Below are 60,948 nucleotides of genomic sequence, written 5' to 3'. Positions count from 1 at the left end.
TCAGTGACCAACTGTGGTATTTTACATGGTTAAAACATACAGACCATTTTTCCTTGATGGAGAGACAAAACAGTAATTTCTCTATATTTGATTTGTTCAATGGACAGAGACAAACTACTTTGACAACCTTTCATATTGGTGTTCACATTATCCCCTAAAACATGACCTTTCTTAAATCTCAGATAAATGGCTATTTTTCTGTTAAACAGAATGATTGCTCATCATCACAGAGTAAATTGACTAATATGTTGGCTAATATTTCATAAGCAAACTATTTCAGAATGTACATCAGGTGATCCATGGTGTCCATTTCAGTTCTGGCCCATTGGTATTTACAACCAGCAGGAAATGACAGTTACAGTCCAGCGTTCTGCTACCCCACTGCATTGCATAAATAAACTTCTTTCTTTAGGATAATTGACAATGATCTCTTGATACAGCAAGGATTAAAAAAATGCCACTCTCAGAGTTGCAATCGCACTTCTTTTTCAAAACACAAAAATAAATAATGCTGAAATAAAAGCAAATAAAAGTTGCCGATTAATTGGTGTGAAGAGAGGAGGCATTGATGTGGAGTAAAGACATTCCATGTCTTGAAAGGAATTTAGGCTGAAGAAAAAGTGGCTGTGCCTCCTTGAGGAGCCATTGTTTCATTGCAGATACATGGCCTCTCTATGGCCCTGTCTCTTAATGGCCCTGTTTCTTTATGGAGACTCAGTAGCCCGCTGGATAACCCCCCTTTCTGGGATCGGACTCAGCACAGAGCCGCTCCCCCTGTCGCACCACCGCCTGAACTACTGATCCAGGAGTCATCAGCAGCTCTGTTACATGGTTCTTCTGTGCCAGACCATCTAATACGCTCTATTACACACACGCACAGATTACATTTCAGTTACCCAAAAGCTTTTTCAAATTAATTTGTATTTTTTCATCAAACAATATTCTATGCAATATTGTTGAAAATTACCCACCTTTTCAAAGCCATGCTCCACTACTGTCATATTTGGGTTAAGTTGATTGTGAATTCGAGGTTGTGTCACAGCTTTTTGAGGTCGTAGTCAAAGAACAAGGAATTCAGAATCACCTATGTAAATGAGAAAAGGAAGCTACTTAGACTCTGATTCATCACAATATCACAATGTAAGGATAGATGGCTGTCATGTGTAGGCTTTATCTGTTTTAGATTATCAATTTATTTGTATGGCTCAAGACTTACTAGGGCAGTCGCTGTGGTGATCTTTGTTCCACCAGAGGCTCCCACCACCATTTTAACTCTATTGTCTTTGTCCAAGATAATAGTTGGGCACATAGAAGATAGAGGCCTTTTACCTAAAACAGAGAAACAGCTAAATATTCATACAAAGTTATTCTCAGAAAACAAACCAGCCAAGGCTCAAATTGGGGCCATGTGTAAATTGAGAACTTTCAGTAGCTTACCGGCAATAGGGATATAGATTTTAGTTCCTATACTATCTCACCAGGCTGGATGAAGTTGTTAGGAGATGGAGGGATTCCAAAGCCATTGGTGATGTGTGGAGAGCTGAAGTCATCCATCTCATCATTGAAAATGATGCCAGTTGATCGGGACATGACTTTGGAGCCAAAACTGAAGATGGGAAATGATAGGAGTTACATATCCTATGAATGTTATTTAACGGTTAAATGAAAACAGAGAATCCTCAGTAAGACCATCGGCAAGCAAAGGGTGTTTAGAGTGTATGCTATATTAATGATCTGTCTCTGGATATCTATAATCTACCCTGTAGCATTATGTATTCATTAGTCCTATTGTCTCAGGAGGCCTTGCCTTGTAGGACTCTTACTATAGATTGATTGTGCTGGTGGCAGCCACAGCACTTCCATCCTCTGCTATGACGGACAGGTGTGCTGTTCCGTGATTGTCAGGGACAAAATAATCTGGCTCATAGTAGCTGTCGGGATGAGTGGTGTCATCTGTGATCTTACTCCTGATCCCATCAGCAAAGTAGTCTGAGGTCATGTTGTGGATGAGCTGGAGAGAATATTAAATCATCGGTAAAAAAAAAGGAATTCAGTTGGTGAACAGCCTATTCTTTAAACAACTACAAACCATCTTTATTTCAAAAGTCAAATATGTATTTGTGAGTGAAACTGTGTACATGAAAAATGGGAATCAGGGTTCTCACATCAGTGATATTGAGATAGCGTGGGTCCCCTAGTCTGCTCCTCTTGGCATAAGCAAATCGGAATGCTTCCACGATGCGGTGATATGTCAAAGTCTTTTTCTCGGCCGTAGAGACACTCGTGCCAGTAAAATTATACCCTGAAGAAAAAAAAAGAAAAAATATTGATGTAATATTTCAGCCTAAAAAATAAATAGTTGTTAATTTATCAGAGATACAGTAAATTTAATGTACAGTACCAGCCAAAAGTTTGGACACACCTACTCATTCCAATGTTTTTCTTTATTTTCACTATTTTCTACATTGTAGAATAATAGTGAAGACATCAAAACTATGAAATCATTCATATGGCATAATGTAGTAGCCAAAAAAGTGTTAAGCAAATCAAAATATATTTTATATTTGAAATCCTTCAAAGTAGCCACCCTTTGCCTTGATGACAGCTTTGCACACTCTTGGCATTCTCTCAACCAGCTTCACGAGGTAGTCACCTGGAATGCATTTCAATTAACAGGTGTGCCTTGTTAAAAGTGAATTTGTGGAATTTCATCATTCTTAACGCATTTGAACCAAGTGTTGTGAGTGAGTGTTGTGACAAGGTAGTGTTGGTATTCAGAAGATAGCTGTATTTGGTAAAAGACCAAGTCCATTTTATGACAAGAACAGCTCAAATAAGCAAAGGGAAATGATAGTCCATCATTACTTTAAGACATGAAGGTCAGTCAATCTGGAAAATGTCAAGAACTTAGTTTTTGCTCTTCTCACTAACAGCAAATTATTGCATCTTTTTATTATATTTAGCTACCTGTTTTTTTGTCATGAATAAGTCATAATTTATTCCCCATTTGGACAAGTCTACTAGGCTACTGTTGCCTTCTTGCAATGCAATACTTCAACCACTGCAAACCGTGCTTCATATGGTCTAAAGTTTGCGGGAGGATAAGCACATTCTCAGTCAATTTCACATTCTCAGTCAATAATGTCCACTTTTGAGGTAAAACTGGCGCACGCATGTTTTGGGACATATTTTGTGCATATGCAACGTTTATAAATGAGGCCCCTGGTGAATTAACTGTGGCTGAATTAGTGTAGAGGGTTGGTGGTGGTTACGGAGGGGGCGGAAACAGTGGCTGAATTAGTGTAGAGGGTTGGTGGTGGTTACGGAGGGGGCGGAAACAGTGTCCAAGCGGAGTACTGGGGAAGGAAACCTGAAATCCTCTGGTCTGCATGGCTGAGTTCAGACTCAGAGTTAGTTAGGCTGCTGCTCACCGTCCACTATGTTGAGTATGAGTGCCAGGACTGGGCCGCTGGAGGGGGCGTCTGGGACGTGCATGGTGTACTCTCCCACGGTCAGCTTCAGTGGGTTCTCATTCAACACAGGCCGGTACTCCAGCAGGTCCTCCAGGGTTATAATCCCTCCTGAGAAGAGGAGATAACTGCTCAGGAAGCACATCGACACACTGCCTATAAGATCTGTCTCACTTGATCATCCTCATAGTGTACAACAAGAATGATGAGATGTAATAGGATTTTATAATGCACAAATGTAAAGACCTGCTGCCTGGATGTCATCCACAATTGTCTGTGCCATTGTCCCATTGTAAAAAACATTCGGTCCCTCCTCTGCTATCCTCTCATAGGTGTCTGCTAATTTGGGAAATTTAACGATGTCATTTTCCTTCAGGATGTTTTTCTGGGAGTCACAGAACACTTCACTGGAGTATAAAATCAAGAACAGAGAACTTATTAGCAGGAGTTATTCAAGCAAACCCATAGAATAAAAGGACCAGAATTCCCATGGCTTTGTCATCATAGGTTTTACAGTGGCCAATCAAATAAATCATCAGTGGTCATAATAAATCACAGAGGAAGCCATGAATGACATCAAAGTAATCACATTTTATTGGTTGAAATATGTGGTACTCTATGATAAAATCAACTAATCCTATTACAGCACTTCATAGAGCATTACATTCACGCTGATATAAAAAGGTACATTTGTAGAAGTGGTTGTAGTAGTAATATAGAATTTACAGATAAAATCAACAGCATTTCAGTGTTTGTCCTGTCCTCACCACATATTGGCATCTCCTTGAATAGCGTCCTTGTTCTTGGAGATGGCTTTGGCCAGGGCTTTGCCTATAGGGAAACCGATGCGTGCCAAAGCAATGCTTGGCTCAAACAGATCCTTCCATGGCAGCCTGCCATGTCTCCTGTGTGCCATTTCGTAACCACGGATCTCCCCAGGAATGGCAATAGACAATCCACCTGTTATGCAGAGAAGATTTTACCACCATTTGCACAAAGTTGAAACCCTGCTCACAAAGGATTTGAAATACATATCAGTATATTTCCTCATTTTGACAGGTGAAACTGTTGCCCCCTTGTTGTACCCATGCATATGATGCAGACAGTTAGACCTAATGTTCCTTAGAATGATGGAAAACCAGGGAAGAGGATGCCAGAAGGTTCATACTATTCCTGCAGTGTTATCTTCTCTCTATCCCCATCTCACTGTGATACACTACAGCTACCATATAACTATTCAGCTGTTATCTTAGGATGGATTGAACCACAGAACCTGCCTAACCTATCCTGTACCTGACGTACATTCCAGAACAGTAGAACTGGTACCTTTCCGAGAAAGCTGGGTGTTATTGCCAAACATGTCTTCTGTCGCGTTCATGGGTGCTGTCTCCCTCGCGTCAATGGTTTCAACCTTCCCTGTCGAGCAGTGATAGAAAATGCAGACATAGATGTGTTTATTAGCATTTTGTCATTTGTGGAGGCTTGAGGACACACTGACTCACCCGTGGAAGCGTTATAGATTGTGAAGAAGATACCCCCTCCAATGCCCATGCTGTGAGCGTTCAGGAGGCCAACACACAGAAGGGCGGCGATAGATGCATCCACCGCTGTGCCATTCCTCTTTAGAATGTCCCTAGGTACACACACACACACACACACACACACACACACACACACGTAATTCTCCTTGTAGAGCTTAATCATGTCCTGTCATTTGATTGCGTACCATGAATCATTGTATCAAAGGGAATTAGTCGTCTAGTGTAACGTGACTTACCTCCCCACCTCAGAGCACGTTCCAGCATCTGCAGCCACGGCAGCTTTGGAGTAGAAATGGTCTGAGGGGGAGATGGGGCTCTTGTTTCTCATCCCCATGAACACCCCCACGAACACTCCCACTGCAGCCACCAGCAAAACTACCAGCCCAGCCACCAGGGATTTTCTGACCATTTTCCTGCCCAGGGGAACCAACACACCAACACATCTTACAGTAAGACAGGAGCCTTACAGGTATATTTATTCCTGATTGATTGGATTTATTAGATCATTAAAAGTAGTAAGCTGCGGGTGGGTGATCTAGCAGTTTAGCCTCTAGATGCACATGTCTCCGGTGCACATGTACTGCTGCAGCATGGGTTCAAATCCAGCCCAGTGCTATTTCAGCACTCTATATTTCACCATAATCTCTCTATCAAATAAACAAACAAAGACTTAAAAAGAAAAATAGATACAAAACAATATATATACAGTACCATTCAAAAGTTTGGGCACAGCTACTCATTCAAGGGTTTTTCTTTATTTTTGTACTATTTTCTATATTGTAGAATAATAGTGAAGACATCAAAACTATGAAATAACAGATATGGAATCATGTAGTAACCAAAAAAGTGTTAAACAAATCAAAATATAAATAGATTCTTCAAAGTAGCCACCCTTTACCTTGATGACAGCTTTGCACACTCTTGGCATTCTCTCAACCAGCTTCATGAGGAAGTCACCTGGAATGCATTACAATTAACAGGTGTGCCTAAAAGTTAATTTGTGGAATTTCTTTCCTTCTTCTTGTGTTTCAGCTAATTAGTTGTGTTGTGACAAGGTATAAGGAGACTATGTGAATCAGGCCGTCATGGTCGAATTGCTGCAAAGAAACCACTAAAGGACACCAATAAGAAGAAGAGACTTGCTTGGGCCAAGAAACATGAGCAATAGACAGTAGACCAATGGAAATCTGTCCTTTGGTCTGATGAGTCCAAATTTGAGATTTTGGGTTCCAACCGCTGTGTCTTTGTGAGACATAGAGTAGGTGAACGGATGATCTCCACATGTGTGGTTCCCATGGTGAAGCACGGAGGAGGAGGTGTGATGGTGTGGGGGGTGCTTTGCTGGTAACACTGTCAGTGATTTATTTAGAAATCAAGGAACACTTACCAGCATGGCTACCACAGCTTTCTGCAGCAATACGCCATGCCAACTGGTTTGTGCTTAGTTGGAGTATCATTTGTTTTTCAACAGGACAATGACCCACAACACACCTCCAGGCTGTGTAAGGGCTATTTGACCAAGAAGGAGAGTGATGGTGCTACATCAGATGACCTGGTCTCCACAATCACATGACCTCAACCCAATTGAGATAGTTTGGGATGAGTTGGACTGCAGAGTGAAGGATAAGCAGCCAACAAGTGCTCAACATATGTGGGATCTCCTTCAAGACTGTTGGAAAAGCATTCCAGGTGAAGCTGGTTGAGAGAATGCCAATAATTTGCAAAGCTGTCATCAAGGCAAAGGTTGGCTACTTTGAAGAATCTCAAATACAAAATATATTTTGATTGGTTTAACAGTTTTTTTGGTTACTGCATGAGTCCATTTGTGTTTTTTCATAGTTTTGATCTCTTCACATGAGTAGGTGTGTCAAAACTTGTGACGGGCACTGTGTATATAAAAAAATTAAGTCTTTGTATGCACCGGAGGCAGCGGCCTAGACCGCTAGACCACCCTATGCCACATATATACAGTGGGGAGAACAAGTATTTGATAACCTGCAAAATCGGCAGTGTTTCCTACTTACAACGCATGCAGAGGTCTGTAAGTTTTATCATAGGTACACTTCCACTGTGAGAGACGGAATCTAAAACAAAAATCCAGAAAATCACATTGTATGATTTTTAAGTAATTATTTTGCATTTTATTGCATGACATAAGTATTTGATACATCAGAAAAGCAAAACTTAATATTTGGTACAGAAACCTTTGTTTGCAATTACAGAGATCATATGTTTCCTGTATTTCTTGACCGGGTTTAAACACACTGCAGCAGGGATTTTGGCCCACTCCTACAGACCTTCTCCAGATCCTTCAGGTTTCGGGGCTTTTGCTGGGCAATACGGACTTTCAGCTCCCACCAAAGATTTTCTATTGGGTTCAGGTCTGGAGACTGGCTAGGCCACTCCAGGACCTTGAGATGCTTCTTACGGAGCCACTCCTTAGTTGTCCTGGCTGTGTGTTTCGGGTCGTTGTCATGCTGGAAGACCCAGCCACGACCCATCTTCAATGCTCTTACTGAGGGAAGGAGGTTGTTGGCCAAGATCTCGCGATACATGGCCCCATCCATCTTCCCCTCAATATGGTGCAATCGTCCTGTCCCCTTTGCAGAAAAGCATCCCCAAAGATTGATGTTTCCACCTCCATGCTTCACGGTTGGGATGGTGTTCTTGGGGTTGTACTCATCCTTCTTCTTCCTCCAAACACGGCGAGTGGAGTTTAGACCAAAAAGCTCTATTTTTGTCTCATCAGACCACATGACCTTCTCCCATTCCTCCTCTGGATCATCCAGATGGTCATTGGCAAACTTCAGATGGGCCTGGACATGCGCTGACTTGAGTAGGGGACCTTGCGTGCCCTGCAGGATTTTAATCCATGACGGCGTAGTGTGTTACTAATGGTTTTCTTTGGGACTGTGGTCGCAGCTCTTTTCAGGTCATTGAACAGGTCCTGCCGTATAGTTCTGGGCTGGTCCCTCACCTTCCTCATGATCATTGATGCCCCACGAGGTGAGATCTTACATGGAGCCCCAGAGCGAGGGTGATTGACCGTCATCTTGAACTTCTTCCATTTTCTAATAATTGCGCCAACAGTTGTTGCCTTCTCACCAAGCTGCTTGCCTATTGTCCTGTAGCCCATCCCAGCCTTGTGCAGGTCTACAATTTTATCCCTGATGTCTTACACAGCTCTCTGGACTTGGCCATTGTGGAGAGGTTGGAGTCTGTTTGATTGAGTGTGTGGACAGGAGTCTTTTATACAGGTAACGAGTTCAAACAGGTGCAGTTAATACAGGTAATGAGTGGAGAACAGGAGGGCTTCTTAAAGAAAAACTAACAGGTCTGTGAGAGCCGGAATTCTTACTGGTTGGTAGGTGATCAAATACTTGTGTCAAGCAATAAAATGCAAAGTAATTACTTAAAAATCATACAATGTGATTTTCTGGATTTTTGTTTTAGATTCCGTCTCTCACAGTTGAAGTGTACCTATGATAAAAATGACAGACCTCTACATGCTTTGTAAGAAAGAAAACCTGCAAAATCGGCAGTGTATCAAATACATGTTCTCCCCACTGTGTATAGATGTACACTACCGTTCAGAGGTTTGGGGTCAATTTAAAATGTCCTTGCTTTTGAAAGAAAATATTTTTTTGTTGTCCATTAAAATAACATTAAATTGATCAGAAATACAGTGTAGACATTGTTAATGTTGTAAATTACGATTGTAGCTGGAAACGGCAGATTTTTTATGCAATATCTACATAGGCGTACAGAGGCCCATTATTAGCAACCATCACTCCTGTGTTCCAATGGCAAGTTGTGTTAGCTAATCCAAGTGTATCATTTTAAAAGGCTAATTGGTCATTAGAAAACCCTTTTTCAATTATGTTAGCACAGCTGAAAACGTTTTTTTTCATTAAAGAAGCAATAAAACTGGCCTTCATTAGACTAGTTGAGTATATGGAGCATCAGCATTTGTGGGTCGAGTACAGGATCAAAATGACCAGAAACAAAGAACTTTCTTCTGAATCTCATCAGTCTATTCTTGTTCTGAGAAATGAAGGCTATTCCATGTGAGAAATTGCCAAGAAACTGAAGATCTCATACAAAGCTGTGTACTACTCCCTTCACAGAAAAGCACAAACTGGCACTAACCAGAATAGAAAGTGGAGTGGGAGGCCCCGGTGCACAACTGAGCAAGAGGAGAAGTACATTAGAGTGTCTAGTTTGAGAAACAGATTCCTCACAAGTCCTCAACTGGCAGCTTCATTAAATAGTACCCGCAAAACACCAGTCTCAAAGTCAACAGTAAAGAGGCGCCTCTGGGATGCTGGCCTTCTAGGCAGAGTTCCTCTGTCCAGTGTCTGTGTTCTTTTGCCCATCTTAATCTTTTATTTTTATTGGCCAGTCTGAGATAAGGCTTTTTCTTTGCAACTCTGCCTAGAAGGCCAGAGTTGCAAATACAAATCTTTCGTCTGAGACCAGCAACTCGGACAGCTGATGAAACGGGGTTTGCACAACCAAAGAACCCGTCTCAGGGAAGCTCATCTGCATGCTCATCATCCTTACCAGTGTCTTGACCTGGCTGCAGTTCGGTGTAGTAACCGACTGTGGGCAAATGCTCACCTTCGATGACCTCTTCAAGGATGAATCCCAGTTACAACTGTACCAGGCATGGTATCGTGTGGGCAAGGGTTTTGCTGATGTCAACATTGTGACATGAGTGTTCCATGGTGCCGGTGGAGTTATGATATGGGCAGGCATAATGCACGGCACCATGTCGCGAGAATCTGTACATAATTCCTGGAAGCTGAAAATGTCCCAGTATTTCCATGGCAGCATGTTCCAGTTCCAGTTCCAGTTCCACCTCACACAGCCATTGAAGAGTTACACTTCTCCTAATGCACATTTTTTCTGTATGATCCTGCTGTCTGTTTAGACATATTCTGCCATGCACCTCACAGGCCTGTCAAAAGTACAGTTGCACCAAGGGGTAACAGAAGTATCCACAGTAGCAGCCAGCTTGTGATGTGGTCTGTTTTGATTATTCTGCCTGTGCCCTTAGTGCCATTGAGATGCCTGAGTAGTCACAAAGCACAGAGATATAAACTGGCAGCAGAAGTGAAAGAAGTATCTCAACAACCCCCCCACCACCACCACCTCTAAATTCAACCTCAGTAGCTATTCCAGAATGCAGTCAGTCCTACTGGTGTGTCTGCCTGATGAACCACTGTCAAAGGAACCCGTAGAGCACCCCAGCTATTGTGTCTAATATCATCACTGTCATCCCAATGCAGAGGTCCCCCATGGAGCACACTGTGTTTTTTTAATCATATATATTTGAGTCAAATCTAAACTGTTGAACAAGAGTAGGCTTCATCCTACCTTTCGTGTGGATTTCAGAGGCTGTCCCTTGAGTTTAGTGCATGTCACTCACTGTTTTTTGGTACTGAAGAGGTGATTTTTATTTGACAAGCTTCATTAAAGTCAACCATTATAAAACAACTTAGATTTACTGAGTGTACAAAACATTAGGAACACCTGGTCTTTCCATGACAGACTGACCAGGTGAATCCAGATGAAAGCTATGATCCCTTATTGATGTCACCTGTTAAATCCACTTCAATCAGTGTAGATGAAGGAGAAGAGACAGGATAAAGAAGGATTTTTAAGCTTTGAGACAATTGAGACATGGATTGTGTATGTGTACCAGTCAAAGGGTGAATGGGCAAGACAAAAGATTGAAGTGCCTTTGATCGGGGTATTGTAGTAGCTGCCTGGCGCACAGGTTTAATTGTGTTAAGAAAAATGTAATCAAATTATATTTGTCACATGGGCCGAATACAACAGTTGTAGACCTTACGGAGAAATGCTTACTTACAAGCCCTTAACCAACATTGCAGTTTTAATTGAAATAAGAGTTAAGAAAATATTTACTAAATAAACTAAAGTAAAAAATAAAGTAACAATAAAAGAACAATAATGAGTCTATATACAGGGTTCAAAAGAGACAAAAAGAGACTTTAACGAGTTTACTCAGTAACATTTAGTCCTGTGTCCAGCAGCACGACTGATTTATTTTTTAAAAATTCCAAAGAATATGATTATCTACTTACTTTAGACCTCAACCACATGTTCTGTTCATGGTAATTGACCGGTAATCAACATAATCAGCATGTGTAATCATTTTTATAACCACATTAAATTGCCAGAACCAGATGTGGCACACAACAACAGCACATTGCCTCAATCAAATAGGACTTGCTGGGAATGGGTGTAGCCATCATACTAGACAGAACAGAGGGTTAAACCCCAGATAATGATTTAACAAGCAGTTAACAAATAGTACTTAAAAGGTTTTTGAGACAAAAATATTTTTCACATTGAATTTTAAATGTGTAAAGCTACTTTTAATAATTTATTGAATGTATAATAGAATTTCTGAAGGAGTCCACAATGATTAGAATTTAATCACACAGTGGCCCATTAATAAACAACGAATTGCACCTTATTTCATCATTGCCAACCATGTCATAACACTTGACACAATTCCAATTCCTAAAATTTAATCTCAATATCAAACAATTTGATAGCATAAATCACACAGCTTATAGTTGATAAACTTACTTTCATAGTGCGCTCAAAAGAAGACCCGTTTCAAGAACCTAGGCGTATTTAATGCACAGCATATTGATTCTGTTTCACTTTCATGTTTTTTATTTCACTTTTATTTCACCCGGTAGGCTTGTTGAGGACCAGTTTTAATTTACAACTGTGACCTCGCCAAGAATAAAGCAAAGCAGTTCAACACATACAACAACACAGAGTTACACATGGAATAAACAAACATACAATCAATAATACAGTAGAAAAAGTCTATATACAGTGTGTGCAAATGAGGTAAGATAAGGGAGGTAAGGCAATAAATAGGCCATGGTGGCAAGTAATTACAATATACCAATTAAACACTGGAGTGATTGATGTGCGCAGAAGATGAATGTACAAGTAGAGATACTGGGGTGCAAAGGAGCAAGATAAATATATATATATACAGTATGGGGATGAGGTAGTTGGATAGGCTATTTACAGATGGGCGTGCAGTGATCTGTGAGCTGGTGCAGGTGTATTGATCTGTAAGCTGCTCTGACAGCTGGTGCTTAAAGCTAGTGAGGGAGATATGAGTCTCCAGCTTCAGTGATTTTTGCAGTTTGTTCCAGTCATTGGCAGCAGAGAACTGGAAGGAAAGGTGGCCAAAGGGGGAATTGGCTTTGGGAGTGACGAGTGAGAGCACGTGCTGCTGGAGCGCGTGCTGCTATGGTGATCAGTGAGCTGACATAAGGCGGGGCTTTACCTAGCAGAAACTTGTATATGACCTGGAGCCAGTGGGTTTGGCGACGAGTATGAAGCGAGGACCAGCCAACGAGAGCGTACAGGTCGCAATGGTGGGTAGTATATGGGGCTTTGGTGACAAAACGGATGGCACTGTGATAGACTGCATCCACTTTGTTGAGTAGAGCATCGGTAGGATGGTCAGTTTTACGAGGGTATGTTTGGCAGCATGAGTGAAGGAGGCTTTGTTGCGAAATAGGAAGCCGATTCTAGATTTAATTTTGAATTGGAGATGCTTAATGTGAGTCTGGAAGGAGAGTTTACAGTCTAACCAGACACCTAGGTATTTGTAGTTGTCCACATATTCTAAGTCAGAACTGTCCAGAGTAGTGATGCTGGACGGGCAGGCAGGTGCAGGCAGCGATCGGTTGAAGAGCATGCATTTAGTTTTACTTGCATTTAAGAGCGGTTGGAGGCCACGGAAGGAGAGTTGTATGGCATTGAAGCTCATTTGGAGGTTTGTTAGCACCGTTTCCAAAGAAGGGCCAGAAGTATACAGAATGGTGTCGTCTGCGTAGAGGGGGATCAGAGAATCACCAGCAGCGAGACATCTTTGATATATACAGAGAAGATAGTCGGCCCGAGAATTGAATACTGTGGCACCACCATAGAGACTGCCAGAGGTCCAGACAACAGGCCCTCCGATTTGACACACTGAACTCTATTTCAGAAAAGTAGTTGGTGAACCAGGTGAGGCAGTCATTAGAGAAACCAAGGCTGTTTAGTCTGCTGATAAGAATGTGGTGATTGACAGAGTCAAAAGCCTTGGCCAGGTTGATGAATATGGCTGCACAGTAATGTCTCTTATCGATGGCGGTTATGATATCGTTTAGGACCTTGAGCGTGGCTGAGGTGTACCCATGACCAGCTCTGAAACCAGAATGCACAGCGGAGAAGGTACGGTGTTAATCTGCTAAATTGTAATTACCTCGCTACTATGGCCTATTTATTGCCTAGCTCTTCACGTTATTTGCACACACTGTATATAGACTTTCTTTTTTTTTTGTGTTATTGACTGAACGCTTGTTTATTCCATGTGTAACTTTGTGTTGTTGTTTGTGTCGCACTGCTTTGCTTTATCTTGGCCAGGTCGCAGTTGTAAATGAGAATTTGTTCTCAACTAGCCTTCCTGGTTAAATAAAGGTTAAATAAAATAAATCAGAAACGGTGGTATTCGAAATGGTCAGTAATCTGTTTGTTAACTTGGCTTTCGAAGACCTTAGAAAGGCAGGGTAGGATAGATATAGGTCTGTAGCAGTTTGAGTCTAGAGCGTCTCCCCCTTTGAAGAGGGGGATGATCGCGGCAGCTTTCCAATCTTTGGGAATCTGAGAAGATACGAAAGAGAGGTTGAACAGGCTGGTAATAGGGGTTGCAACAATTTTGGCAGATCATTTTAGAAAGAGAGGGTCCAGATTGTCTGGCCCGGCTGATTTGTAAGGGTCCAGATTTTGCAGCTCTTTCAGAACATCAGCTATCTAGATATGCTTGCACCCATTACGGATGCAGGCAATGAGGCAGTGATCGCTGAGATCTTGGTTGAAAACAGCAGAGGTGTATTCGGAGGACAAGTTGGTCAGGATGATATCTATGAGGGTGCCCGTGTTTACGGATTTTGGGATGTACCTGGTAGGTTCATTGATAATTAGTTTGAGATTGAGGGCATCAAGCTTAGAACGCAGGATGGCCGAGATGTTAAGCATGTCCCAGTTTAGGTCACCTAGCAGCACGAGCTCTGAAGATAGATGGGGGCAATCAATTCACATATGGTGTCCAGGGCACAGCTGGGGGCAGAGGGTGGTCTATAGCAAGCGGCAACAGTGAGACTTGTTTCTGGAAAGGTGGATTTTTTAAAGTAGAAGCTCAAATTGTTTGGGCACAGACCTGGATAGTAAGACAGAGCTCTATGAGCTCAGCGGTGGTGACCCGTCATTCAGGGCAGAGCCCCACCTGTCTTGGGCCCCACCTGTTTTGCATGCCATTATTGCATAAATACATCACATATCAGTTTGCAAACAATGTAAAAAAAACACAACAACATTGAGTTAATAAAACCACATACAAACATGGTCTCTTTTTTGTTTTCTTGAGTAAGGCAGCTCTAAAACGCAGGTGTTTCAGCCTAGCTCAGTGCTTTCTGTGGTGGTGGGGCAGCCAGTTGAAAACACAGAGCGTAAGGGTCGGTAATGTACTCTAGGTGCCCAATGATTGGCTCAGTGTTCTGTTACTCATGGGGACTCTATGTCACTACACGATCTACGGAGAGAGCTCAAAATTCAAAACTGCTTGGGTGCTCACATAGAGTGACATTATACATGCCCATCGAAGGAGCCTCAAGGTCATTGGCCACAGATAAAATTATGTCAAATCACATACTGTAGCTTTGATTAGACTGATTACGTCAACATCATACTATCAAAATCTTAGCTAGCAAGCTAGACAAACAATCATCATCATGAATCAAGTCAACAATCTACTGGCAAATCATTTTCAAACCTTGTCATATGAAGAGAAATTATAGATAAAACATATCAGTGCTCATTGCGCATTGGACATAAACATTACACAACAAGTTGGAAATCACAAATTCAACAATGAGTAGTTTGGAAAGAATCAGTGGCTATCTGCAAGCGTTGCAAAGCAATCACTAGCCTGCTATTCAGTAGAGAGTGTGTGTGGTCCAAGTCTGGAGTGAAGGGTCTCTTTTCCAAGCTTAAAAGGATAAACATTCACATGCAACACCATGATCCAGAAAAGGTTGGCTACATTGGCCATGCTGTCAATCCAGCATGACTTTTGCCACGTTCAAAACAACTGGAAATTCGGAACTGGGAAATCTTAGACTTCAGTGAGTTCAAGACAACTGGGAACTCTGGAAAAAAACTAGCTCCGACTGGGAAAACATGTTTTGAACCGTCATCCAAATTGGAATTCCAAGTCGGGAACTCAGACCTCTTTCTAGAGCTCCAACCTGAAGATCATTATTCAGCGTGTTTTTTTCAGAGTTCCCAGTTGTCTTGAAAGCACTATAAATCCAGAGAATGTCAAACTTTGATGACAAAGTTTGATTACATAATTTGCCCACAAGAAGAACCGCCACGCAAATTCCTGTTTAAGTGAACACAACACAACAAGGTGAGTCCAAAAGTGCATTGTATTGTATGCTGCTGCATAAATGATGTAATATACCAGGGATATATGTATACTGTAGCTAAGAAAGTAACACTAAGTGTATGCTGTGTATTAAGTTGTTAGTAGGCCATGTGCCTCACCCTAATAATTTGGTCCCTTTCCCCCTCATAACTTAGCCTACTGTTCTGACTTGGTGGTGGACATGTAGCCTATAGCCTGTTTTAGAGAAATGTAATCATCAAATATTGTAAGAGCTTTCATTGTCTTCTTATATATGTTTAGTGTTGTGTTGTGTAGTGGCTTTGCTGGCATGAATCCCACAATTTTTGTGTTTGTCCAACCAAGATTTACATGCTAAAATAGCCAACGCAAACAACCATCCATGTGATTGCTGTAAAATGTTGTATAGAAATACAGTTCAGTGTCACAGTAAATTAAGGTTGTAAAGTTATCGACACACTTACAATAGGTGTGCAATAATACATGCTGTGTACTCTGCTGCCCTGCCCTGCCCTGCAGTAAACCTTTCTAAATTGAAATTGAGAAGGGCTTGTCGTAACTTCGTGCAGCGTGCAATGCCACAAGAGGGCTCTGATTGGTTATGCGCGCCACGAGTCTGGTGTCTACTGTGCAACACAACACAAACCTAAACAGCAGCGTAAAGGGACAGGCAGGGAATGACAAGAAGAGCATCCACCGCCTGACCAAGCTGGCACACGTAGACCATCAGAGATCCAAACATAAACAGAGCATTCGTCTGTCCTCGTAAATGTGTCATGCGCGCAACAGACAGTCATTAAATATCCGGTAAATCAGAAATATTGTTCTGTTGCTCTCTGTATTGGAGGTTGTCGTCTGACAACGACAATACAGACTACAGATAATATATGGGCTATTGAACTAAGTCATATTTATATTTCTAGATATGAATGTCGTGCAATTATGCAATTGTAAAATAGGCTACTGTTGATATAAATACTGAAATATGGGTTCTAGATTAAGCAGACAGAGTAGTCTGGACAATGAGAATTTTACGAAAATGCGTCGCAAGCATCTTGACAGCACTGGAGAAAGCGACAGAGGTGGAAGTCGAGGCAGCGGCGACTTTCTTTTTACAATGATTCTGAAATCAGACAAACTGCCGGGGATGCTGCGAAGGTCCAACCACAGTCCCTACGTGAGGCGAGTGGCATGGATCCGAGACATACAAAAGCTGCTCCGTGATCGCAGGATAGATCAGGCAACCGACGTGCTCAAACTATTGAGGAAGGTAAGGACACACTACAGTATCTACATACATTTAATTGGAATTATTGCACACGAATTAAGCATGATTGCGCACAGTAAGCTGACGTCGCCTGCATAAATCTGCTGTCATGACAAATAGCTGTCATCACTCGTGTGCGCTGCTGATCATCATCATGTGTTTGGTCAATCCCATCCTAACAATTTTGATTTTAATATTTCAAACATATACATTGCCCCATATGTAGCGAGCATAATTTAGACTGTCGTGGATGAGTCAAAATATTACACATTTTGTAGGCGCGCTACATTATTTCACCTCCATTTTAAGTACCTGCCAACACAGTGCCACAGGTGTTCCTCCTATTGACCCGTTATGGAAGGAGGTGTTTGTAAACTATTAGGCCCGCCCACCATTCTCACTGTCTGCTCTGGCATCTGGTCATTTCCTTGGCACCGCTATAAACCATAGTATGCAGGTGCTGCTGCTATTTCAAATAACTATCACAGTTACTATTCACAATATGATATACATAGCATATTGCACAGATTTGTCTGAGTGCATGCCCTTTTTCAGATTTTCTAATAATAGCAGAAACAGGATGCCATACCAGTTTAGAGTGACTCTGCCATATATAGAGTGAATCTGGCATATATTCTCATGAATAGGCAATGCTAAGTGCAACAGCAGTGGTGTCAGATGGGACTGTGTCACTGTCTGTAGAAGTGTTTTTTTTATTGACAAAATGTTCCTATTTCTCTACATTATCTTGTGCCATTCCACACATGTAATGATAATGTAATATGCTTAGTATTGACATTTGTAGGAAAACCAGATTTTTACCAATTAAATTAAATCCTATTTTGTTTGTGTTTCGTCCTTAAATGTCTGATAATAAGGTTAGTTCATTTGCCACTGCATCTTGCTGCCAGACCATTCTCTGTAATGGACCTCGGCAGTTATAGCAGGAGAATGAACAGTCTATGGTTCCAGAAATACAGAAAATCACATCATTTACATATGGATCAATTCAAGTTCTGCCTCAGCTATACAGGAGCTATTTATATGTAAATGCACATAGCTCAAATATAGTAGGTAGCATTGACATAGTATTTGTATACATTTAATTGGACCATCAAATTGGTAATGATTGCTACAGGACATGCTTAGTCATGGTTAGTAGCACACTAAGACAGAGGAATGCATGATGGCTTGGTAATTCCCAAGCAGAAACCATTGTGTCAAGTTTGGATTTGCCCTATTTATTCGCAATCTGCGCATCATGTTTCTAAGGTATGATCAACATTTCAAAACATGTTATCAGCTGAAAATAGTCATTTCTATAACAATACCGAGGGCATGACAATAAGACTGTTGATGCTCTGTAACAGTATCTGTGATAGACCTGTTTTTTTAGCTCAAGTGTAAGCCCCTCTCTCTATCAGACGTTGTCCAATCTGTAGTTAATTACGCTGAGGACTTGACAGAGGAGAGCGTAGAAGATCCTTAATCAAGGCACAGAGATAACCCAGGGGGCCAAAACGGCATGACAGCCACATCACAGGGGACCCTGTTTTGATTGAATACGCCTCACATTATCAGCATTCAGGCTGTTGCAAATGGAGACGGGTCTCAAAAATTACATTCTGGTTTGTAACTTAATTAAAAGAGGTGATCCATCATCCACTGTAGAGTTAACAGGCGTGCTATGGTTAGGTTAGAGGTACTGTAACAACTGAATGAACATGTACGTGTATAGGCAACTGAGTTCATCATGTTGCATGTGCAGTAAAGTGGTAAAGTCTATTCTTCACAACATCCCATTTAAAAAGACTCCTTGTTACTTCAGACCTGGTGTGGTTACGTCTGTATTGATCATGTTTTAATGCCTCTGAGATGATCAGATGTGGGCCACAAGGACAAAGAAAACAGAAGGGAATTATTTTTAGACCTGTCTTCTCGAATAAAGAGAAGGAGAATCTCGCTCGTTTTGTGTCCCGATTGTGTTTACTGTTGCTCTTGTTAAAAGGGAAGTCAGTAATGTGTTGCTGCCGGCTTCCCACTCAAACTGTCCTTTGCAATCCAGGCCTTTTGTTGTGTGTGTGTGTGTGTCCATCCTCCCTGTCTCTCATATCTCGCTGTATGTGCACGTCCATCTCTACCCCTCACATACGTAGGCTAATTAGGCCTTTGTAGAACTGAGGCGCATGACAGCTATCTTATTCAGCCTGTGAAAATTGTCATTTTCTGTTCCATTTCTTCTCTCCTTACTTAAATCTTAATTCACGCCTTAAAAGGTGTATGAAAATCTTTTAATCCAGTTAGCTCTGATTTGTAGCTTGTTACGGGCAGCATTCTCACTCAAATGCCTTTAACTTTACCTGTCATGTAGCAACTCTTTCGTGTAAGTCTGCCCTAAAAGAAATTGCCTGCACCATTCATGGATAAGTTGTTTTTAGACTAATGTTTAGAATGTATTGCACAATGGCAGGCCTAAACAAAAGGCTTCATTAAACATCAAAAGAAGAAGCAAATGCTCATCCATCATTGAATGTTTATTGAACTCTCATATACTGCAGGATTTATCATAAGGACACCAGTTAGTGCTAAAGTTAGAGATACAGGGTGTGCAATACTGTGGTACGCTAAAGCTCTTTGCAACTCCAAATCACTGAGGTGTGGGTGGATATCCCAAAAGAAATGCTTCTGCCTGGAGCAAGGCACATTAAGCACATTACAGTATTCAGGTAGAGCTCTCTTCAGATGAAAGCCTTCGCCCCCTTAAATTCATATTTTTTTAACAAAAACATAAAAACGTGCTTATCTGTGTCCAATCTACAGTAGCATCAACATTATTATCTCGGGGAAGTCTCAATGTAACAGCTTTCTTCTTCCTCTTCTGAGGAGGAGTAGTTGGAAGGATCGGAGGACCAAAATGCAGCGTGGTATGTATTATGTACCATAATGTAATTTAATGAGAATGAATACAGAATACAAAAAGAACAAGAGAAACAAAATGAAAACTGAAACAGTCCCAAATGGTGCAAACACTGAAACGGAAAATAATCACCCACAAAACACAGGTGGGAAAAAGCTACCTAAGTATGATTCTCAATCAGAGACAACGAACGACACCTGCCTCTGATTGAGAACCATACCAGGCCAAACACAAAACCCAACATAGGAAAATTAACATAGACAACCCACCCAACTCACACCCTGACCATACTAAAACAAAGACATAACAAAAGAACTAAGGTCAGAACGTGACAGTACCCCCCCCCCCCCCCAAAGGTGCGGACTCCGGCCGCAAAACCTGAACCTATAGGCGAGGGTCTGGGTGGATGTCTGTCCGCAGTGGCGGCTCTGGTGCGGGACGTGGACCCCACTCCATCATAGTCATTACCCGCTTCTTAACCCGCCTCCTCTGGTGGTCCTCGCCGCCGACCTCGGACTGGGGACCCTAGCAATGGGTCCCGAATGGACGGGCGACTCCGGCAGCACCGGACCGGCGGGAGACTCTGGCAGCTCCAATGTGAAGGGCGACTCTGACAGCGACTCCGGCAGCTCCTGACTGACGGGCGGCTTTTGCAGCTCCTGACTGACGGGCGGCTCCGGCAGCTCCTGACAGACGGGCGACTCCAGCAGCTCAGGACAGACGGGCAACTCTGGCAGCTCAGGACAGACGGGCGACTCTGGCAGCTCAGGACAGACGGGCGACTCTCGCAGCTCCTGACTGACGGGCGGCTCTGGCAGCTCCTGACAGACGGGCGGCTCTGGCAGCTCCTGACAGACGGGCGACTCTGGCAGCTCAGGACAGACGGGCGACTCTGGCAGCTCAGGACAGACGGGCGACTCTGGCAGCTCAGGACAGACGGGCGACTCTGGCAGCTCAGGACAGACGGGCGACTCTGGCAGCGCTGGACAGGAGGGAGACTCTGGCAGTGCTGGACAGGCGGGAGCACCTGGAGGAAGGAGACGGAGAGACAGCCTGGTGCGTGGGGCTGCCACCGGAGGCCTGGTGCGTGGAGGAGGCACCGGATAGACCGGACCGTGGAGGCGCACTGGAGGTCTCGAGCACCGAGCCTGCACAACCCTACCTGGCTGGATACTCCCTGTCGCCAGGCCAGTGCGGCGAAGTGGAACAGACCGCACTGGGCTGTGCTGGCGAACCGGGGACACTGTGCATAGGGCTGGTGCCATGTACCCCAGCCCAAGGAGACGCACGGGAGACCAGATGCGCTGAGCCGACTTCATGGCACCTGGCTCGATGCCCACTCTATCCCGGCCGATACGAGGCGCTGCGATGTAATGCACCGGGCTATGCCTGCGCACCGGGACACCGTGCACCTCACGGCATAACACGGTGCCTGCCCGGTCCACCTCTCTCCACGGTAAGCACGGGGTGTTGGCTCAGGTCTCCTATCTGACTTAGCCACACTCCCCGTGTGCCCCCTTCTCCGTCTCCGTCCAGAATCTCCTCCCATGTCCATGAGTCCAGAGATTTCTGCTGCTGCCCGCTACCATGCTGCTTGGTCCTTGGTTGGTGAGTGATTCTGTAACGGCTTTCTTCTTCCTCTTCTGAGGAGGAGTAGTGGGAAGGATCAGAGGACCAAAATGCAGTGTGGTATGTATCCAAAATGTAATTTAATGAGAATGAATACAGAATACAAAAAGAACAAGAGAAACAAAATGAAAACCGAAACAGTCCCGAATGGTGCAAACACTGAAACGGAAAATAATCACCCACAAAACACAGGTGGGAAAAAGCTACCTAAGTATGATTCTCAATCAGAGACAATGAACAACACCTTCCTCTGATTGAGAACCATACCAGGCCAAACACAAAACCCAACATAGAAAAACGAACATAGACAACCCACCCAACTCACGCCCTGACCATACTAAAACAAAGACATAACAAAATAACTTAGGTCAGAACGTGACACTCAATACCCACTTTATACCGTATATTGTTTAATGTCATTAAAGCAGATGCGTCGATTTGATCATATTTCATTTCACAATATAGCCTATGACCAGTCGGGTGTGTCTGTGATAATGCTGCTGTCTTTACACAATTAATTGTTTTCATGAAATACAAAAAGCGATAAGTGTGGTTTTAAGGCTCTTTGAGTTATACTGTCTCTTCTTGTCTGATTTGGCAGGATCTGGGCTTGGAAGGCACATCCCTCAATGACATCTTATATAAGAATGCTGCTTTTCTCAACCTGGTGGACCCCATCTCCCATGAGTTGTTGCTCAGCCTGGCTCGTGAGATGCAGTGTCCCAAGAAGGTAAGCTCTCCACAACACTCATTTCATGGCGTATTGTCTGCTTGGCTTGGAATCAAGCTCCCAGAAATCAAGACGTCAAGAGAACGAGTCATGAATAGAATGAAATGCTGTTACAACACAGTCATTATGGGGGAAGGTCTTCCACATTGTCTTGCAACTGCTTCTCCTCGTGGTTTGGCTTCACATTGATTGGTCCTATAATAATGTCTGTGTGCTATTACCATACAGACCAACTGGATGTTGTTTACATAAAAATATTGCTAAAACAATGATAGAATAATCTCTCAGTTATGCAACATTTAGACATGATGGCAAATGATGTTGAAATGGGATGGAGATGCCGAAAGTAACCGGCTTTACATAACAGACAATGAATAGAAATAGCATCTTTATTTCCTCACCGGCCCTCCTGTTTTCCACACTGTTGCACACAGCCTTTGATTACTTTTACTTTGCTCCATCAAGGCACCTAAATTGTGTTTTGCTCAGGAATAGCTCAAGGCAACAGTCTTTATGTAGCATTCAATAACAGAACCCTGTTCCAGTTGTTTTGAACGGTCTAGAATGACAGAGATTAACAACTGTTTAAGAATAAAGGAACACTGAGCTGAAAATGTCCTTTCATGATCTAAAGCTGTATTTCAATCAATAATGCTCTGGTAGAATGTTTCTCAAAAATGTTGCCGTTACATAATGTACTGTTTTTTGCTTATACTTGCTGTGATTTGTTTATATTTTATGTGTTGTGTTTATACTTCATGTGATCTCAAAGAGTGACAACCATATTTTGAACTAAACTAAAAACAGGCTATTCTTTTGTTGTTGTTCTTGACTTTTCATTCTGTGTTTTGGGTGATTTATCGACCCCCAGAAGGACGCTGACACCATCAAGTCGACAGATAAGATCTGCAGACAGCTGATCTACCACCTGACCCCTCACTCCAAGTGGCTCAGACAGAGCATGTCCCGACGGAAGTCCCAGGCCTGGTGAGCCCCTCCATCTTGCCATAAGGCTTTCACATATTGAGCCACTGCTCCTTGAACCCTGACTCCCGAAACGGCCCAAATTTTAACACCGCCATTTTAAATGGTGCCAGTGCCACACCCAGACCTCTGACCACCACCCTAGACATCATCTAAGTGGGTTTTGAGTGGGTTTAGCTGACATTCACTAGGGCTGGGACACAGCGGCCTCTGGACTGGCAGGGCAGGACCATAGATGCAACTAGAAGTGTCAGTCATTCCTCTGTGTGGTGCTGCTGTCACCACAGCAATGAATTGTGCAATGGTTTCAGTCCTCTTTGACTCAGAACAGGCTGTCTCCATACAGACTAGAAAAGTGTCCAGTTTGGTTGGGAGGAAATAGAGGGGTTGTATAAAAACAAAATCCATTGGCACCTTAGATGAAAACAGGTTATTTATATCAACCAGTTTTCTTGTCATCATACTCCATTAATGTGAAAATCATTCATATGGAAATAGGTGGCAGATGAATTGACAAGTTCTTCTGTATCTAGGTATTTAGTAATTCTATACACGGAAAAAGCAGGATATGACTACACTTGTTCCAGCAATTGCTAATTTAACATTTTTACAGATGGATTGACAGTGGAAACAATCAATTTCCTAAATGAATAGAAAATTAGCAGAAGAGAACACGATCTGATGAGTTGTTCTCATTGTGCTTCAGTCTGAAGTAACAGCATGAAAAGACAGAGAATAACGAGTAAGTATCAAAATGATAGTAACATGAGGATCAAGTGAAACAAGACACTGATTCCAATATCTACTTGTCTTGCTGCTCAACTAATGTTCAGTTAAACTCAAGCAAGGCTTTGATGCACCTGCAGACATTGATGTCCCCCTGATTTAGGAGAGACATTAGATTGACTCACTGACAGAATCTTAGAGTGTGAGAGGACGTGTTCCCATGTTGAACTTGTAGATGAGGTGGTTATTTTCACTGATTCATTCAGCTGTCTCCATAAAACCTGCAGAGAGCGATTGTCTCACACAGTCTGAGGCAAACAGCAGGACAAACATTAGTCATCACCTCCCATTGCTTGTTATGTTCCGCTCTAGGGAAACTACACTCACCCGTATTCACTCAAATGGCACTTTCTAAGGTGTTCCCCTATTCAAAGTTAGTTGAGTTGTAGAAAATCACAAAAGAAAGGGTTTCTGCTAAAATATTCTTGAACCTAGATGTTATCTGTCAAGCTCATTTTACTTGAGTAGAACTTTTTACATTTCTCACTACTATTCTGCAATTCTTCCTTGCTGATTCAACTAGGCAAGTCAGTTAAGAACACATTCTTATTTTCAATGACGGCCTGTTCAGGGGCAGAACGACAGATTTTTACTCTGTCAGCTTGGGGAATTGAACTTGCAACCTTTTGGTTACTAGTCCAACGCTCTAACCACTAGGCTACCCTGCTGCCCTGTGATAGGAGTTACTGCACAAGCAGTCACAAATCGAATGCTATGCAATTCACACAGATAGGCAGCTATACCACCCTGCTAAACAAATGCATAATAGCTACCAACTATAAAGTCTCATCACAATACATCTAACTGCTATAAATACATCCACAGATCTTTCATGGCATATTCTGTTTAAAATGAGGTTTTTCTCTCCTGGCTAATTTGCAAATTCCTCTTCATAGGTTTAGACATACTCTTTATTTATCATATATGCATAGTCACTTTATCTATACATGCATGTACTGTACATACTACCTCAATTGGCACAACCAACCAGTGCTCCCGCACATTGGCTAACCAGGCTATCTGCATTGTGTCCCACCACCCTCCAACCCCTCTTTTATGCTACTGCTACTCTGTTCATCATATATGCATAGTCACTTTAACCATATCTACATGTACATACTACCTCAATCAGCCTGACTAACCGGTTTCTGTATGTAGCCTAGCTACTTTTATTGCCTCGCTACTGTTATAGCCTCGCTACTGTTTTTCACTGTCTTTTTACTGTTGTTTTTATTTCTTTACTTACCTATTGTTCACCTAATACCCTTTTGCACTATTGGTTAGAGCCTGTAAGTAAGCATTTCACTACAGGTCTACACCTGTTTTATTCAGCGCATGAGACAAATAAACTTTGATTTGATTTATTTGTATACTACTGTATATGAGATTAATGAGGATACAGGTTTAGTATATCTGAGGCACATCATAACATGGCGGGTCAATCCACAGGGCCCCTGTACCCACAGGAGACAGCTGAGGATTATGACAGTTGGCAACCTTGCATGGCCACTTCCTCTCTGTCTGTCTGTCACATGTTGAAATGTCAGACCTGCAGCCAGCCTGCAGTAGTGCAGCAGACACCTGGGGTGAAGAGGGGGCAATAAGGAGCGGTAACCTGACTGATCAGTCTGACTCGACATGACATTCTGCTCCTGTCCCACAGTTTTTCTGTGGCTGTGAAGGGAACTTTTACATTTTAGTCATTTAGCAGATGTTCTTATCCAGAGTGACTTACAGTGCATTCAAGATAGCTGGGTGGGACAACCACATTTCTCAGTCGTAATAAGTACCTTTTTCCTCAATAAAGTAGCTATCAGCAAAGTCAGTGCTAGTAGGGCGAAAATACAGGTGCAAGTGTTAGTTAACGAAAGGCAAGTTGTTTTGGGGGGAGGACAGCGTGTGTGTGGGGGGGGGGGGGGTGCTGTGGGATTATTTAAGATACTCTTTGAAGATGTAGGGTTTCAGATGTTTTTGGAAATGGGTAGGGACTCTACTGTCCTAGAATTAAGGGGGAGCTCATACAGCAGAGTCCAGGCTGAGCAGGAGTTGCCCTCTCGTAGGGTGGGAGAGCCCAGAGACCAGAGGTGGCAGAACAGAGTACTCGGGTTGGGGTGTAGGGTTTGAGCAGTGCCTAAAGGTAGGGAGGGGCAGTTCCTTTTGCTTCTCATAGGCAAGTACCATGGTCTTGTAGTGGATGTGAACTTTGACTGGAAGCCAGTGGAGTGTGCAGAGGAGCAGGGTTACATGGGAGAACTTGGAAAGGTTGAACACCAGGCGGGGAGCCCAGCCAACAGTGTCTTGCAGTAGTCCAGACAGGAGATGAACAGATGAATAATAGAGAGTGGTGCTTTAAACATTAATGACTTTGCAAAAACAAAATTATGTGAGCTGTGCAGTAGCCCAAGGGAGATATGTGGAGAAAATGGTCTCCTTGAAGAAATTATTCTCAACTATAGTGTATAGCAGGATTACTTTTTCATCGCAATCTGTCTCTGTAGGGGCTCTTCATTTTGACAGTCAATATATTTAGCAGATTAACATGTCCAGGTAATTAAAAACAGTACTTTTGTATTTTTTCAACAATGAGCCTTCTAATTTACAGTGACTCTCAGACCCTCATAAGAAATTCCTCTGGATTTAATGGCCACAATATTGATTCCTTTAAAAAGGCCATAAATGAGAGAGAGACTCTTTATTCAGGGACTGAGACATTTATTTTCTTGTTCCCAAAGCACAGAAATGATGTGTCTGAGGAGCAGGGAATGCGCAGATTATGTTTATGTTGCTCATCATCACACATGCTTCCACAGTACATCATGTATACACTATACTGTGCAGTATAAAGCCTGGTGTGAATAAATGTCAATACGTTATAGCATCTCTCTATATGAAAAATGCCCTTTTTCAACATTTTGTTAAGGATCGGACCCTTTTGTTAATTTTCGCCTAAAATCTAACTGTCTGGACCTGAATCAAGGATATGCATATTCTTGATACCATTTGAAAGGAAATGCTTTGAAGTTTTTGGAAATGTGAAATTAATGTGGGAGAATATAACACATTCGATCTGGTAAGAGATATTCCATCATCTTTGAAATGCAAGTGAAAGGCCATAATGTATTATTCCAGCACGGGTGAAATTAAAATTTTGGCCACTAGATGGCAGCAGTGTATGTGCAAAGTTTTACGCTTCGAATATACACCGACAGCGTCGTTGCATTTTGGTACACCAGAATTACATTCATTTCCAATGAATCGCTGTGTTTGCCTTGCAGCATTGCGTTGCAGAGGTGTGGTGCGTACGTTCGATGTGGTCCATACGTTGGATTTATCGAACGTATGCGTCAACCTGTGTGTAGATGGCTTGACAGAATTGGTAGCAGAAAGTGAAAAAAAAATTGTTGCATACTTATCCAGATGATGATGCATACTATTTTGTGAAATTACGCTGTCGGTGTGTTCAAAGCGTGAGACTGATTCAATGAACCATTGCGTTTCTGTTCAAAATGTTGTATCAAGACTGCCCAAATGTGCCTAATTGGTTTATTAATACATTTTTGCATTCTCCTCAAACAATAGCAGGGTATTCTTTCACTGTAATAGCTACTGTAAATTGGACAGTGCAGTTAGATTAAGAAGAATTTAAGATTTCTGCCCATATCAAATGTGTCTATATCCTGGGAAATGTTCTTGTTACTTACAACCTCATGCTAATCACATTAACCTATGTTAGCTCAACCGTTCCGTGGGGGGACACCGATCCTGTAGAGCAGTGGTTCTCAATCCTGGTCCTGAGGCCCAAAGGGGTGCACATTATTGTTTTTGCCCGAGCACTACACAGCTGATTCAAATGATCAACTCATCAAAAGACTTTGATGATTTGAATCAGGTGTCTAGTGCTAGGGCAAAAACGAAAATGTGCCCCCCTTTGGATCCCCAGGACCATGATTGAGAACCACTGCTGTAGAGGTTTTAAGTTACAGCCTTAATCTAAAATGGATTAAATAAAAATAAAAATAATAATAACATTAAAAAAGAATCCTTATCAATCCACTCACAATACCCCATAATGACAAACCAAAAACAGCTTTTTTGAAATGTTTGCAAATGTATTAAAAATAAAAAACAGAAATCCTTTATTTACATAAGTATTCAGGCCCTTTGCTATGAGACTCGAAATTGAGATGTTTCTACAACTTGATTGGAGTCCACCTGTGGTAAATTCAATTGATTGGACATGATTTGGAAAGGTACACCCTGTCTATATAAGGTCCCACAGTTGACAGTGCATGTCAGAGCAAAACAACAAGCTATGAGGTCAAAGGAATTGTCCGTAGAGCTCAGAGACAGGAATGTATCGAGACACAGATCTGGGCAAGGGTACCAAAACATTTTTGCAGAATTGACGGTCCCCAAGAACACAGTGGCCTCCATCATTCTTAAATGGAAGAAGTTTGGAACCACCAAGACTCTCCCTAGAGCTGGCCGCCTGGCCAAACTGAGCAATCGGGGGAGAAGGGCCTTGGTCAAAGAGGTGACCAAGAACCCAATGGTTACTCTGACAGAGCTCCATGGTGGTGGCAGCATCATTCTTTGGGGATGTTTTGCAGCAGCAGGGACTGAGGGACTAGTCAGGATTGAGGGAAAGATGAACAGAGCAAAGTACAGAAAGATACTTGATAAAACTGCTCCAGAGTGCTCAGAACCTCAGACTGGGGGGTGAAGGTTCACCTTCCAACAGGACAACGACCCTAAGCCCACAGCCAAGACAACGCAGGAGTGGCTTCGGGACAATGACCTTGAGTGGCCCAGGCAGAGCCCGGACTTGAACCCGATCTAAAATTTCTGGAGAGACCTGAAAATTGCTGTGCAGTGATGCTCCCCATCCAACCTAACAGAGCTTGAGAGGATCTGCAGAGAAGAATAGGAGAAACTCCCCAAATACAGGTGTGCCAAGCTTGTAGCGTCATACCCAAGAAGTCTCGAGCCTGTAATCACTGCCAAAGGTGCTTCAGCAAAGTACTGAGTAAAGGGTCTGAATACTTATGTAAATATGATATTTCCATATTTTTTAAATGTTTTATACATTTGCAAAATGTTCAAAAAAACTTTTTGTTGATTTATGATTATGGGGTATTGTGTGTAGATTGATGAGGGGAGAAAACAATGTAATACATTTAGAATAAGGCTGTAACGCAACAAAATGTGGAAAAAGTCAAGGGGTCTGAATAATTTCTGAATGCAGTGTACAATTGTATTGTGATTGTATGAAGCAGAACAGTCCATTAGATCAATGGGCTCTCTTCCTTATTGCTCAGAATGAGCCATTGCCATGCTATTCCAATTCCTGAAAGTCAGCACTAAAGCAACATCAAGGTGCAATGCCTTTAATACAAATCTAAGCGTCTGTGGACACCAAGATCACACAAATGTCATCTTTCAAAAGGCATGAAGATTTTTCTCTGATAGGCTCATGATGTGATGTCATGCACTGAAACAGATATCCAGCCTTAAGGTTTTGCTTCTCAGTCACATGTTGAATGTATTCAATTTCCACATCACATCAAATGGAACCCACACCTGCCTTTCACAGAGAAGTTGTTCTGTCCACTGAAGCAACACAACTTACATGCTGACCAGACCAGACACGTTGCTTGCGCGAACGTTGCAAAATTAATGTACACATACATGTTATTCAATCATTGCACACACACTGCTCGCGAGCGTCTGCGTGGCCAGGCACTGAAATAGAATCTGAAATAGAATCTATTTGTGATGCTCAACACGCTGCAAGTCCGTCCTCTCCCATCTTCTCATTGGTTTTTAGTTTGGGGTCACTTAGAAATGTCCTTGTTTTTGAAAGAAAAGCAAATTTTTTGTCCATTAAAATAACATCAAATTGATCAGAAATACAGTGTAGACTTTGTTACTGTTGTAAATGACTATTGTAGCCTGAAACAGCAGATTGTTTTATGGAATATCTACATAGGCGTACAGAGGCCCATTATTAGCAACCATCACTCTTGTGTTCCAATGGCACATTGTGTTAGCTAATCAATTATGTTAGCACAGCTGAAAACTGTTGTGCTAATAAAGAAGCACTAAAACTGGCCTTCTTTAGACAAGGTGAGTATCTGGAGCGTCAGCATTTGTGGATTCGATTACAGGCTCAAAATGGCCAGAAACAAAGAACTTTCTTCTGAAACTCATCAGTCTATTTTTGTTCTGAGAAATGAAGACTGGGGTCACTTAGAAGTTGATTGCCAACCACCATGTAAAGTCCAAAGAAGAAAAGCCATATGAAGTCCAAAGAAGCCTGAAGGAAGGCGAGATGAGGAGAAACAAATTCGGTTTACCGTTTCATCTGTGGATTAATTGTCAGAGTAGAGGACCTTGTGCATTTCAGGTAAAATAACAACCCAATGTTGTCATCTGTGCTCCCTCTCTGGCCTCTAGGTCACCAGGTTGCTCGTTCTGGCGCACACCTGTCACCATCATTATGCGCATCACGCATTATGACAGTCGCCTGATCTCCATCACCTCCTTGATTACCTGCCCTATATATGTCACTCCCGTTGGTTCCTTCCCCAGGCGTCATTGTTTCTGTGTCATGTCTGTGCGTTGTTTGTGTTTTCTTGTTTTGTATTATGTTACATTTATTTATTAAAACACTCACTCCCTGAACTTGCTTCCAGCGTGCTCGTTAAAAATGTGTATATACCAGGACAAATTAGCTAGCTAGCTAAATTGCCATAAAAGTTTAATGCTTTTTGACATGTCCCCAAATTAATATAATTGGTTCAGAGTTTGTTTTTATATTTTAACCTGCTTGTCCTGATTGCTTCTGGTGTGGGTGGACAAAATCAACTTGCGCGCGATAGTGGACGCACGCGCTTGTCCGGTTTGGTCAGCATGTTACGCTATCAAATGCATTTTCTACACTGGTAAAAACATTCCATGTTTTCTCTTTGATGGCTTACAAAAGTGTTAAATATTTTTATCAATCAAATATTTCTGCCACCCTCTCCTGTTGCCACAATCTCAAATCTATAACTAATTTTTCTGCCGTTTGTCTGTCTAGATATTTTCTTGTTTCAGTCATTAAAACAGGTTGGTTTGGCTTTCAAATGAAGTGTCATATAATCAGATGGTGAGTGTTTTTGGCTCTTGGTAATAAGGAAGTCAATGCTTTTCATTCTCTGAATGAGGAGCTTGGATGTTTCGGATGTTTTGGCCCATCACTGTGTACACTGCTAAATCCTCATGCTGCAGAATCTAGCAGCCTTCCTCTCCAAGCGTGCCCAACCCCCCTCCTTTACACATCATGGGAAACACAATATGACACAAGGGCCATGTTCCCTGCTTACACACTTAGATGATACAGTTAAGACCAAAATGTCAGTACTCAGCCCCTCTATTTCCCTCATTCATTAAAAAAAGGTGCTATCTAAAACCTAAAAGGGTTCTTAGGCTGTCTCTGTAGGAGAACCCTTTGAACAACCCTTTTTGGTTCCAGGTAGAGCTCTTTGGGTTCCATGTAGAACCATTTCCACAGAGGCTTACACCTGGACCCAAAAATGGTTATCCTATGGAGACAGCCAAATAACCCTTTTGGAACCCTTTTTTCTAAGAGTGTGAGCTCTGAGATATCTTAACTGAGCGTTTGTAATTTCATATCCAAGAATGTCTCAAATAATGGTCAATATCCAACACTTTTTTTCTTTACAGTCTCAAGACAACCCTGCAGAGAAAAGTATCCACTGACACAGTTGACTTGTCTGGCATACCCCTCTCCAGTCGAGATGTTCGCCACGTGGCCTTCTACCTTCAGAACAGTGGAGATGCAGTGGTGGCTGTGGATATCAGCTTCACTGAGCTCCAAGATGAGAACCTCCGTGTCCTGCTACCGGTCCTGGGGTCTCTGCCCAAACTCAACACCCTGGCCCTCAACGGCAACCGGCTGACCCTGGCCATAGTCAAAGACTTGACTGAGATCCTGAAAGACCCAAAGAAGTTCTCCAGCCTGGCTTGGATTGATCTGGGCAACAACTTTGACATTTTCACCATGCCCCAGCCCCTGTTAGTGGCCCTGCGACGCCGCTGCAGCCTGAAGAGCAGCTTGCCCACCATCTATGAGTACACAGAGGGCCAACCCTACTGCTACCACATGGAGACCTCCATTGAGGAACCCAGCCACTACGAGGAGGAGGAGGAGGCAGGGGAAGAGGAGGGGGAGGAAGATGAAGACGAGCTGGAGCCATGGGCTATAGGGGGGAAAAAGATTTCAAAGGACTTCACACTACACTACTGTGAGAGGTGATGAGTTGAAGTCCCCTGGCTCGGTTCAGCTGTGTTTGAAAGGCCTTCCCACAGCTTCAAGTTCCTACCTTTCCCATGTTGCCCTTTACACCATGAGCCCAGTCACCCATTGTGGCACGAGGGATGTTTAATGCCACACATTCCAGGGACCATCATTCCAACACAGCCACCAAATAATCTCTCACCGTCTATGAGTTAACCCACACAAGACCACTGCAGTAACTGATTATGTTGGTGACTTACTGTGTTGGTGGATGGTGCTCCTGGGAACGAGGTGCGGTTTCATTGGAGGTGGGCTAGAAGAATTTAGGAAAAGGTGCTCTCTCTCTCGCCCTCTTAAAGTAGCAGCTGTGGAGCAAATCACAAGGACTTCAGATCAGACGGCTTGACGGAGGAGCGGCATAACGCTGGTGGTCTAATGAGCTGCTATTGGTTTGGAAGCAGTAGGTCCCAACCAGGTTCTCTACCAGGACTGTCACTGAGACTATCCCTGGCAGGCAGGGCCTAGCTCCACATTGTGTGTTCTCTGTTAATCTCTCAACAAAGGCTATGAAACAAGTTCAACAGACTATACAGCCGACGAACCGTCACGTGATTCTGGCAAAACTGCTAAGTCAAGACTTTTTGCTCCCCCCCCCTTTCGAAATGTCCACTTGTGAATACCTACGTAGATGTAAATGATGACACAAAACAGGGCTCTGTTGTGTTTCCACAGGCTATTTTAGTGCACTGCTAGTGAATAAAGCCATCTTAGAAGACAACAGGTAGGACTCAACAATAGACTGATTGTTTGCTGTTGCCAAAACTCTGAGATTCAACACTGTATTTTGCTGTTTTAGTCATTATCATTTTAGAACACATATGGGATGAATGACAGTGCAGCCAAGCCCCAAGGGTGGACTCATTCATCTCTTTTTAGTGAGGAATGTACCAAATTGAATCACATACTGACACCCTTTGTACTAATATGTCGTTATTAACATTTATATGTGCGTTTGTTTATATGTGTGTTTGTTTATTGTGGGAGAAACATGACTGTTACATATCAGTTGTAGGCTATTACCAGGACTGATAATCAGCGGGGTGGGCTGAGTGTAGTGCTGGATAGTGGTGGTCTATGAAATAGCACATAATAGTTCAGTTGGGTTTACCAACTGCAGCTGAGCTCCATGCTGTATTGCACTTCAAGAAATGTGAGAAATGGATTTGACTTCAGATCCATTTCATTCTCTCATTGATGCATAAAGCTTTTTACCAATTCATCCTATTATCAATATTGATTTTTCACAATGATATTTCTGAAGCTTAACCACACTGACACCATAATATACATAAAGGTCATTCAGCAAGCTGCTATTAATAGAGTCAATGCATTAACAATAATTGAATAACTGGATGTAATATACTGGTATCATCTGATTGAATATGTGTGAGGGTGTTTAATGTGTGTTTGCTGTTGTATAATGTCTGATTACTGTTGTAACTGTTTGTATTATTTATCGTAGTTATTTCATTGTGAAAATGAGCACTCTAACCTCTGCTGGAACAATGAGGGGACACACAAGGGCAAGGTATTAATAAACGAATGACATACCGCAAGCAACAAATGTTCCCCATTTCACTGACATTAAATGTACACTGAAATGTAGCACAGGAAATCACTTTTCATGTACAATATGTGTATGTTTAAAAAATATCAAAGGTGTTGTAATGGTTTTATGGGACTATGATAGGAAAATATTTTGCTCACACTGTATACGTTAGCATTGTGTGTCATTGTTATACTATTTGTCAACTCTGGGTCATTGTATCTGTATGTGGTGCCATACTTAGAATGACATTTTACTGCCAATAAAAACAGTGACTCTAAGCAACTGTTTGCAGGATGAAGTGTAACAGAAAGAGAAGAGTAAGATTGGCATAAGGGTCACAAGAGGCCGAGTTAAGTTTAATTTCTATGTTAAAGTCATGATTGACTTAATAATGACACTGCTAGCAACAAATGTGATGAGTTAATTGTTTGTCTCTTTGGGTTGTTTTGACTCGTCTGCTGCTGTCATTGGCACAAACAGCAGGAGGAAGTGTAGAAGTGTCTATAAACAACAAAGCAGCTATGCAGACTTGAGAGGTGATTGATGTGGGTGGCTAGGCTAGAGTTTTCGGGGTTGGGGGGGTACTGTGTGTCTGTGTGCCAGTGGAGTGGTTTGTCTGCGTTGTTGCATCCCATTAGTAAAAACCTTAAGCTCCCATCATGCACCAGGGCAACACAGGGGCAGGGATAGGGTGGCAGTTACAAGGTCTTGTCCCTGGTCCTCTCCTCCCCGGCCTTTTGTTCCTGCCGCCACAGATGGTAATGTGGCATTTCCACCAGGTGGCTCCCATAAGGTCACAGCACAGTGTGACTGTCACACCTCCCAGGTCGCAAATGCCATGTTCTATCTAGGTCAGACATACACACTGTAACAGTCAAGGATTGCCCACTCCACATCTTGTAGATTGGGTCTTGCTTACATAGCAAGTCAAACATCATACATGTGAAAGTCTTAGTTCGCTTGTTTGCGAATATTTTAAGACATGAGCAGATTTGCTGTATCTACTATGTTCACAGAGCTCATGACTAAAGGCTTCCTCTGTATTATTTTAAAAGGGAATCACAAAATGTATTTAAAGGTCGTAAAATACATCGCAAAATGTGTGCTCAATTTTATACACCTGTCAGCAACAGGTGTGACTGAAATAGCCAAATCCACTAATTTGAAGGGGTGTCCACATACTATATAGTGTATATTCACAATGATGATTTACAATTGCCATCGAAGTCCCTTCAATCTTACAGCGATGCCATTTATCTATTGTTTACTTCAATTACTACTCTAATGACTTCCGGACCAGCAATGATAATCATACCAAAAGATCTATTAGAATGAATTCTGATTAATTTACAGTATTAAAGTAAACATATTTTGTATCAACAGCACTTGCTCTAATCAGACACTCAAAACAGAAACAAAAGAGGCTTCTCATCTTTAGAAAAATTGATACAGGAAAGAGCATTGTATCTGCAATGAGTCATTTACTGATCCCATTATCTTGCTCCATCCCCTGTATACTCCAGCACCCTGGAAAAAAGGAAAAGCGCAAGAAACCAAACAGATAGACAGCTCCTAATACAATCTGGTACAGAGCAGCGGAAATACCCAGCAGATCTCAATAGGGATGAGCTATGCTTATGAAACATGCCCAGCTGACTGACTAGCCCTGTTTATACCTGGTTCTACATGCGTCTTTTGTCCTGATCATTCGGATTGTGCTCACATTTTTAGACAGGTGTAGACAATTAAAAGATGCATTGTGAACTGATTTTGATCAGATATTATAACTTTAAACGGGCAAGATCAGGACAAGATCAGTACAAAGGATGCATGTTAGCGGCAGGTATAAACGGGGCTACTGATTCCTCACAGAGTGTTTCATTTGTAAAAAATTAAGGCCCAATAACAACACAACAGCTCTCCGTTTCTAACAACTGGAGCAGACCAGCTCTTCCCTCTGCACCCTCAGGCATACAGAGTACCAGGTCGATGCTTTCAGGACTGTTCTGTTCAGGGCTTCAACAGTAGGATGCTCTTATAATATTTGACACTTGATATTAACATTCTGTGTAACCTCAACATCTGTCCATCATTTACAAGTTCATAGACTGCAGCTAATATAATACCCCTCCCATGACAAATCAGATATTACATACAGTATGCCTATCCAACAGTGGTCTGTATTTAAGGGTCAGTGACTGTTTTCATAAGGTGTGAGGAAAATTTTCTGTTAAGCCCTACTAATACTTGTGTACTAAAATATCCTTATTTAAGCCTAGGCATTGTGCTTGAGATAGTTTCTTTAACTAACTCATATAAGCTAAGTAACAAAGGTAAAGATAATTAAGATATCTTATCTGCAGAATATGCTTATATGATTGAACTGTTGAAACTCTTGTTATTCGAATGTCTCCTTTTGGGCTCTGGTGTTGGCAGCTGTACTTCCTCCCTCAAATGGGCCTCAGTCACATTGGATCCAGAGAGGGGAGTAGTCATGCTTATCTATCACATGTCGCTGTTGCTATGCAGAATATCAGCAGGGAGTATGGCAAAGAAAGTCAGAAGGAAAAATAGTTTACATATGTGACCTGTGTGTCTTCATTGCAAACCATGTGAAGGGATGGCGTGAGTAATGGAGAACCAATCACTTGTCTCCACAGTGTTTGTGGGTCAGTCACCTCCTAGGGGGAGATTGTTCTCTCCCCTAGTTCAAGGTGGAAACTAAGTGACAACAAATGTCCTAAGTTCTTAGTACTGAACAAAACAAGTTATTTGTATTTGGGGCTCAAGGTCTGGCACGGGATGTGTGGGGTTAGTGTTTGGAACCATTGTAAATCATATCTGAAGTTGCACCTATCCTGACCTACCCTGAGATGGTGTGTGTGTGTGTACAGTATATAATCCAGAAGCTAACTCCATTAAGGGGGCTCTCACTCCACCACCTATGGGGATGGGGCGACCAGCCTCCCTGTTACAAGTATTTTAATAAAAGTAATACCTTGATTGATTATTAATTAAGCCGCTCCTCATTATTGATTAAGAGTAGAATTTCCAACACATTCTTGGCGAGCTTGCCAGGAGGTGTATCGCCACCCTCTGACCGTTCCTGAGGACCTGGGTAAAACTGTGCACAGGGGGCTCCAAATTGGGACCCCAGGGAAGCCGCACTCCTGAGGAGGAGCAGACTGAGACCCGCCTAAGGATCCAAAAGGAAGAAGGGGCGGGTGGATACCACCTCCGAACATAGCATAAGGAGAGAGGTGAGATTGGTTCATTTAATCAATAGGGTCAACAAAATAATGTAAAAAAAAATGTAATGTAGAAGCTCCTGTTGAGGGTACGCTCGGAGCGAGATCTTCCTTAAGAGGGCCACAGCTGAAGTAACTAGCAGGACTGAGTAGAATTGATAAGTGTGTTTAAGTGAGGTATCCTTGGACATAGTTGTTATAAGTAGCCAGTTGTGGGATACTAAGATTCCAGATCCGTGGTACTGATTGGATCACAGTAGGATCTGATGAGGTGGTGTGGAGTGAAGGACCAGAGCACGAGTGCACTCAGCTTGGCAAAGCTCATTTACTAAAGGGTATTTGAACGAGGGACCAGAGTGCAGGTGATTCCTTGCGAGGGTATTTGACTTGGTGAAGTTAAATTTGTAATGTGTATGTAATTGATCAAATGTTTTGTTGTAAATGAGGTAAACAGGCATGCCCTGGGTTACTATTGTTAGATGGTATTGTGAGTGTTTTGTTATTGGAATTTTGGACCATGTTACATAGTTAGATATGAGACACAGGTACTCTTTAGGCAGTTTTGCATATTTAGGTAAACATAAAAGGAGTTGTACCACAGTGGTTGCAATAGGTAACATTCCCGTGCGGAGACAACATCCCGTTTCGGGACCATTGATTAGGCAATACTCTGAGGGTAATATTGGCAACCCTTTACAAGTAAACCAAGATTTTGAAATCTAAAAACAGCACTACCGGGTTTTCCTCGTCTGTCTCATTCTCCTGTGTGTTTGTGTTCCTATGTGTGTGTGCATGTGATATGTGAGTTGTGTGAGTGTAGAAATAAGTGTTCATCTGAAGTTTCTATAATAACATGTAGAAATTAGCATAATATGAGATTGGAATTTGTGATTTAAATATGGATAATAAGTTTCGATATATGGTGTTATCTTGGGGTTCCGTCCATCACTGCCCATCATAGAATATCACGGGGTAGGGGCAAGTCTATAATTCTGGAAGTGTACATTTTTGGGATTCTGCTGGGAGTGTTTGCAGAGCTGCCATGTAGCAAGGGGAAGTCGTTGGAAATGCAGTGATTCATTAATGTGAGTACCTAAGATTCTAGCGTTATATATGGATTCTGTGAAAATGTGGAAACGTGACAAATTGTATGTGAGTATAATCGATTACTAGAGATTTGATTAAGTAATAATGGAACTAAATGATAAATAATATACTAACTTGTGCACCCAGACCTATGTCGGGTGGGAAAATAGTAAATACATGTTTTTCTCTGAGTTGGTCCCCTTTTTTGGATCATTTGATAAAAGGTTGAAGCATTATATGACTGTCTAAATGCTTATGGGATTTTTTCCATCCAGGTAAAACATTGAGAGAAACTGCCCTTAAGGCCTGAAAAATGTATTTCTTTGCAGTTAAAGATGAGTTGCTATATTTATTGAATATATCCTTTTCCCGTATAGCTTCCGTCCCTCTCCTGTCCCAACCAGGGACCCTCTGCACACATCAACCACAGTCACTCACGATGCATCGTTACCCATAGCGCCACAAAAGCTGCAGCCCTTGCAGAGCAAGGGGAACAACTACTTCAGGTCTCAGAGTGAGTGTGGTCACCGACTGAAACACTATTAGCGCGCACCACTGCTAACTAGCTAGCCATTTCACATCGGCATCACATACAATTACAGTGAATTAAGATGGAATCTTGATGTAATTTATACGTCATACAATGCCAAATTAGTGTTTGCATCAAACTAATTATATTTGCGGAGTTAATGTGATGTATTAAAGTAATTTAAATATGTTGCATGAGAAAAGATCATCTGCTTTCATTACAAGGCGCAAGTTCTGGTTTTGAGTTAATGGATGCCGATTGAATTTTTTGGACTGCTATGATTGTGAATAAATCCACTTTGCGCATGTGGAAATCTCTGTGGAGAAACACTTGATCTGACTTTAAGGCTATTTTCTGGTCAATTGTGTCGGTATTATGTGCCAGATGTTAAGACTACATACAGACGGTTATAATTGGGCTATTTGCGGAATTTGATGGTCATTTCAATAGCATTGGGTCTATGTTACCGACTATTTCTGATTGTGATTTCAACTATTGCCATGTTTTTTCTTAGACGCGTTTCCAGCTTGCTTAGTTCGATTTTGATAACTCCTAGGAATTATGTCGTAATTTATATCACTGAATCAAATATTAATGATATGGTTATAAACTGAAGATATGCTTGTTAAAACATTTTTAAAGCAGGCGTTTGTTTTATAACCTGTAGCCTTATCAGAAGGGACAATTACTAAATCTTATGAATTCTAATAATAGCGGATAGGCAATTGCGATAGATCTGTGACCATGATCAAAGTTGATCATTAAATATGGGTAATTATTGCATGATGATATAAGGCTACAAAAGTAATGTATTGATGCTGTGGACAGAAAGAGGCTCTATAATTGTGAACTATTAGCTCCCATCGAAATGTAGTTTTTCCTTATGAACGGTTGCGGATGCATGTTTTTTGGAGCATTACATGTTCATTTAAAAGTCATGGACATTTAATAAGTGGGAAGCAGAGGTTGCTATTAAAAATATAGAGTAATATTGTTTGGGTGGACTGAAATGAAAACAATGCTTTCTAATGATTGGAATGGAAATATGTTATTAGGTATTGGTGGTTTTTGGATAGACAACTAATGTCATGTTTTAGTCCGCTGGGCTAAAACAGGCTATCTGTTGGGTCCGTAGTGGGACATTTGCAGCAGAGGACAGGGTTTTATAGTTTAGCTAATGTCAGGATTTGAAAATAAAAGAGAGCCGCACACTCTAAGAGCTCAGATGCAAAAATTTAATACCAACGTTTCGACAGCCAAACTGTCTTCATCAGGGTATAATCACAAACACTGCGAGATGACTCGTTGATATAGTGTCAAACGACACAGGTGTCTGTAATCATGGCCAGGAGTGGCCTAATATTATTGGTTAATAATCAAATATTAAAATGTCATACAAAGAACAGCATACAAACAAATGGATAGCATACGATCATAGATTAATTTGCCTATTCAAGTTTACAAACAATTACATTGGCAAAGTCACAATAATCACAAGAATGGCTTCAGATCAAAGTCTACGTTGAGACCGAAGAGCGCAAGGGTCTTTAAATTGAAGATCCAGGCAGCCTCTCGTTTTAACAATAAATTATCAAGGTCACCCCCTCTCCTAGGGAGGGTGACATGTTCGATACCAATATAACGCAGAGACGAAATCGAGTGGCCTGCCTCCAAGAAGTGGGCCGCAACTGGATAAGTAAAGTTTTTACACCTAATGGTGCTACGATGCTCTGAGATACCTACTTTTAATTCGCGCTTTGTTTTACCTACATAATTTTTACCACAAGGACAAGTTATAAGATAAATAACTGCCTTAGTGGAGCACGTAATAACACCTTTTATTGGGATCGATTTCCCTGTTTGTGGGTGTTTGAAGGATCTACATTTATAAGTGCCATTGCATTGAGCACAGCCATTACATTTGTAATTTCCATCCAGTAGGGGCGCAAATATACGTTGTTCATGAATATCTTGGGGTGGTAAATCAGAGTCAGAATGTCAGGATTTGGCCAGTTGTTCCGGTTTTTGCCACTAGATGCCCCCATTGGGCTTTTTGACCATTTTGTTTTCCCTTGTTCCCAGTTGTTATTTGCACCTGTGCCTCGTTTCTTGAAACTCTCGACCCGCTCCACTACAGCTCTGTCAATGTTAATGGGGGCCTGTTCAGCCCGCCTTTTCCTGTAGTCCACAATCAGCTCCTTTGTCTTGCTCACATTGAGGGAGAGGTTGTTGTCCTGGCCCCACACTGCCAGTTATCTGACCTCCTCCCTATAGGCAGTCTCATCGTTGTCGGTGATCAGGCTGCTGTGTTGTCAGCAAACTTAATGATGGTGTTGGAGTCGTGTTTAGCCACGCAGTCGTGGGTGAACAGGGAATACAGGAAGGGACTATGTACACACCCCTGAGGGGCCCCAGTGTTAAGGATCAGCATGGCAGACATGTTGTTGCCTACTATTACCACCTGGGGTCGGCCCGTCAGGAAGTCCAGGATCCAGTTGCAGAGGGAGGTGTTTAGTCCCAGAGTCCTTAGTTTAGTGATAAACTTTGTGGACAACTATGCCCAGAATTGATATAGGCTTGTCTTTAATTTGGGGTATCAAGTTGATTGTAAAGGTGTACACAATGCTAAATGTAGTCATTTAGATTAAGAATGCATTGGGATAATGATATGTGGTTATAATCATGATACGAAAGTGAATACTATAATTATGGATAATTATACTGTATGTTTATATAGATGTATATTTTGCTAGTGTCGATGTGCTAAATTGAAGGGTTTTAACTTTGAGTACTGGGACCAATGTGAATCACTGAAGCGTTGTATTCTAATTTTGGGTTGGATAATTTATTGGGTTCTGATTATAATTGGAAACTGAATGATTTTTTGAAAACTGACCATTTGACTTGAGCATGTTCTTAGTATGAGAATAACTACATGAGTGAAGCAATTAATGTATTATGGATTGATTGTTTTGATTGATGTTATCTTCTTATGGGCAGGTGGGATAGTAGCGTCCCACCTGGCCAACATCTGGTGAAATTGCAGAGCGTGAAATTCAAAAATACCAAATTCAAATATTTAACATTCCTGAAAATATATGTTATACATCAAAATAAAGCTTAACTTCTTGTTAATCCAGCCGCTGTGTTAGATTTCAAAAAGGCTTTACGGCGAAAGCAAACCATGCGATAATCTGAGGACAGCGCCCCGCATACAAACAAATGAAAATCATATTTCAACTGGGCAGGTGCGCCACAAAAGTCAGAAATAGCGAAATAATTAATGCCTTACCTTTGAAGATCTTATTCTGTTGTAACTCCAATATGTCCCAGAAACATCAGAAATGGTCCTTTTGTTTGATAATGTCCTTCATTATGTCCCAAAAATGTCCATTTATTTGGCGCGTTTGATTCAGAAATACACCGGTTTCAACTCGCCCAACATGCCTACAAAGTATCTAATAAGTTACCTGTAAACTTGGTCCAAACATTTCAAACAACGTTCCTAATCCAACCTCAGGTACCCTAAAACGTAAATAATCGATCAAATTTAAGACGGAATAAAGTGTTTCTAATATCGGATAAAAACAACATGAAGCGCGTTCCAGTTCACGCGCACCAAAACAGTAGAAGCCACCTGGAGTGACACTTACAAATGAAAAGCATTACTTCTTAATTTCTCAAAAGAAAAACATTGAACAATTTCTAAAGACTGTTGACATCTAGTGGAAGCTATAGGAACTGCAACTAGGTTCCTAATAATAAGGGTATTACAAAGAAACCAATTGGAAAATCCTATGACCTCAATTTATTTTTTCCCTGGATGGTTTGTTCTCGGGGTTTCGCCTGCCATATCAGTTCTGTTACAATCACAGATATTATTGTAAAAGTTTTAGAAACTTTACAGTGTTTTATATCCAAATCTAACAATTATATGTATATCCTAGCCTCTGGGCCTGAGTAACAGACAGTTTACTTTGGGCATGCTTTTCATTCGGAGGTAAAAATACTGCCCCCTACCCAAGAGGGGTTATCTTAATTGTGACTTAGGTAAAGAAGTTGTGTGCTAAAGATGTTGACACTATTCTCAGCATGCTCTGGTAAATGGAGTGGGTGAACTCTGAGCCTGAGAGTGAAACTGATCCTAATCTTTTTGACCTATTTGTCACGCCCTGATCTGTTTGACCTGTCTTTGTGATTGTCTCCACCCACCTCCAGGTGTCACTTGTTTTCCCCGTTAGTCCCTGGGTACTTATTCCTGTGTTCCCTGTTTGTCTGTTGCCAGTTCGTCTTGGTTTGTAAGTCAACTAGCATGTTATTCTGTCCTCTTTTCTTTGCTAGTCTTCCCGGTTTTGACCCTTGCCTACCTTGACTCTGTATCTGCCTGCCCTCGAGCCTGCCTGCCACTCTGTACCTCCGAGACTCTTTATGATTTTTTGCCTGTCCACAACCATTCTCTTGCCTGCCCCTCAGATTATAATAAATATCAGAGACTCGAACATCTGCATCTAGGTCTCGCCCTGTGCCCTTATAATATCCATTTCCAAATTACATTTATGTTGATATTGATCCAAACACTGAGCACAGGGCCCAAATTGATCTGATGGCCCATTTGGTTTGTAAACGTTGTCTTAAGAGGAGCAACTGCAGATGGTGTTTAAAGGGCAAGATGTCCCAGAGTCAATGGTCATTTCATAAAAAATATTTGATGTAGAGACGACTGTGCTGATGGTAGAAAAAGGGATTAAATTCAGTAGCCCAACGGAGGTTATTTACCATGTATGGCAGTGCCGAGCACCAGAAGGGTTTTTATTGTTTTGTTTTAAGATTATTTTAATGCTGTAAGGCTTTAACTGAAGGTTTATGAAACTTTAGTTTCTTAAGTGGGGAATGTGAGGGAAATTCTGTTTAACACTACTAATGCTTGTGTACTAAAATATCCTTTAAGCCTAGGCATTGGGCTTGAGAGTCTCTTTAACTAAAAGTAACGAAGATAATTAAGATGTCTTGTCTTGCAGAATATGCTTATATGATTGAACTGTTGCAACTCTTGTTATTAGAATGTTTCCTTTCGGACTCTGGTGTTGGCAGCTGTACTTCCTCCCTCAGATGGGCCTCAGTCACATTGGGTCCAGAGAGGGGAGAAGTCATGCTTATCTATCATATGTCGCTGTTGCTATGCAGAATATCAGCAGGGAGTATGGCAAAGGTGGTCAGAAGGAAAAATTGTTTCCATATGTGACCTGTGTGTCTTTATTGCAAAACATGTGAAGGGATGGTGTGAATAATGGGGAACCAATCACTTGTCTCCACAGTGTTTGTGCGTCAGTCACCTCCTAGGGGGAGATTGTTCTCTCCCTTAGTTCAAGGTGGAAACTTAGTGACAACAAATGTCCTAAGTTCTTAGTACTGAACAAAACAAGTGATTTGTATTTGGGGCCCCAAGGTCTGGACACGGGATGTGTGGGGATAGTGTTGGGAACCATTGTACATCATATCTGAAGTTGCACCTATCCTGAGATGGTATATATCCCAGAAGCTAACTCCACTCAGGGGGCTCTCACTCCACCACCTGCGGGGGTGCGGTGACCAGCCTCCTTGTTATAACAAATCTTTTAATAAAAGTAATACCTTGATGAATTTTGCCTCTCCTCATTATTGGCTACGGGTAGAATTTCCATCACAAAAGGTGTCACACAGTGTATGAATAAAAGATAAAGACCATTTGGCAATGGGCCGGTTAAGTTTGTAACCACCAAATATATGAAACGTTCATTAGGTCAGAACCTATGTAAAATAAACAGACCTATGTTATAATACTAATATGAAAAGTATAACTAAAGTATCAAACTGACGAAACCATCAACAGAAATAAATTCAGCATCAATTCTAAAATAGAATAAAAAATATTGCATAGACAACATATTTGAACATTTCAGGTATTAAAAGATTCCTTCCATATACACTGAACAAAAATATAAATGCAACATGTAAAGTGTTGGTCCTATGTTTCATGAGCTGAAATAAAAGATCCTAGAAATGTGCCATACACACAAAAAGCTTATTTCTCTCAAATTGTGTGCATAAATTTGTTTACGTCCCTGTTAGTGAGCATTTTTCCTTGGCAGAATAATCCATCTACGTGACAGGTGTGGCATATCAAGAAGCTGATTAAACAGTATGCTCCTTACAAAGTTGTACCTTGTGCTAGGGACAATAAAAGGCCACTAAAATATGCGGTTTTGTCACACAATATAATGCCACAGATCTCTCAAGTTTTTAGGGAGCGTGTAATTGGCATGCTGACACCAGGAATGTCCACCAGAGCTTTTGCCAGATAATTTAATGTTAATTTCTCTGACATAAGCTTAGTTTTAGAGAATTTGGCAGTACGTCCAACCTGCCTCACAACCGCAGACCACGTGTAGCCATGCCAAGCCAGGACCTCTACACCTGGCTTCTTCCCCTGTGGGATCGTCTGAGACCAGCCATCCGGACAGCTGATGAAACTGGGTTTGCACAACTTAAGAATTTCTGCACAAATTGTCAGAGTCTCAGGGAAGCTCATCTGTGTGCTCGTCATCCTCACCAGGTCTTGGCCTGACTGCAGTTCGGCATCATAACCGACTTCAGTGGGCAAATGCTCACCTTAAATGGCTACTGGAGAAGTGTGCTCTTCATGAATTAATCCTGGTTTCAACTGTACCGGGCAGATGGCAAAGGATCTGTATTGTGTCGTGTTGACGAGCGGTTTGCTGATGTGAACAGAGTGCCCCGTGGTGGTGGGGCTATGCTATGGGCAGACATATGCTATGGAACGAACATAGCATTTTATCGATTGCAATTTGAATGCACAGAGATACTGTGCCGAGATACTGAGACCCATTGTTGTGCCATTAATCCATTGCCATCACCTCATGTTTCAGCAAGATAATGCACGGCTCCATGTCGCAATGATCTGTACACAATTCCTGTAAGTTGAAAATGTCCCAGTTCTTCCATGGCCTGCATACTCACCAGACATGTCACCCACTGAGCACATTTGAGATGCTCTGGATCGATGTGAACGACAGCATGTTCCAGTTCCTGCCAATATCCAGCAACTTCGCACAGCCATTGAAGAAGAGTGGGACAATATTCCACAGGCCACAATCAACAGCCTGATCAACTCTACGCAAAAGAAATATGTCGCACTGGCTGCATGAGGCAAATTGTGGTTTTCTGCCCTTTCTTTTTTTTAAGGTATCTGTGACCAACAGATGGATATATGTACTCCCATTCATGTGAAATTCATAGATTAGGGCCTAATGAAATAATTTCAATTGACTGATTTCCATGTAAGAACTATAACACAGTAAAATCTTTGAAATTGTTGTGTTTATTTTTGTTCAGTGTACATACATTCCAGTACTGGAATAATATCCAGTAAGTTCTAGAAAAAGGGATGGGGAAGAGAAGACAGGCCAGATCTAGCATTCAATTATCCTCTACATTACAATGAAATACAGTATGCTCCTATTTGTGACTCAATATCAGAGGTTGCTGTTCAACACGTTGCCTGTTGATACTGTAGTAAATGGGATGAGAAGCATATACTGTCTGCACAATCACATTTTGTCTGAGGCATAACCAGAACTATGTTTTTGCTATAGCTACAGTAGCTCTATATTGACAGTTGGAATACTATCTACATATATCCAGAGTCAGTGACCAACAGTCTGGAAGACTAATAACCAGCTGCCTTGCCCATCTTTCTGGAATCTGAAACGGCTTGGATGCAACCGATGTCCTTCTCTACAGCATTGACCACGTTGTAGAAGTACTTTTGATCTTCCACTGTGTGCCCTAAATTCTTCAGATCCTCCACCACAGCCTTAGGGAGAGAGGAAGAGAGTGTTAGGAACAGGAGTACAGACACAATGAAGTATGAGAACACTGTATATGGAAACCTGTGAATACTACCTTCTCCGATGTGTAAATCTGTGAAAGACCAACAATATTCTTCAGAAACATAACTGAATACTTCTGTAATCGTTGAGTGCCCATGATGTGTGGTGTTACCTTGTCAAAGTCAGGTTCAAACTTCAGTGCGTTTTTGGAATCCACAAACACAACGGGGGCAGCGATGGCCTCCTCCAGACTCTTCCCAAACCACAGGTGGTTCATGAGGGTCTGGGAGAGAGACAGACATACGAGACCATGAGGAGGAAGACTGATAATACTGTGACTGTATGTGGGCTTAAAGTGAATGTTACCATGGCGGTGTGTTTAAGGTACAAGAGTGTTTTAGAAAACATACAGTAAAATATTGGTCACACAGTAGATTTATGAACATTAGGTGAGTTTTGGTGTTATTCAGGTATTTGTTATTTGATTACACAAAGTTTATGTTGATCAAATATAGTTGTTACCATGGTCACTTACCAAGGCCATCCCTGTGGTGATCATGCTGCCACCTGACCCGCCAATCACCAGAGTCTTATACTTGGACTGCAGGACAACAGGGGACATGGAGGAGGGAGGCTGCTCACCTGCAAGCCAAACCATAAAACAAATCATCAAGGAGAGGCTACAAAAGCAAATGAAATGTCCAAGAAACTATCAGTTTATTTTACAGCCACCCTTACAAACACTTAGGAAATATTTTGGGGGGGGTTACATTACCTGCAACAATGTGATCTGCTTTCCCACAGAAATCTGCCAACTCATTATTGAGGATGACACCAGTTTTAGGGGAGAACACTCTGGAACCAAACCTGAGTGAATTGAAAGATATTTGACAAGTCATTGTGTGTATTGTGAATGTTACATGGTTATACATAGCTAATGACAATTATACATTGCTGACATAGCCCTAATGATGATTATTGTTATGATTCTACACAGCGTAGATCATTTGACTTACATGTGATTGATAGTGCTAGTAACAGAGACGGCAGTTCCATCCTCAGCTATCACAGACACATGTGTGGTGCCCATGGTGTCCAGGTATGGAGCGATGTTGTAGTACTGAGCATCATGGGTCTCATTACTGCTGATCATGGCCCTGAAGTGGTCAGCAAACTGCTGCTCAGTGAACTTCAATGCTCTCTGGACAAAGTAAGTAAATAGACCTTGATCAAGCAGGTTGGAGTTACAGTATACTGTATATTGCATTACAGTAGCAACTCTCTACTTAGCCACTTCCCATTTCACCCTCCTATCTTATCATGCAGAATGTATGGTTTGCTGTTTTGTGTGTGAGTGATTTGAAAAGCAGGTTTTTGCCCTGAGGCATGGCTGCAGACTCATGTGACCCCATGGAGTTAGACACCTATGTGTATACAGCCATGTCTCAGGTCTAGCAGGTTTGCAGAGATGAGACATCTTTTGAACAATTTGTGAAAGAAGCATAGGAATATCGGATCATGGTAGGGATGGAAAGTCATTTCAGACTGGAGCACAGCTAAGCTGGCATCAGTAATAGCTGATGCTGCACCCTCCATAATTATCCCTTGTGGCTCAACATGACCCTGAGAGTACTCTGTTGGGATAAAACAGCACTTAGACCATTAAAGATTTACGAGCACCCAGGTCTTGACCTATACTATGTCATGATTTCCTATATGCCTGGAGTCTTGTGGAACTTACTGGTTCTGAGTTGAAGTGTGGATCACGGATGTACTTCCTCAGTCCGTTAGAAAATTTACATGCTTCGATGTAGCGTTGGTAGGTGAGAGTCTTTTGTTTTCCCATCAGAGAAGCTGAGTTTAGGGTGTATTCTATAGACAAAGACATAAGGAAAATGTAATAAGGAGGTGGGTTTTCTGCCAGTTTTCTGGTCTCAGGATGCCTTCAATCTTAAACGTTTTATAATCAATTTCAGTTAACCCAAATATTGTATCAATAAGCTAACGATGACTTATATGCTCTAAATAAGAGCATGTCAGTGTTATATGGGTCCATCTTATAATGAAAAAAAAACTATGTTATTCAATTCCAACCTTTCATGATGTTGAGGATGAAGCTGAGGATAGCGCCTCCTGATGGGGGCGGGGGGAAGTGCATCTGGTACTCTCCTAGAGGAATGGTCCACGCATCTGTCACAGTCACTTTAAACAATTCCAGGTCCTTCATGGATAGTGTTCCACCTAAAATACAGTTACAAGACAGCAAAAACATAAATTTAAATATATTGCTGAGTTAATCAGCACTCCAAATGCCTATACATACCACAGGCACATTATAATTTGGGTGTGATCAATGTGAATGCATTAGAGACTTGCAGCTTCCTTGTAATTAAATATATTTGCTGTAAAGCAATGCCACAATAAGGAAGAGAGGTGATTATCAATAATGGAATTTGGTGTACCTGCTTCTTTTATGTCGCCGATTAAATCCTCTGCTACTTTCCCAGTGTAAAAACCATCTGCCCCTTGGTTTGCAATGATCTCCAATGTGTCAGCCAATTTTTCAAACTTCACAGTGTCTCCAACCTTCAGCAGGTTTCCATTCTTATCTAGAAACAACTGACTACAGCTCAAATATTATTTTCTTGCAATGTGGTGACAGAATGATGGCTTGACATTTGCACTCTTGAAATACTTTTCATGTTATACATCCACACATCTGGGACTCATCATAACGTTTTATTGTCTCACTCTAGGGTGGGCTTTATGAGTTGGATTCCTCCAGTCATTTAGGGTCAATGTGGCTCTTACCATAATGTTAAGAGTTTAAGATCAGGGTGGTTCTTACCGTACTGGTAGGGTCTCATCCGTGTTGATCAGTGGGATAAAGCGGCCCAGGACCTGGGGTACAGGGAAACCCTCTCTGGCTAGCTTGATGGTGGGATGGAAGAGGCTAGCCCATGGGAGTTTCCCAAACAACCTGTGGGCCTGCTCATACCCACGGATCTCTCCAGGGACACCAATCCATTGGCTGCCTGGAACCAGGAGTGGGGGAAATCAGACTTTTTTTCTAGACACTTCTTTCTCTCTCGAAACTGTCTTCGGTCACAGTCACGGTATATTTTATATCCCTGAGATTGCTATCACTTACTGATTATAGCTTGTTTGTCCACCTTCATAAGTATAAGTAAATCTGGTGTTGTTTGCCTTTTAACATGAACAACAATTCTGAAAAACAAACTTTGAATGGCGTAAACATTGTTTAAGCCTTTCATGAGTTGATTTTCTTTAGGGATTTTGCTAAGCCATTACATTTCGACTGGCATGGTAATACATATAATCTTTTGCGGAAGATTTCTCTTTTTGTGTTTACAAATGAAGATGAACATTTTCAATAAAGTTTATGTTAATTCATAGTATATATAACAACCTGATTAGTGGTATTAAAAACAAAGCCAACTGACTGGCTGTTCACTGTGTGTGCGCTTGGCTTACAGCACACAGCAACATGCTGCTTAAAGGTCCACAGGACCCTTTTGTCTTGTTCAGTGCATTTATAAATCACATGTTATTGAAAAGGGTAGAAATCAAAAGGAAGCAGCAAAACCATCTGGTTCTCCTCTCACTGTGAGGCAGAAGCAGGCTGGCATTTGCAGACAGCCTGTCAGAATGGAGGCAGGCTTTATGAATGAAACAGGCCAATGGAGGAGGGTACCAGGGGCGTTTCACATGTCTGAACAGGTCTGAACAGGAGTCTGGGGTCTGGATGTGACTGTACTAGCTCTCAATGTCATCATTAAATAAGGACTTTATACCAAGGAATGAAAATCCTTGCTTATAAACCAACATAGTCGGCTTGTCGCTTGACAGACAGCTTTAAATCAGCAAGATCAAGCTGCCCCAGGATTACTGGAGTTCCACAGAATTCCCACCTTGACGCCAACAGGAAAGAAAGCTCGAACAACAAGAAAAACAGCTCCCACCGTAAAGCAGAAGGACAGGCTTTTGGACTACAAAAACAAGTCAAGAAAGACAACGTTCATGTTCACTCATTTTCACTACAAATACCTGTCATCATTTGGAAGGTGTGTGGGCATCCACTCAGTAGATCAGGTTTAAACTCCTGAGGGACAGTCTCTCTTGAATTGATGATTTTAACCTTGCCTTCGAAATAAACAAATGTACATGACATGAAAGTGTTTATCCCCCCTCTGTGACTTTAACATTTGGATGTCTGTGTGGTATCTCATAGTAGGGGGATGAAGTGTCCTTACCGCTACTGTCCATCACCGTGAATATGGACCCCCCGCCAATGCCCATACTTTGTGGGTTTATGACAGAGGTGCACAGTAATGCAGCAATGGCGCCATCTACTGCTGATCCTCCTCTCTGCAGGATATCTCTGGATGGGGGTTTACATAGCATGTAGTGAGCCTGGCTATTTGTCTGTCTCAATGTGGACTGTGCAATAATACTAAGAACCAGTAGGCTATAATTGAATTAATATGATAGCTTCAAACCTCACTGTAGATGTATAGCCTCAGTAAAATATGCTAAGTACTGGATATATACTGTAGCAACGAATGCAAATGTATGTTCATTTCATTTCTTAAAGGTCAGACAATACATAGATACACAAAAAGGTAGTTGCATAGCTGGAGTTGTGTCAGCGATTATATAGTTGATAACGGAATTGTTTCAATGAGCCCTTTGTATCATCTGGTAGGCTGTTTGATTCAGTGCTCTGTCTCAGTACAACCCTGTGTGGATGAACCAGCGAGAGCTGGTCAAACCTTTAGCTTTTTGCCATTTTCAGTGCAGGAGGTACATAAAGCCCTGAAATCCTTAGATCAGAGAAAGCCTGCAGGTCCTGATCTTCTTGATCCCTGTTTTTTAAATCTGGCAACTGATTTCATAGCTGAACCACTTACATAGCTGTTCAATTTAACCCTGGAATGTAATGAAATTCCAAAGATATGGAAATCAGCATTTGTCCTACCACTTTTAAAAAAGGGGGAGATCCAACTCTTTTAAATAATTATAGGCCAGTCTCAAAGCTGTCACCCCTGGTGAAAATACTTGAAACCCTTGAGAGTGAACAGCTAAAATAGTTTTTATATACTAACTTTATCAATGTACCAATTAGGCTTCAGGAAGAAGCATAGCACAATTACAGCAGCCATGAAGGTTTTAAATGATATCCCTGAAGCCCTTGACAAAAAACAGCACTGTGTCTCACTTTTTATTGATCTCTCTAAGGCTTTTGATACAGTTGATCATGCTATACTGAGGCAGAGATTGTCGAGTGTAGGTCTTTCGGAGCATGCAGTTGCATGCTTTGCTAACTATCTGTCTAATAGAACTCAGTGCACTCAATTTGATGGGCTCATGTCTGTTAAAATTGTCTGTCTGTAATGATGTACCCCAGGGCTCTGTACTTGGTCCCCTCTTATTCACTATTTACATAAATAATTTAGACAAAAATGTGGAACATGCACAACTTCACTTTTATGCTGATGATCCTGTTATTTATTGTTGTGCCTTGTCTCTCACAAAAGCTTTCCAGAACTTGCAAACTGCTTTTCAACATACCTTGTGTCAATTGAAGCTTATTCTCGATACTGACAAAACTAAACAAATGGTGTTTTCTAAAGCAAGAAATATATCTCTGATATACATTTCACCTATTACTACCTGTTGGGGCAATGAGATTGAGACAAACCTCATAAATATATTTTAATTTTAATTGATGATGGCCTCTCTTTTAAAATTGCATAATCAACAACTTTCAAAAGAATTGAAGCTGAAGTGGGGATTTTATTTTAGGAATAAGGCTTCTTTTGAAGCCAGAAGGAGGCTAGTAATCAGCTACATTTACGGCTTTACTAGACTATGGGGATATTTTATATATGAATGCTTCCGCTCAGTGTTGGAGATCAATTGACACCCTTTACCATGGCACATTAAGATTGATTTCAAACTGCAAAACACTTCCGCACCACTAGCCATTTTGGGCTTACTACCATTTTATTTGGCCATTTTTATTGTTCAGAAATGTGGTGGGTAACTCTCTTTGTTCGCAGGACATTATCCTGATAACTGTTCCAAATGTCCGAACTGAATTTGGTAAAAAGGGCTTTTGTGTACTCTGCGCCATCGGCTTGGAACGTCTTACAAAATACTTTTAAACTGGATGAACTTGTCCCGATTGGTGCTTTTAAATCACTGATGAACGATTTTGAGACTGATTCCCTGACCTGGCAATGTTTTTAATTTGCTGTTTTATGATTTTGTTATACTCTTGTGAATTCCATGGTTTTTACTAGATAACATGAAAAGCTACAAGTAGTCTGTCTGTAATTGTGTAATTTTTTATTTCACCTTTATTTAACCAGGTAGGCAGGCTAGTTGAGAACAAGTTCTCATTTGCAACTGCGACCGGGCCAAGATAAAGCATAGCAGTGTAAACAGACAACAACACAGAGTTACACATGGAGTAAACAATGACTTGGTGCTGCCTATCTTGGCCAGGACGCTCTTGAAAAAAATAGATTTCAAATCTCAATGAGCCCTTCCTGGTTAAATAAAGGTTTAATATAAAAAAAACCTGCCTATTTACATTTCTCAATAATGGGGTACTATCTAATAGGCTACTGACCAGTGCAGATGAGAGGGTAGAAGGAGGCCACATTTTTCATTAAACTGGTAGGCAAGATATGCAGTAAATCCTAACGTATGAATAACCAAAGTTAGTGATTAGGGTTCAACTTTATCTACTCAAGACTAAATGTGGCTCTGCACTTGACGAACGCACATACATACATATCCGCACCGGACAGCTCCTTTTCTCGGCTATTTAACAGTGAGTGACATTGCCTGTGTTAAAGCCCGAGGAACTGTTTTGACTTTAAGGATTGTCCATTCCTAACATTTGATTAAGTCTAAATTGTACGCTCTATGCAACTGTGCCATTTTTGTTTTTGGAAAACTTGACCATAATACATTTGTCAAATAAATGAATACCAGTTACACCACCTCTACAATACTATAATCCACTGAAGCCTACCTAGGGGTAAACGGATAAGCAGTAAGCACTTACCGTCCAATCTTTGAGCATGTTTCCGAGTCTGCGGCTACAGCTGCGCTTCTAAAGACCCCTTCCGTACAAGTTTGCTTGGCGAATGCAGTGCATAAAATAATTATCCCAATCGCGCTCACTAGCGTTAAAGCTATACACGTGTATATTCTTGCTTTAGATCTAGCCATTGCTTGTTTTTTCAGTCCACTCTTATAATTGCGACGGCGTCCAAAACTTTTGTCACCATGTCCTTACTCCGAACGCAGATGGACAGGCAAACTCCTCCTCTTTGACATTGTTCATAGGAGTCACAGGAGAAGATGTTTAAGATAAAACTCATAGGTTGTTAAATCATACCCATGTCAGCAATGCTCTGGTCCACTGTAGGTAGGGTCATAGCATAATGCGTGGGCGGAGCCCAGAGGAATTATGGAACAGTGGCTCATGTTATCATACCTGGGGGAACTGAGCACCTCCTTGCAATGATGGGCAGTTAGGCTATACAGTAACTGTCTTAAACATAGCCTAACTGTCCAACATTACTCGTAAGTATAGTTCAGACAGTAGGAAAAACAATAACTATGGGTTTATACTGCTAACCACCTTTGCACAGATTACCACCAGCGATTCCACCAAGTAATAGCCCAGAGCCGGCCCTAGCTTTTTGGGGGCTCTAACTGCCTGTAGCTCAGGATCTGAAGCAAGGATATGCATATTATTGATACCAATTGAAAGGAAACACTTTGAAGCTTGTGGAAATGTGAAATTAATGTAGGAATATATAACACAGAACTGGTAAAAGATAATACAAAGAAAAAAACATGCAGTTTTTTTTTTGTACCATCATCTTTGAAATGCAAGAGAAAGGCCATAATGTATTATTCCAGCCCAGGCACCATTTTGATTTTGGCCACTAGATGGCAGAGGTGTATGTGCAAAGTTTTAGACTGATCCAATGAACCATTGCATATCTGTTCAAAATGTTGTATAAAGGCTGCCCAAATGTGCCAAATTGATTTATTAATACATTTTCAAGTTCATAATTGTGCACTCTCCTCAAACAATAGCATGGTCTTCTTTCACTGTAATAGCTACTGTAAATTGGACAGTGCAGTTAGATTAACAAGAATGTAAGCTTTCTTGTAAGCTTTCCATGTCTTAAACATTGCTATGTTTCGGAAATGGCAAAGAATGTGTAATTTGTTTGACACATTAAAGTTACATACCTTACAGATCACAAAGTCAGCTAATTTCCACTCCATTCATATGCACATCCATTTGATTCATACACTGGCTTGTCTGGCTGCCATGTTTTTATTTTAACCTGCCTTTCACTTATCTACACTGAAATAATATCATTTCAAGTCGTCTTCTGTTATGATAAAAAAAAAACATCTGTATCTTGCATAGCTCATTAGTACACCCTTGTGGTTGAATATATATGTATCTCTTGTAGATCCTAGGAAACAACAATGAATAATGTGTGGCAAATAAATACAATCAAAGGATAACTTACAATAATGAACACCTTGTAAAACAGCTGTGAAAACCTACCAGGAAATATTTAAGATTTTAACATAAACTTTGATCGTTTTTGGTACAATTGTGTCATTCCTTTATTTTCACAGATTTTTTGTGCACTCAGGTGGCAATCATAGACAAAAATACTGAATTCTGGTGTTTGGAATATAGAGGAGGTGGTTGCGAAATTCTGCCTGTCACTTGTTCTCAACAGGCAGCCAGTCTCAGAAGGGGGACTTGAAGAGGGAGACTGCAAAGTCCAGGCACTGCTGCTCTCTTTGTTTTGAGTGTTTGCAGTGCTAGTGTTTTTAGTTAATCTGTGTATCTCACATATTATATGCTCTGTATGATAGAGCAGATTATTTTAGCAGATAATGACAACATGTCAACAACTGTAGCTGTAGAAGATGCAATGAAAAGTTGGAGGGTGGTTGGTAATGGAGGACATCAGGTAGATCCACGTCTGGGTGTTGGGCAGAATCCCTAGGTCCTGGAGAACAGGAGCAGAGTTAAAGGGAAAGGGTAGGAGACAGAGACTTAAACAAGCAAACACACAGGTTAGACTTTACTGTGAGAAAATTGTAGCTGGGGATTTTAACAAGACGAATCTGAAAACAAGGCTCCCTAAATTCTATCAGTATATCGATTGTGCAACCATGGCTGGCAAAACCCTAGATCATTGTTATTCTAACTTCAGCGACGCATATAAGGCCCTCCCCCGCCCTCCTTTCGGAAAAGCTGACCACGACTCCATTTTGTTGCTTCCAGCCTATAGACAGAAACTAAAACAGGAAGCTCCCGTGCTCAGGTCTGTTCAGCGCTGGTCCGACCAATCTTGCACGCTTCAAGATTGCTTCGATCACGTGGACTGGGATATGTTCTGCATTGCGGCGAACAACAACATTGATGAATACGCTGATTGGGTGAGCGGGCTTATTAGCAAGTGCATCGGCGATGTTGTACCCACAGCGTCTATTAAAACATTCCCAAACCAGAAACCGTGGATGGATGGCAGCATTCGCGCAAAACTGAAAGCGCGAACCACTGCTTTTAATAAGGGCAAGGTGACCGGTAACATGACCGAATACAAACAGTGTAGCTATTCCCTCCATAAGGCAATCAAACAAGCTAATCGTCAGTATAGAGACGAAGTAGAGTCGCAATTCAACAGCTCAGACACGAGAGGTATGTGACAGGGTCTACAGTCAATCACGGACTATAAAAGGAAAACCAGCCCCGTCGAGGACCAGGATGTCTAGCTCCCAGACAGGCTAAACAACTTCTTTGCTCGCATTTAGGACAATACAGTGCCACTGACACGGCCTGCTACCAAAACCTGCGGGCTCTCCTTCACTACAGCCGACGTGAGCAAAATATTTAAACGTGTCAACCCTCGCAAGGATGCAGGCCCAGACTGCATCCCCAGCCGCGTCCTCAGAACATGCGCAGACCACCTGGCTGGTGTGTTTACGGACATATTCAATCAATCCTTATCCCAGTCTGCTGTCCCCACATGTTTCAAGAGGGCCACCATTGTTCCTGTTCCCAAGAAAGTTAAGGTAACTGACTTAAATGTCTACCGCCCCGTAGCACTCACTTCTGTCATCATGAAGTGCTTTGAGAGACTAGTCAAGGACCATATCACCTCCACCCTACCTACCACCCTTGACCCACACCAATTTGCTTACCGCCCCAATAGGTCCACAAACAACGCAATTGCAATCACACTGCACACTGCCCTAACGCATCTGGACACTATGTGAGAATGCTGTTCATCGACTACAGCTCAGCATTTAACACCATAGTACCCTCCAAACTCGTCATCAAGCTTGAGACCCTGGGTCTCGACCTCGCCCTGTGCAACTGGGTGCTGGACTTTCTAACGGGCCGCCCCCAGGTAACAACATCTCCACCCCACTGATCCTCAACACTGGGGCCCCACAAGGTTGCGTTCTCAGCCCTCTCCTGTACTCCCTGTTCACCCACGACTGCGTGGCCATGCACGCATCCAACTCAATCATCACATTTTCAGATGACACTACAGTGGTATGCTTGATTACCAACAATGATGAGACGGCCTACAGGGGTGAGGGCCCTCTGAGTGTTGTGTCAGGAAAGTAGCCTCACACTCAATTTCAACAAAACAAAGGAGGTGATCGTGGACTTCAGGAAACAGCAGAGGGAGCACCCCCCTATCCACATCGACGGGACAGTAGTGGAGAGGGTAGTTAGTTTTAAGTTCCTCGGCGTACACATTACGGACAAACTGAAATGGTCCACCCACACAGACAGCGTGGTTAGGAAGGCGCAGCAGCGCCTCTTCAACCTCAGGAGGTTGAAGAAATCCGGCTTGTCACCAAAAACACTCAAACCTTTACAGATGCAGAATCGAGAGCATTCTGTCGGGCTTTATCACCGCCTTTGACGGCAACTGCTCCGCCCATAACTGTAAGGCTCTCCAGAGGGTAGTGAGGTCTGCACAACGCATCACCAGGGGCAAACTACCTGCCCTCCAGGACACCTACACCACCCGATGTTACAGGAAGGCCATAAAGATCATCAAGGACAACAACCACCCGAGCCACTGCCTGTTCACCCCGCTATCATCCAGAAGGCGAGGTCAGTACAGGTGCATCAAAGCAGGGACCGAGAGACTGAAAAAGAGCTTCTATCTCAAGGCCATCAGACTGTTAAACAGCCATCACTAACATTGAGTGGCTGCTGCCAAGATACTGACTCAACTCTAGCCACTTTAATAATGGAAAATTGATGTAATAAATGTATCACTAGCCACTTTAAACAAAGCCACTTTATATAATGTTTACATACCCTACATTACTCATCTCATATGTATATACTGTACTCTATACATTCTACTGCATCTTGCCTATGCCGTTCTATACCATCACATATTTTTTTATGTACATATTCTTATTCATTCCTTTACACTTGTGTGTGTGTATAAGGTCGTTGTTGTGAAATTGTTAGGTTAGATTACTTGTTGGATATTACTGCATTGTTGGAACTAGAAGCACAAGGATTTTGCTACACTCGCATTAACAACTGCTAACCATGTGTATGTGACAAATAAAATTTGATTTGATGTTCTGGATTAGTGCAGTGTTATAAGTGGGAGATATGTACTTTTCAACACTACCTCATGCTGCTTCCCCTCCGACTCAGAGCACAGAGAATCAGACTGATCCGAACTCACTGGTTCTGGTGGACAGGATTCCTCCTGGGGGTCAGATGTTGAAAATGTCCACCATCGCCTTGGAGGTGTCCTCGCAAGTCTCGTCCTTGATAGGTATCATACAAAACTAAATTCATAATATAAAAGATATAATAGAATGTGATTGAAAAACAAAAGGTTATTTCACTTGCCCAGCTGTCCACCTCCTTGACAATTCCCCGTCAGAAGAAACGTAGGTTGGTTTTGCCAATCATGCGCTTCACTCTGAAATGGCCAGCATGCATCTCGGTCAGCACATCCTCCTTCGTAAAATCACTCTCCTGTGTAGCTTTTCATCCTTCCTCGGTAGGTATATATGATTGCCTAACAAGTTGGAAGAGAAGTGTTGTTGAAATAAGTCTAAGTACATTTGCACTGCTCTCTTTCTCTCTGTAACTCTCTCCCCATCATTCTCTCTGTCTGTCTTCTACTCTCTTCCCACCTCTCTCTCACCTCCCCCCCAGCGAAGACACCTAGTTGGGTGCATTTGGAATTACCGTAATTGCTGACACCTATCCTTTTGATTGATCAGGTTTAACTTATAGCTATAAATATGAGAAATATAACTATTACAGTGAAGGCTGCTGAGGGGAGGACAGCTCATAATAATGACTGGAATGGAGTCAATTGAATGGTAACAACCACATGGAAACAACGCGTTTGATACCATTCCATTTACTCCATTATTATGAGCCATCCTCCCCTCAGCAGCATCCACTGAACTATATGTAGAGCTAGCAAATAGCTAACATTAGACGGAAAATGGTTGTACATAGCTAAATCCGTCCAGTTATCTGCTTAACATTAGCCTAAATTGTGAATTTCTCTGAATGTTGCACCTCTTGTCGAGATCAGTGTATCCCTTTGCAGGTAAGACCCAGATGCAGACAATGTCAAAGTAACAACAGTTTATTAATCAAACAGGGGCAGGTAAAAGGCAGGTCAAGAGCAGGTAGAGGTCAGTAATCCAGATAGGTGGGGCAAAGGTAAAGGATGACAGGCAGGCTCAAGGTCAGGGCATGCAGAATGGTCATCACTGGAAAATCTAGGAAACAGAAACAATCGAGAGACATGAGCAGAGGGAAAACGCTGGTAGGCTTGACAAAACAAAACGACCTGGCAACAGGCAAACAGAGAACACATGTATAAATACACAGGGGTTAATGGGGAAAATGGGCAACACCTGGAGGGATGTGGAGACAATCACAAAAACAGTTGAAACAGATCAGGGTGTGACAGTACCCCCCCCCCCCCCTAGGTGCGCCACCTGGCATCCTACCTGGGCGCATACCTGCTTGACTGCGGTGCCAGAGTTGGAAATCCATGATGAGGCCTGGGTCCAGGATGTCCCTGGCGGGGACCCAGCACCTCTCCTCCCAGTCAACCAGGTACTGGAACCCCCTGCCCCGAGGTCGAACATTCAGGAGACGCCTGACAGTGTAAGCCAGTTGGCAGTCGATTAGACAGGGGAGAAGGGTGTGCCAGGAAACAGGAGACAAAGGGCTGTAATACATGGGTTTAACTCTGGACACATGAAAGGTAGGATGTATACAAAGGGTACAGGGCAACAGAAGACAAACAGCAGAGGGGTTACTTTGGAGATGGGAAATGGGCCGATAAACCGGGGGGAAGAGTTTGCAGGATTCCACCTGGAGGGGCAGATCCCAGGTAGACAGCCATACCTTCTAGCCGATACGGGGAGCCGGGTTCCGGTGGCGATCTGCTTGTCGTCGATACCTGGAGGTGGTCTTGAGGGCCGACCAGGCTCTCCTCCAGGTACGACGACAGCGGTGGACAAACATTTGGGCAGAAGGTATGCCGACCTCTTCTTCCTACTCAGGAAAGAGTGGGGGATGATACTCCAGGGAACACTCAAAACATGATAGGCCCGTGGCAGAACAGGGAAGGGTTGTGGGCGTATTTGACCCACACAAGCTGCTGGCTCCAGGTGGTGGGGTTGACAGAGACCAGGCAGTGCAGAGTAGTCTCTAGGTCCTGTTTGGCTTGCTCTGACTGGCCGTTGGACTGGGGCTGGAACCTGGAGAACAGGCTGGCTGACAAACCAATGAGGGTGCAGAACGCCTTCCAGACCTGGGACGAGAACTGAGGACCCCGGTCGGAGACCATGTCTACTGGTAGACCATGTATCGATAAGACGTGCTGCACCATGAGCTGGGTCGTGTCTTTGGCAGAGGGTAATTTGGGGAGAGGAATGAAGTGGTCGGTTTTGGAATACCGATCCACCATGGTCAGGATGGCGGTGTTTCCATTGGACGGGTGAAGACCAATGACAAAGTCCAGGGACATGTGAGACCAGGGGTGGTGAGGGACAGAGAGATTCGAGGAAACCAACCTGATTTCCGAGTAGTCTTGTTCTGTGCACAAACTGTGTAAGCGGCGATGAATGCTGACACGTCAAGGACCAAGGTAGGCCACCAAAAGTGTTGTTGCACAAAAGCCAGGGTCCGACGGGAGCCCGGGTAACAGTCAAGCCTGCTGTTGACGTGCAGAAATCTACCGCGTAGTCTGCCACACTGTGGGAGTCCTGCCGAAGCTGGAATAGCTTCCGGGCAGCCTCTCTCCCGGAGAAAGGGGCATCAAACACCTTCTTTGACCT

At 42.2% G+C, this 60,948-nt stretch overlaps 3 protein-coding genes across 3 annotated transcripts; 1 reads left to right on the top strand and 2 right to left on the bottom strand.

The window, feature by feature from the left end:
- Positions 1-714: 714 nt before the first annotated feature.
- On the bottom strand, positions 715-5,453 carry LOC135549425 (glutathione hydrolase 1 proenzyme-like). The gene is given in 13 exon segments (XM_064979431.1): positions 715-861; positions 972-1,042; positions 1,045-1,084; positions 1,217-1,329; positions 1,479-1,606; positions 1,824-2,011; positions 2,166-2,302; positions 3,432-3,581; positions 3,717-3,877; positions 4,238-4,430; positions 4,797-4,886; positions 4,973-5,103; positions 5,248-5,453. Coding segments are annotated over 13 exon segments (1,722 nt in total). The 5' UTR covers positions 5,421-5,453.
- Positions 5,454-16,187: 10,734 nt separating this feature from the next.
- LOC135540225 (leucine-rich repeat-containing protein 75B-like) lies at positions 16,188-34,026 on the top strand. Its single transcript, XM_064966726.1, has 4 exons — positions 16,188-16,794; positions 21,939-22,067; positions 22,939-23,054; positions 31,566-34,026. The coding sequence occupies exons 1-4, from the start codon at positions 16,510-16,512 to the stop codon at positions 32,155-32,157; spliced, it is 1,122 nt and encodes a 373-aa protein (XP_064822798.1). The 5' UTR covers positions 16,188-16,509; the 3' UTR covers positions 32,158-34,026.
- Positions 34,027-45,977: 11,951 nt separating this feature from the next.
- Positions 45,978-53,954, bottom strand: ggt5a (gamma-glutamyltransferase 5a). The gene is made up of 12 exons (XM_064966711.1): positions 53,600-53,954; positions 50,775-50,902; positions 50,569-50,664; positions 49,349-49,535; positions 48,963-49,123; positions 48,595-48,741; positions 48,242-48,372; positions 47,517-47,701; positions 47,276-47,367; positions 47,036-47,142; positions 46,673-46,783; positions 45,978-46,484 (listed from the first exon to the last, which is right to left on the bottom strand). The coding sequence occupies exons 1-12, from the start codon at positions 53,764-53,766 to the stop codon at positions 46,338-46,340; spliced, it is 1,659 nt and encodes a 552-aa protein (XP_064822783.1). The 5' UTR covers positions 53,767-53,954; the 3' UTR covers positions 45,978-46,337.
- Between the last annotated feature and the right edge of the window lie 6,994 nt (positions 53,955-60,948).

Source organism: Oncorhynchus masou, chromosome 1 (assembly GCF_036934945.1).
Source record: "Oncorhynchus masou masou isolate Uvic2021 chromosome 1, UVic_Omas_1.1, whole genome shotgun sequence".
In the NCBI taxonomy this organism is placed as follows: Eukaryota; Metazoa; Chordata; class Actinopteri; order Salmoniformes; family Salmonidae; genus Oncorhynchus; species Oncorhynchus masou.
Note: the sequence above shows the minus strand (reverse complement) of the source record. Positions and strands in the feature narration are given on the sequence as shown.

Excerpts from the sequence above, each read along its gene's own strand:
- LOC135540225 (XM_064966726.1), top strand. The coding sequence starts at position 16,510 with ATGGGTTCTAGATTAAGCAGACAGAGTAGTCTGGACAATGAGAATTTT. Across the intron at positions 22,068-22,938 it reads AGATGCAGTGTCCCAAGAAG|AAGGACGCTGACACCATCAA; the intron begins GTAAGCTCTCCA and ends ATCGACCCCCAG. Across the intron at positions 23,055-31,565 it reads CGACGGAAGTCCCAGGCCTG|TCTCAAGACAACCCTGCAGA; the intron begins GTGAGCCCCTCC and ends TTTTCTTTACAG.
- ggt5a (XM_064966711.1), bottom strand. The coding sequence starts at position 53,766 with ATGGCTAGATCTAAAGCAAGAATATACACGTGTATAGCTTTAACGCTA. Across the intron at positions 49,536-50,568 it reads CACCTTCCAAATGATGACAG|GCAGCCAATGGATTGGTGTC; the intron begins GTATTTGTAGTG and ends TCCTGGTTCCAG. Across the intron at positions 49,124-49,348 it reads GATGAGACCCTACCAGTACG|TCAGTTGTTTCTAGATAAGA; the intron begins GTAAGAACCACC and ends TTTGAGCTGTAG.